We start from the raw sequence: 72,089 nt of genomic DNA on the forward strand, positions 1-72,089 counted from the left end.
AAGAGAATGAAACCATAGGAGACTTGTATGTAGTTCTGTATGTTTTTATTCCTGGGTCTGTAAAGTAACATTTCGGTAAAGTGTTGATAGTCATTAAAGGGACACTGAACCCAAATTTTTTCTTTCGTGATTCGGATAGAGCATGCAATTTTAAGCAACTTTCTAATTTACTCCTATTATCAAATTCTCTTCATTCTCTTGGTATCTTTATTTCAAATGCAAGAATGTAAGTTTAGATGCCGGCCCATTTTTGGTGAACACACTGTGTTGTTCTTGCTGAACACACTGTGTTGTTCTTGCTGAACACACTGTGTTGTTCTTGCTGATTGGTGGATAAATTCACCCACCAATAAACAGGTGCTTTCCATGGTCCTGAACCAAAACAATAGCTTAGATGCCTTTTTTTCAAATAAAGAAAGCAAGAGAACGAAGAAAAATTGATAATAGGAGTAAATTAGAAAGTTGCTTAAATTTGCATGCTCTATCTGAATCACGAAAGAAAAAATTTGGGTTCAGTGTCCCTTTAACCTTTATATAAACAGAAGCATTTGTATATATCTTAGTAAAACATTTCTCATTTTAATCTTGCTTATATGTTATGAAATATGTTTTTGTTTATGTTAATAATATTTCTACAAGTTTAGTTCTCTGTTATAAATCATCTAACTTTTTTAACGAAATGTTAAACGCTGACATAAGAATACAAATAAAAGGTGTAGTCCTTCTAAAGACAACTTCTTGTGAGTTCCATATGTGTTTATTGCAAAATAATTTAACAGACTTGTTCAAATGTTTACACCCTTTATAAGAATAGATGAAAAATAAATGTTTTATTGGGCTTTAATGTTTCTGATTTTAAATACATTATGTAAAACTTGCAGGAATAATGAGATTTAACAAAATTAAAGCTGTTGACTTTAATCCAGAATTCATTTGACAAAAGTCAAAATTAAACTTTCAAAATTTAGATAGAGCATGAAGTTTTAAGAGACTGCAATGTAGTTGCATTATAAAATGGTGTCTTTTTATATGTGCACACCTTCTGATACACCAGCTACTTCTAAGCATGTGCAAAAGTTCACAGTGTATTAGAGTCTGTGATTGGCTGAGAGTTGTCACAAGACACAGGGAGCTCGGCAAATTGAAGTAATTTTTAAAATTTGTCAGAAAAAAAAACTCATTTAAAATGCTACTGAATTGTCTTTTTATTATGCACTTGGGGATTATTATGACCTTCTTCTGTATTTAGCAGTCCTTTTAACTATTGTGTATTTATTATACTATAATATTTGCACAGGCACAATAAAAAAAAGCATTTTACATTGCAATAGTATGCAGGGGCTGTACTCTCACAAACCCACCTCTCCTGTATAATATCCTTTTACACGGTGACCTTCATCAGGTGTCAGCTCACAGACAGGGCCTTGCACCTATTGGTTATTGTTGTAGTTGATATTTTTGTAAATTGTACCATGGCATAATGTCCCTATGTTCTAGAGCTGTGGAATATCTTGGCGCTCTACAAATAAATTATAACCTCTCCAGCATACTATAGTCTTCCATGTCCTTTTAATGAAAAGAGCTAGATGGGAGGACTGCATGTCTCAGCATTATTGTGTCAGTAGCAAGTACACATAAGGTCATGTGGCAATCCTAATTATTTTCTGTTTTCTGGTAAGACCCCAAGGACATCATCAGAAAATCATCTTTGCCCAGAAAATTGTTGCAATTACAAATGTTTTGTAATGCTCATGTTTATTTCATTTGTTTGTAATGGTACGACACAAAAAAAGTGTAGAGAAAAAAGCCAAATCTGACACATTCCACGCAAAACTCCAAAAATAGACTGGACAAAGTTATTGGCACCATTAACTTAATATTTGGTAGCACACCCTTTGGAAAAAATAACTGAAATCAATGGCTTCTTGTAATGAGTTTCTTACACCTCTCTACTGGAATTTTGGACCACTCTTCTTTTGCCAACTGCTTCAGGTCTCTCAGATTGGAAGGGTTCCTTTTCTCAACTGCTGTTTTGAGATCTCTCTACAGGTGCTCTATGGGATTGAGATCTGGTCTCATTGCTGGCCGGTTCAGTACTCTCCAGAACTTTGTCTGAAACCATTTCTGGGTGCTTTTTGACATGTGCTTTGGGTCAGTGTCCTGCTTTAAGACCCATGTCCTCTGATGGAGACCCAACTTTCTGACACTGGGCCCTACATTGCACCACAGAATTCTTTGGTAGTCTTCAGATTTCATAATGCTATTCACAGTCAAGACATCCAGTGCCTGAAGCAGCAAAGCAACCCCAAAACATCAGTGAACCTCCACCATGTTTGACTGTAGGAACTGTATTCTTTTCTTTAAAAGCCTCATTTCTTTTTCTGAACAGAAGAATGATGGGCTTTACCAAAAAGCTGTAATTTTGTTTCGTCTGTCCACAGCACATTCTCCCGAAAGGATTTTGGCTTCCTCAGGTAACTTTTGGCAAACTCCAATCTGGCTTTTTTTATGTTTCTGTGTCAGCAGTGGGGTCCGCCTGGGTCTCCTACCATATCGTCCTTTTTCATTCAGATGGCGACGTTTAGTGCAAGCTGACACATTTGTAACCTGTGCAGGAAGGTCCGCTTGAATTTGTCTATAAGTTGATCGAGGTTCTTTATCGACCATTCGAACAATTCTTTGTTGCAATGTTTGATCAATTATTCTCATTCGTCCACGTCCAGGGAGATTAGCTACAGTGCCATGGGCTGTTACCTTCTTGACAATGTTGCGCACAGTGGACACATGAACATTAAAGGGACAGTCTACACCAGAATTTTTATTGTTTTAAAAGATAGATAATCCCTTTATTACCCATTTCCCAGTTTTGCATAACTAACACAGTTATAATAATATACTTTTAACCTCTGTGATTATCTTGTATCTAAGCCTCTGCAAACTGCCCCTTTTTTCAGTTCTTTTGACAGACTTGCAGTCTAGCCAATCAGTGCCTGCTCCCAGATAACTTCTCGTGCACGAGCACAGTGTTATCTATATGAAATACGTGAACTAACACCCTCTAGTGGTGAAAAACTGTTAAAATGCAACCAGAAAGAGGTGGGCTTCAAGGTCTAAGACATTAGCATATGAACCTCCTAGGTTAAGCTTTCAACTAAGAATACCAAGAGAACAAAGCAAAATTGGTGATAAAAGTAAATTGGAAAATTGTTTAAAATGACATGCTCTATCTGAATCATGAAAGTTTATTTTGGCCTAGACTGTCCCTTTAAGATCTCTGGAGATGGACTTGTAACCTTGAGATTGTCCATGCTTTTCCACAATTTTTGTTCTCAAATCCTCAGACAATTCTTTGCTGCTCTTTCTTTTCTCCATGCTCAATGTGGCACACAGAGACACACAACAGAAAGGTTGAGTCAATTTTTCACCATTTTAACTGGTTGCCGGTCTGATTTCTATATTGTCAGCACCTGTTAATTGATACAGGTGAGTTTAATTACAAATTACAGGAGCATCACAAACTTGGAATGCAATTATTTCTTAAAATTTTGAGACGGTGCCAATAATTTTGTCCAGTCCATTTTGGGGGATTTGCGTGAAATGTGTCAGATTTGGCTTTTTTTCTCTCCACTTTTTAGTTTCATACCAATACAAACAAAATAAATAAACAGGAGAATGCCTAAACATTTGTAATTGCAACAATTTTCTGGGTGAAGTGGTGCATTATATGACAGAAATGCAGGGGTGCTAATATTTTTGGCCATGACGGTATAGGAATATCTATTTAAAAATATTTAGATCATATTCCCAGATGTGAAGAACATGGGAATGTGAAATATTTATAGAAAATATATAGTTAAACAATTTATTAAATATAAGTATTGCGTAAACATATTTTTTCATGTTTTCATCTACTTGACAGCAAAGGACTCCAATGCACATATATATGTCTATATGTGTGTATTTATATGTGTATATATGTCTGTAAATACAAATATACGCATAAATACATTTGTACACACACATATATATATATATATATATACACATATTTAGAAGTGTATTGATGTATCTCTATGTTAAAGCTCTTTGCCTGACATTTTTTTCTAACACCTGAGATCTCATATCTTTGACCACTTATAACTTTTTATGCAATATTTTTTCAATAATTTGTATGAGATGGTGTTATTATGAGTGTAACTGTACTTAATAATTTACTTTTGATGAGTTTTGTGCAACATTTTTGTTTTGGCGAAACAGTTAACCAGAGCTCTGATGACGCGGTAATCATTATAGTGTAAATTATTTCATTTGTAATACGAGCGCTAAACTTAGTGTAGTCTAAGTCTGTGGGTTACGTACTCGCAGATTGTGACGCACATAATTGTACATATCATACCAACTGTAGCACCACTTATTTAAAACTGTATTACAATTCTTGGATACCACAACCTTTATACCTTGCTAAGAATCATATATATATATATATATATTGCAAACAGACAGTGAAGAATCACAAACTACACAATAAATCTGCGCACAGAGACAGTTCCAGGTTATCAGATGTAGACCTGGCCTACCCAGCCACGGCTGGTTGAAGGGGACCAAATCCTATGCGGGTTGATGTGGTTCCTTTTCACCAGCTGCAGCCAAGCGACCCAGTATTCTCATATGTTTATACCAGCAAGTATGTTCTGTCATTTTTTTCAATAGTGTTTTAAATAAAAAATAAAAATGTACTTAATTGCCTGTTTTTTTTAGCTTATGGTTAAATGTTAAAATTTGAAAACATAAGTGTTAGACCTTTATACTGGAGGAAACACCCGGTCTACCCCCCAGGCATGGGGTTTCCATCTGCATGGGCAAACTATATTAAAGGGATATGAAACCTAAAAATGTTCTTTCATGAATTTAATAGTTTGTTATTTTAAACAACTTTCCAATTTACTTCTATTATATAATTTTCTTAGTTCTCTGGATATCCTTTGTTGAAAAGCTTGCCTAAGTAGGCTCGTGCTGGGAGCTAGCTGTTGATTGGTGGCTGCACATATATGCCTCCGGTCATTGACTTGCTGATGTGTTCAGCTAGCTCCCAGTCGTGCATTGCTGTTCCTTCCATAAAGGATATCATTAGAATAAAGCAAAATTAATAATAGAAGTAAATTGGAAAGTTGTTTAAAATTGTATTCTCTATCTGAATCATGACAGAAAAAAAATGGGGTTTCACGTCCGTTTAACAAATAGATACTTTTCCATGTCCATACTGATCGTACAGGTAACCTTGGTTAGTACATGCTGGGGGTAGGCTTTAGGTTTATATTAATAAGTTAATTTGTATTAAGTTAATTTGTAACTGATTACACGGATTATACAGTGAGTGCAACATAAACTCCAATTTATAAAATATATTTTTTTCTACAATAAAACAATTAGCATTAGTAGAAAGTGCACAGCTTATCCTGGTAGATTCGTTTTTAATTTAAATTTAAGCATATTTTGCTTCACAATTTTTAAGACAATAAAATGCCTACAATGTAGGCTCTACATGATAAATAAATGCCACTGTTTCATATGAATGACAAAACAATATGCTGAGTTCTGTATTTCTTTAACTTAGTAGGGTGTTTTTTTTTAGCAATAAAAAAAAACACAGATTTGTGTGGTTCTGTGGGGAAAGTTTGCAAAATATTACAGAAATTAGTCTATATTTTATGAATTTAAGAGCTTGTTCTCGCCTGCTAATAGGAATAGGAAGCACTGTCCAGGAATCTGGTTCAGTACCATGAAGAACTTTTTCATTTTTTTTGCTGTAATAACTATGAGTGTGACTAGTGATGTAGTTCAATATTGCAGTGCTCTGTTTTCTGGAGTGATCTGCAAATGCACATTAATAAAGTGCCACAAAACACCGTAAAGCAACTTTCCTCTCTGGTAACAGCAAGAGAAATTATTAAATTCCTTTGCCAGTTCTCCCCCTTTAGCACTAAATACAACAATTAACTACACACAGAGAATGGAGTGTTCCAATAGCAGTGTTTTGGTATTTGTGGATATTCAAACCCATAATAAAATGTCTTGTTTACATAGCTGTTCTACAAACAATAAATTAGTTCTGGTATTATTAGTATAGGTGGCCATATAATTTTTGAAAAGCAGTTATTTAAGATTAAAGAATAAAGTTAAAACAATCAATTGTTTGTTTGTGCATTTCATTGAAAAATAAAATGTTAACATGTTAAACAAAACAAAACAAATACTTGCTCAATTGAATGTAACAATTCCACCAGTCAAGGAATAACTATTGTAAATATTCTAGAGAGTTAAAAAATAATAATGGTAGTCGATTCTATATCATGGATGATACTACCGAGAAAGCCAAAGTGGGGTACATATTTGTTTTGCATTAAATTCTGACTTTAAAGGGATATGGAACCCAAAATTTTTATTTCATGATTTAGATAGAACATGCAATTTTAAACAACTTTCTGATTAACTTCTATTATAATTTTTTCTTTGTTCGCTTGGTATCTTTTGTTGAAAAGCAGGGACGTAAGCTTAGGAGTCGGCCCATTTCTGGAGCACTATATGACAGCAGTTTTGCAAGAAATGTTATCCATTTGCAAGAGACCTAGTTGACAGCACTATTTCCTGCTATGTAGTGCTTCAGACACCTACCTAGGTATTTATTCAACAAAGAATAACATGGGAACAAAGCAAATTTGATAATAGAAGTAAATTGGAAACTTTTTTTAAATTGTATGCTCTGTCTGAATCACAATAAATTTTTTAAAAAAAGTACATTTACTTCAAATGAATAAACAATATGAATGGTTTGCCTACAATTATACACATCTTGTGCATCTCGTTATTATGGTGGTTTATTAGTTTGTAACTATTTACATTCAAATATCTGTAGGGGTATATAAAAGACTGCTATGAAAATGAAAGAGCATATTAAAAAATATTTTTGGCATGAACACTAACAGGATACGAAGGAAAAAGAAAGAACACTATGGGGTCAATTTATTAAGCTCCGTACGGAGTTTGATGCCCTGTGTTTGAAGGCTCGCCGGAAACAGAAGTTATGTAGCAGCGGTCTAAAGACCGCTGCTCCATAACCTATCCGCCTGCTCTGAGGCAGCGGACAGAAATCAACCCGATCGAATACGCAAATCTGAAGGGAGTGGCATTGCACCAACAGTTCAGAAGAACTGCTGGTGCAATGATAAATGCCAACAGTGTATGCTGTCGGCATTTATTGATGTGCAGTGGACATGATACGCTACATCGTATCATGTCCGCTCGCACTATAATAAATTGACCCCTTTGACTCAGCACAGGGTGTTTGCTACTGCAGGGGTCCAGCCACCATTTGTCTTGTCTTGTAGCCCCACCAGCATGTTTAAGAATACTCTGGGGTGACTTCCTAGGGAAATATAGAATAAAGGTCTATAGGCGGCTTACATTACAGTCTGTCTTCTTACTGATCATCCTTGGAGAAGTAGGCAAGAAGGTATGTTGGAGTAGGATTAAAGGGACACTGAACCAAAAATTTTTCTTTCATGATTCAGATAGATCATGCACTTTAAAGCAACTTTCTAATTTACTTCTAATATAAATTTTTCTTCCTTCTCTTGCTATCTTTATTTGAAAAAGAAGGCATTTAAGCTAAGGAGCCAGCAAATGTTTGGTTTCAGAACCATGGGCAGCACTGGTTTATTGGTGCTGTCCAATCAGCAAGGACAACCCAGGTTGTTCACCAAAAATGGGCAGGCATCTAAACTTACATTCTTGCTTTTCAAATAAACATACCAAGAGAATGAAGAAAATTTGATAATAGGAGTAAATTAGAAAGCTTATGAGTCAGTGTTTGTATATACCAGTGTTTTCATTAATGTTTTACTTTATGCAGTATGTATATATATATATATATATATATATATATATATATATATATATATAGCTAAGTTGTGGGGGGTAGAGGTGAAATAGTACAGTCCAAGCTATGGCTATGCATTTATAGACCCTGTCAGTCCAATCTTGTTTGGAAAGTGTTTTGCTTGTGACATTGGGCAGCACATGTAAGTTTCAAAGTTAACATTTGTGGTTTGGCTTTTGATGCCAAGTTGATGTTTAGGTAGTGCTTAAAGGGATAGTAAACCCAAAAATGTTCTTTTATGATTCGGATAGAATGTACTATTGTGTACAACTTTCTAATTTACTTCTATTATCAAATTTGCTTCATTCTCTTGTTATCCATTGCTGAAGGGACAGCATTGCACTACTGACAGGAAGCTGAAAATATCTATTTAGCCAATCACAAGAGACAAAAGTGTGCAGGCACCAATCAGCAGCTAGCTCCCACTAGTGTAGGATATGTGCATTTTTTTAACAAGGGATGCTAAGAGAACGAAGCACATTCGAAAATAGAAGTGAATTTAAAAGTGTCTTAAAATTACATGCTCTATCTGAAACATGCAAGTTTAATTTTGACTTTCCTATCCCTTTAAGCTGTATGAGGTACATATATGTTTCTTCCCCAATATTTAGCAAGTAACTAAAGGTACTCCTTACTTTTGGAAGCAGAACCAGGGGTGATTATAGACCATACAATTTTGGGGTGCAAAAAGTTGATCACAAAGTTAAGTATAAAATGTTCAGGGCATACTGTTGGATCTCCGCTAGGGTTGCCACCCGTCCCTTAAAATACAGAACACTTATAAGTTGCACATGCTGCAGGGTGTGCAGGGAGGAATATAAATAGTGCTGTCCAGAAACACAATACATGTTCCTCCCTGCACACCCTGCAGCATGTGTAACTCATAAGTGTCCAGGAAAACATGGCTGAGGTGGCAACCCTAATCTCCGCTTTTACTGCGTATTTCTATAATCTTTTTTTTTTTATTTAAAATACATCCCCAGTTCTGCTTGCTTTAGCTTTTCTGCCTGGATGTGTAGGAAAGGCACTACCGTGTATATGCAGGACAGTGGGCGTGTCTGAGAGTTGGGAGTCCCACAGTAATTTTTAGGGTGTATAGCACCCAGTGAAATTGCCACTGAGCATATCCAGCCTCACTCTTCTAGATATTTTCTATTCACAGATACCGTCCGCTCCCTTAATAAAATGTCTTAAAGGGACAGTAAAGTCAAAATTAATCTTTCATGATTCAGATAGAGCACGCAATTTTAAACAACTTTCCAGTTTACTTCTGTAATTAATTTTGCTTTATTCTCATGATATCCTTTATTAAAGGAACAGCAATGCACTACTAGAAGCTAGCTGAACACATCAGTAAGCCAATGAAAGTAAGCATATAATTGGCTTTGTTCTTTTGGTATCTTTTATTGAAGAGTAAATCTAGGTAGACTTATAAGAGTTCATGAGTGTGCACGTGTCTTTAGTACTCTATGACAGCAGTGTTTTGTAACATTATTTGGAGCTTTATTATACAATGTTGCAAACACTGCTGCCATAGAGTACTGAAGACATGTGCACACTCCTGAGCTCTTATCTGCTACTTAGTTTTACTCTTCAATAAAAGATACCATGAGAACAAAGCAAATTTGCAAATAGAAGTACATTAGAAAGTTGTTTACAATTGCATAGTCTATCTGAATCATGAAAGTTTAATTATTGACTATACTGTCCCTTTAAACACAAACGATAGTCAATTTGAAATAAAGTTACATCCGCTCAGAATTCGGCAGCCAGAACATGTCTGTTAGTATCTGCAGATGTTCGAATTCGGATGCCTGGGTGATGATGGATGAAATCAAAATGAGTATCTCAAAGTATCTGTGAGTTTTCTACTTACCGATCCCACCATCAAGTCTCTGGTACCCACAAGTTCTGTACAGCAGACAGTTCTTCATAATTAATTATATTTTTATTGCTTCTCAAAGCCAAAGTGTTCCACTAAATGCAATTATGCTCCTGGTTCCCATAAAAGGACTTGTTAAACTGACAGTAAACACCTTGTTATTTTTTTTTATAAATATATATATTATATATATATATATATATATTTATATATATATATATATATATATATATATATATATATATATATATATAATGTTAAGTTATGCATAATTAAACAAATGGCCATATATTTAAATGTTTATTTTGACCCCTTTTCATGAAATTTAGCTCTGAAAATTTAGCAATTTCTAATTCTCATAGCATGAAATTCACCCTACTGACCTCTGAAGGTGAACCCTGCTGCATATATGTCCCTAATTGGCTTTATCAGATAACAACTGCAAAACATTATACTAACTTTATGAGAGTCACTACCCTTGAATGTTAATTTGTTTTAAACATGTTAAGACTTGGGTGACATGTTCTACAAAACACAAAAGGAAGGACTCAAAATTACTGTTCCTAAGTGGGAAAGGTCTAGGTAAGAAATGAGTGACTGTATTGAACTGTAGAAAAGAAAATTTGTTATATTCACTAAAACCTTTTTACAAGTAAAAAAATATTCATAGACAAAGTCCAGTGAATTTTTAAACCAAAAGAGTGACTAAACAAATGTCTTTTAGGAACTTCATCCTGAATATAAAAACTACTTTCAGCATAACTGTCCAAGAATTAAAAAACAAAAATGACCTGTGGCTTTTCTAAAGTCATATAGCATCAAGTACACAAAACAGTTGGTCATGTAAAAAGTATCACCAAAAATCACTGACTGGTGGATTGGTGCAGTTGACTTGCACATGACTTATTTTACCTGACTTGTGGTGAACTGGACATGATGAACCAGGGCAGTCCAGCGAAGATCCTACCCCCAGGTTACATACTTCTTAACATTCCATAGCTGTGTAATTTCCATATGGGCATATAAAGAAGTATGTTTCCTAGAGGTGGCACTTATTCACAATTTGGTGTTGTTCATTCATCATGGTCTCCATCATAATCTACAAAACAGAATATAGAAAATAAATACACTGAATGAAGAAAAAGCTCAACTATATTTATATTAATAGTAAAATAAAATTGTTTTATTCTTTGTGTTTTTGTTTTTTATTTCTCTAATAAAGATACAGATATGGAAGGAAGTGTTTTGGATAATCAAGTTTTTATATGTAGGATATGAAGTATTGCCAAATAGTTGTAACAAAGTTAAGATCAATGTTGCTGTTCTTTTTATTATGTAATCTATGACCAAGGTTGTGGCAACCCTGTGTCAAGTAAGTCTACAGGTGCAATTTTCCCAGGTTGTTCACCAAAAATGGTCCGGCATCTAAACTTAAATTCTTGCTTTTCAAATAAAGATACCAAGAGAATGAAGAAAATTTGATAATAGGAGTAAATTAGAAAGCTGCATAAAATTGCACGCTCTATCTGAATCATGAAAGAAAAAAATTTGGTACAGTGTCCCTTTAAGGTATATACATTGTTATTTTAGACATAATGCAATTACACACTTAATAGACCACAGTATAGTGTAAATATAACTTTTATATGCACTAGGAAACAAAATAATTAGTTTGACTCACTTTATTGCTATATTCGCTTTATTGAGGTGGTCTGGAACCGAACCCGCAATGTCCCAGAGGTACGCCTGTATATGTATTTACAGACATATATACACATATAAACACATAAATATATATGTGTGTGTATATATATATATATATATATATATATATATATACACACACACACACACACACACACACACACATTAAAACCTTGTGCTGTTAACATCTTTCTCCATTGAATTCTATAGGGGAATATGTGAACGTGCGCATGCGGTATTCTAAGTTTGGATTTTTGCACTAGTCGGGTTACCGCTAGACCAAAAAAAAGTTTTCTTTCAGTAGTTTGTAATACCAGCGCAACCAAAATAGAGCAAAAATCTTAATTCTAGCTGAGTTTTTGCTATAGCGAAAACGCAAAATACTGTGCCACTTTTAATCTAGACCTTAGTTGTAACTATTCTGTGTTGCATTTCTGGATGCAGTCTGTATGGCTGTAAAATCTATAGGTCTTATTCTAACACGTATGGTCCTGTGCTTGAAAATGTACTTATCGTTTTTGACATTCTGTTAGATGGGAAGGTCTTTTTTGATTCCAAATTGGAATAATTTAAAGTGATAGTAAACTTTCCACTTTTATAATCAGATCCTGAATGTTAGTGATATTTTAGATGGACTATAATTGATCACTTCTAATAAAGATGAGCTGTAACTCACTTTTTAATCTAGCTGTTCCATTCTAATACTGTGTGCTCCCGCTGCCCCTTCAAAAGTAATATTTTTTGTGAGCTAACGGTTTGAACTTTTCTCTAATCAGTGTTCTAGCTACAATTAAAGTGCCATAAGGATAGAGCATTGATTGGAGAACAGTTCTAACCATTAGCTCACAAAAAGTATTACTTTTTAAGCCCACTCAGAGAAGATGATCATTTCTTTTTTTTATAAGACCATGACTAAAATAAATTATTTTCTGCTTGTGATATCAACAGATAAAAGTCCAAGGGCCTAGTCCTGTTTGAAATTGCCTCAGATCTTAAAGGGATATGAAACCCAACATTTTCTTTCATGATTCAAATAACTTTCTAATTTACTCCTATTATACATTTCTCTTTGTGCTCTTGGTATCTTTATTTGAAAAAAGCAGGAATTTAAGCTTAGGAGCTGGCTCATTTTTGGTTCAGAACCCTGGTTAGCACCTGCTGATTGGTAACTGCATTTATAAGACGTAAAGGGACATGAAATTAAAAATTTAACCTTAATGATTTACATACAGAACATGAAATTGAGGGCTGTGGAGTTAACAGTGGCTTAGGATGTGTACCCAGTCCAGTCTGTGAGTGCGGTCCATTCCTGTGTTTTGTATTTACATAGGGGAGGTTACAAAAGCCTGTGTCACCCTGGGAGGTTCCCAGTTGGTTTGTTTGGAAGTATGCATTGTGTGGGTGCTGGTTAGGGTCCCAGGAAGGGGGAGACCTTGTCGTGGTCCTGGGCTTGATCCTTTGGCGCCCAATGTAACTGACTTCCCCCAGTTTTGCTTTTAAACATTGCTGTGAATCTGCTAGTGAGTGCTGGGTTTTTTGTGTTTTGTGTTAATGTTTGTAATGCTCCCCTGCGGACCTGACACCCAGGTTGCTCGGGGGTTAACTGCCTGGGTTGCTGGGAACTTTGCAGCTGTCTGTCAGTGTTCAGGGCTGTGGAGTTAACAGTGGCTTAGGATGTGTACCCAGTCCAGTCTGTGAGTGCGGTCCATTCCTGTGTTTTGTATTTACATAGGGGAGGTTACAAAAGCCTGTGTCACCCTGGGAGGTTCCCAGTTGGTTTGTTTGGAAGTATGCATTGTGTGGGTGCTGGTTAGGGTCCCAGGAAGGGGGAGACCTTGTTGTGGTCCTGGGCTTGATCCTTTGGCGCCAAATGTAACTGACTTCCCCCAGTTTTGCTTTTAAACATTGCTGTGAATCTGCTAGTGAGTGCTGGGTTTTTTGTGTTTTGTGTTAATGTTTGTAATGCTCCCCTGCGGACCTGACACCCAGGTTGCTCGGGGGTTAACTGCCTGGGTTGCTGGGAACTTTGCAGCTGTCTGTCAGTGTTCAGGGCTGTGGAGTTAACAGTGGCTTAGGATGTGTACCCAGTCCAGTCTGTGAGTGCGGTCCATTCCTGTGTTTTGTATTTACATAGGGGAGGTTACAAAAGCCTGTGTCACCTGGGAGGTTCCCAGTTGGTTTGTTTGGAAGTTTGCATTGTGTGGGTGCTGGTTAGGGTCCCAGGAAGGGGGAGACCTTGTTGTGGTCCTGGGCTTGATCCTTTGGCGCCAAATGTAACTGACTTCCCCCAGTTTTGCTTTTAAACATTGCTGTGAATCTGCTAGTGAGTGCTGGGTTTTTTGTGTTTTGTGTTAATGTTTGTAATGCTCCCCTGCGGACCTGACACCCAGGTTGCTCGGGGGTTAACTGCCTGGGTTGCTGGGAACTTTGCAGCTATCTGTCAGTGTTCAGGGCTGTGGAGTTAACAGTGGCTTAGGATGTGTACCCAGTCCAGTCTGTGAGTGCGGTCCATTCCTGTGTTTTGTATTTACATAGGGGAGGTTACAAAAGCCTGTGTCACCCTGGGAGGTTCCCAGTTGGTTTGTTTGGAAGTATGCATTGTGTGGGTGCTGGTTAGGGTCCCAGGAAGGGGGAGACCTTGTCGTGGTCCTGGGCTTGATCCTTTGGCGCCAAATGTAACTGACTGCCCCCAATTTTGCTTTTAAACATTGCTGTGAATCTGCTAGTGAGTGCTGTTTTTTTTGTGTTTTATATATATATATATATATATATATAATTACCGTCCTCATTTACTGTGCAACCCTCCTTGGGACAGCTGCCTGGGTGCAAAGATGATTTAAATACTCCTTACAAATAAATGCACTCACAGGTCTTTTTTTTGATTTTTCACCCTGAAAAAAGACCTGTGAGTGCATTTATTTGTAAGGAGTATATATATATATATATATATATATATATATATATCCATAGCAATTTATCCTATAAGAAGAATAAAACGCTGCACTCACCGGTCTTCATGAGAAAGTTCAAATTTTAATTTCATCACATCAGCATGATCATAATATAAAAGTCCCAAACGTTTCGGTACCAAACTGTCACCTTTCTCAATGGGTAAAAAAACCTGTGTCCCAATATATATATATATACACAGTATCTCACAAAAGTGAGTACACCCCTCACATTTTTGTAAATATTTTATTATATCTTTTCTTGTGACAACACTGAAGAAATGACACTTTGCTATAATGTAAAGTAGTGAGTGTATAGCCTGTATAACAGTGTAAATGTGCTGTCCCCTCAAAATAGCTCAACACACAGCCATTAATGTCTAAACCATTAGCAACAAAAGTGAGTACAAGTGGAAATGTCCAAATTGGGCCCAAAGTGTCAATATTTTGTGTGGCCACCATTATTTTCCAGCACTGCCTTAACCCTCTTGAGCATGGAGTTCACCAGAGCTTCACAGGTTGCCACTGGAGTCCTATTCCACTCCTCCATGACAACATCATGGAGCTGGTGGATGTTAGAGACCTTGTGCTACCCCACCTTCCGTTTGAGGATGCCCAACAGATGCTCAATAGGGTTCAGGTCTGGAGATATGATTGGCCAGTTTATCACCTTTACCCTCAGCTTCTTTAGCAAGGCAGTGCTCGTCTTTGAGGTGTGTTTGGGGTCGTTATCATGTTGGAATACTGCCCTGCGAAGGGAGGGGATCATGCTCTGCTTCAGTATTGTCACAGTACATGTTGGCATTCATGGTTCCCTCAATGGACTGTAGCTCCCCAGTGCCGGCAGCACTCATGCAGGCCCAGACCATGACACTCCTACCACCATGCTTGACTGTAGGCAAGACACACTTGTCTTTGTACTCCTCACCTGGTTGCCGTAACACACGCTTGACACCATCTGAACCAAATAAGTTTATCTTGGTCTCATCAGACCACAGGACATGATTCCAGTAATCCATGTCCTTAGTCTGCAAACTGTTTGCAGGTTTTCTTGTGCATCATCTTTAGAAGAGGCTTCCTTCTGGGACGACAGCCATGCAGACCAATTTGATGCAGTGTGCAGCATATGGTCTGAGCACTGACAGGCTGACCCCCCACCCCTTCAACCTCTGCAGCAATGCTGGCAGCAGTCAAACATCTATTTCCCAAAGACAAACTCTGGACATGACGCCGAGCACGTGCACTCAACTTCTTTAGTCAACCATGGCGAGGCCTGTTCTGAGTGGAACCTGTCCTGTGAAACCGCTGTATGGTCTTGCCCACTGTGCTGCAGCTCAGTTTCAGGGTCTTGGCAATCTTCTTATAGCCTAGTCCATCTTTATGTAGAGCAACAATTCTTTTTTTAAGATCCTCAGAGAGTTCTTTGCCATGAAGTGCCATGTTGAATTTCTAGTGACCAGGAAGAAAGAGTGTGAGAGCGAAAATACTAAATTTAACACACCTGCTCCCCATTCACACCTGAGACCTTGTAACACTAACGATTTACATGACACCGGGGAGGGAAAAGGGCTTATTGGGCCCAATTTTGACATTTTCACTAAGGGGTGTACTCACTTTTGTTGCCAACGGTTTAGACATTAATGGCTGTGTGTTGAGTTATTTTGAGGGGACAGCAAATTTACACTGTTATACAGGCTGTACACTCATTACTTGACATTGTAGTAAAGTGTAATTTCTTCAGTGATGTCACATCTAAAGATATATAAAATATTTACAAAAATGTGAGAGGTGTACTCACTTGTGAGATACTGTGTATATATATATATATATATATATATATATATATATACATATATATATATATATATATATATGTATATGTATATATATATATATATATATATATATATGTGTATATGTATATATATATATATATATATATATATATATATATATTTCTTTTCTAAGATATGGTGAGTCCACTGCATCATTAATTACTAGTGGGAATATCACTCCTGGCCAGCAGGAGGAGGCAAAGAGCACCACAGCAAAGCTGTTAAATGTCACTTCCCTTACCCATAACCCCCAATCATTGTCTTTGCCTTCAGTGCAAGGAGGAGGTGAAGTTTTAGGTGTCTGAAGAAGATTGGATTTATTTCACTTCAATCAAGATTTTATTATTTTTGAAAGCCAGAGTAGGTTTGCTCTGATCTTTTCTTTCATGATTGGGTCTAGCCGTACTCCATGTTAGTCTCTTCAGTAGGGCAGTGGTGGCTTTAAAGCAGTTAGGAACTTGAAAGTTGGGCCTTGCTGCGTTTTCCTAACATATTTGCTGCCCTAGTATAGAAAGCCAGAGTAGGTTTGCTCTGATATTTCTTTTTTTTCTACAGGTCTCTGTGAGAAGTGGCGTCCTTTCATACTGGGTAGGCTGTCCTCCTGCCGGTCTGCTAAATTGCAGGTAAGTGCCTTTTTGTCTTCCAGGTGGGAGATGGGCACTTAAGTAACTCAAGAAAATTATCTGCAGATTAAGGGACATATATATATATATATATCCTTAATACAGGATATTTCTAGGCAGGACGCAGCGGCACTTTTGTGACTTTATCTAAGGGGTTAATGCTTATCAGGAATTTAAAATATACCTCCCTTGGTGAGACACGGGCTTCTACAAATTTCTTTATTTTTTGAGAGAAGCTAGGGAGTAGCGTGCATTTGTATTTTATATGCAGCTTCTCCTTGTCTGGTGTGTAGTGTTTACTCTGAAAAGTTTCTTCTCGCAATTAGTTTGAGACTCTGTGAAGCATAAGGGGGTTTGCATTATACTGTCCCTTTAGCTTATCTTTATGTTCGTATTGGTATTTTGCACTGTTTGGTCATACACCGTATGGTACGGTGTGAAAACATAATCTGCCATTACACAATCCTGGCGGGGAAATTTATCAGAGAACGCACGCTTTGAATTTGTGTTGCGCTCTTCGTGTCGGCAGTCACATGACACAAACTTCTACCTAAAATCGCCTCTGTATAGGGATACAGAGTTTTAATTTTTTTTTTATGAAGGCAGGCGATGTAAAGCGGAGTGGCGTTCTTCTGCTGCCGGCATCCTTTTTCTTTCTAAAAAGAGGCTGCTTGTTTGTTCGCATGCTGCAACGATTGTGTTCGTTAGTCAGCTAATATTACCTTATATTGAAGCGCTGCTCTTTGGAAAGAGCAGCTGGAACATTGGAGTGTAAATTAACCGCTGTGCTGACATCCTGTGACTAGTTCATTAGCCAATATTAATCCTATTTGGTAGCCCTGCTCTATCTAAGAAGGAGAGCAGTCGTAGCCTTGGAGTTAGTTAATTATCATATATGCCTGTATGTTTCTGACTAAGCGTTAAAGTGAAAGTTAATTTACACAAATGAAAACATAGCATCGCATAATACACATGTATATTAACATAATCGCCAAGTTTTTTTTGCTAAAAATATCTTATTTTGTATTTTTATTCACTAACGTTTTATGCATCCATTTGATTTTCGACTCCTCCCATCTTCTCCTTCCTGGATTTTCACTCTCTACATATAGAGCGTTCCCACCCGCTCTATACGTCACTTCTCTTGCGCGTTCACAATGATCCAGTCCATTTGCGCATGCGCGATGTCCGCATGTTACCCGCAATGCGCATGCGATTGACCGGACTACTGGGCTACAATGCGCATTAAGTACTGAAGAAAGTGCGCATGCGCGAATCGGCCACGAGCATCAAGCTGTTGGGGATGCCGAAAACAAGTCGCGCATGCGCAAATCAAATGTTAAGTAAATGGCGTAGTGTCACGGCCGCCTATCGGCCAGAATATCAATTGAAGGGTATTGCCACGTGATGGGGATGTAAAATAGGAGACGAAAAACGGGTTGATTTTGCCGCAAGCAATAAGCGGATAAAAATATAGAAATACTTCAATTTGAAAAAAAAGTTAGCGAATTCATGAATGAACCTCACACTCAATTTAAATACATTGAATACAATTGAGCAAGTCTTGAAAGTTAACCTTCACTTTAATGTTTTTATATAACTCTGCTTTGTACAGCAGATCTTGTGTTAACGCTGCAACAACTCAGATGTTTTCAACTCTAGTTAAAGTGACAGTACTACATATTATCTATGTTTAATAAAGTCCCAGATTTAAAGAAATTAATAAAAAAAAAAATTCTAATGCAGTTTTGTACTACATAATTCTATGAGCCAACGTCTCTTAGGGGAGTGCTGTTCATCTCAGCTTTCTCCTTATAAGTCCCTAGACTTTAAGGACATCACATGCAGTGCTCTGTGGTTCCTCTCTATCTCCTGGAGGAGTTTATCTGCTTGTAGAAATAGCTGCACGGGTATCTTCAGTGGTATCTGCGGCATTATCTGTTTTTACTTTACTAAAAGGAACATGCAAGAGGAAAATTTGAAATTTAGATAGTAAGGTTTCTGTTCTGCCAGCTACTATTCAGGTTGTCCTCTCTAATAAGGCTGATGGGGAGGATACGCCGGTAGCCTCTGAGGGTAAAATCTCAAATTCGGTTAGTATAATTCCTTCATCTGATACTGAAGTGATCTCTTTCAGATAAATGCTTGTGCGCCTCGTGTACTGTTAAAGGAGGTTTTAGCTACTTGGACGACATCAATACCCCTGTCGTTGTCAACCCTTGGAAGTTTTGTAACTTTATTATTCCTATGATGTTTCTTCCTATGAGGAAGTGTTGCTAGACGTGCCTTGGATATTTTCACAGGAAAAGGAGAAGCTATGGATTCTTAATTCCCTGTCTCCTGTACATCTAAAGGATTTTCCTGTCGTTGACTCCATTAAAATGCACAGTGCCTTAAGTAGAAGGGAGCTACTATGGCTCGTAGAACTTTGATCCCTATGGAGCATGCTGTTCCTTTACGGATCCATGGATAAGTAGTTGGAGGTTTAATTGCTCATTTTGAGCAATGCCTTGTCTTATTAGACTTGCTGTGCTAGCCTGCCGAGCAGTGTGGCTGAAATCTTGGTCAGTTAAGAAGCCTACCTGTGGCTTTGTGGTACAGCCTAGGCTTTATAGGTCTGCAGTTGCAGGTTCAATGTTTTATGTTCCTCCATATCCACGCTTATGACGTTTCCTTTCAAGGATGAGACCTGGTTTGGACTTGGTTTGGCTGATTTATCCTTTGACCTTACGGGTAAAAAAGGTTTTTTTCTACCACACGTCAAGAAAGTAAGACTAAAGGAAAGTTTTCCTTTACCTCTTTCTGCAGGGTCAGTCATGTCTTTTAACCATTAGGTTTGGAGTTTGGATCTAGTTGCAGTTGATTTTACCTTCACTTTTCAGTGACTCAATGTTTGGAGGGTATTGGTCTGATGGTTCCATGGACATCATTCTCTTTGCTTTTTTCCATAAAATGTAGAACATTCGGCTCTGTCTCAGAGAATATATCTAGATCAGTCTACAAGAGACTCTCTCTATTTTTTTCAGGAGTTTTTGTCTCAGGGTGCAGGCTTCTGGAGACATTCTTGGGTGATATGTCCACGGGCGCCAACCTGCTGGGCTGGGAAGCAGTCTGAGTCTTGTTTAAGGCGCAGGGACTTGGAAGTGCCTGCTCTCCTCTTTAACATCTCCAGGGAGGAACTCTGGGTTCCTTAGCCATGTAGGAGGTGACTTGGATTGTTTAGTGGGCGGATGCTCACAATTGTGGTCTGTCATCCACTTTCCAGAGGTGGACAATAGGGTATCAGAATTCTGAGCAGACAGATGTTTCATTCCTCGGAGTGGACTCTCCATCCGGGGGTGTTCTCTATGTAACCCTCAAATGGTGGGTTCCGGAGTTGGCTTCTGAGGGCGTTTCGTCAGAATGCCAAGCTTCCAAGGTATGGTTCATGGTCAAGTGATCCACAGACTGCCCTGATAGATGTTGTGGCGTTTTTCTTGGGATTCAGTCTTGCATACCACCTGTTTTCTATGTTTGCTCTCCTTCCACGAGTCATTGCTCGTATCCAACAGGAGAGAATGGCGGTAATTCAAATAGCCCCTGTGTGGCCTTGCAGGATCTGGTATGCAGACCTAGTGAATAGGTTCAGCAACGTAGAATTCCCAGCACTCAGAGTTACAAAGGAATGCACACCAACTCCATGTGTGTAAAAGCAAATAGGTTCCTTTTTATTCCATAGGTGTAAAAAACAGCAAAAAAAATCAATTCTGGTCAAACAGAGGTGTAGGTGGAAGCAAACAGGTCAAACATGTTTTGTCTGTAACAACGTAACTTCCTCAATGACCCATATGATAAGGAGATACCATACACGCTTATATAGGGCAATAAACACACACCCCCCCTTTGTGCAGTATTAGGATTAACCCTTTAACTACTTAATAGCACACCAATATAAAAAATGGCGAAAGTCAACATCCTTATCATATATCTCGCTACTGTGAACTTATTATATATGCATATGTGCATGGGTAACATTATGCTTATTCCTTTTATAATTAACATTTATAGTTCATTAAATAAAAGATGGGGCAAAACAAAATCCTGTTGTTTTAGGGTTTTAATCATATTACCCCCTCTGGGGTGTCTTAATACATGTTCAATACACTGTACTTTTAGTAATGAACTATTAGACTCATGATAACTGTAAGTACATGGTATTGAACATGTATTAAGACACCCCAGAGGGGGTAATAGGATTAAAACCCTAAAACAACAGGAAGTTTTTTGGATCTTCACTTTGGGAACCTTGTAACACTAACGATTTACATGACACCGGGGAGGGAAAAGGGCTTATTGGGCCCAATTTTGACATTTTCACTAAGGGGTGTACTCACTTTTGTTGCCAACGGTTTAGACATTAATGGCTGTGTGTTGAGTTATTTTGAGGGGACAGCAAATTTACACTGTTATACAGGCTGTACACTCATTACTTGACATTGTAGTAAAGTGTAATTTCTTCAGTGATGTCACATCTAAAGATATATAAAATATTTACAAAAATGTGAGAGGTGTACTCACTTGTGAGATACTGTGTATATATATATATATATATATATATATACATATATATATATATATATATATGTATATGTATATATATATATATATATATATATATATGTGTATATGTATATATATATATATATATATATATATATATATATATATATATTTCTTTTCTAAGATATGGTGAGTCCACTGCATCATTAATTACTAGTGGGAATATCACTCCTGGCCAGCAGGAGGAGGCAAAGAGCACCACAGCAAAGCTGTTAAATGTCACTTCCCTTACCCATAACCCCCAATCATTGTCTTTGCCTTCAGTGCAAGGAGGAGGTGAAGTTTTAGGTGTCTGAAGAAGATTGGATTTATTTCACTTCAATCAAGATTTTATTATTTTTGAAAGCCAGAGTAGGTTTGCTCTGATCTTTTCTTTCATGATTGGGTCTAGCCGTACTCCATGTTAGTCTCTTCAGTAGGGCAGTGGTGGCTTTAAAGCAGTTAGGAACTTGAAAGTTGGGCCTTGCTGCGTTTTCCTAACATATTTGCTGCCCTAGTATAGAAAGCCAGAGTAGGTTTGCTCTGATATTTCTTTTTTTTCTACAGGTCTCTGTGAGAAGTGGCGTCCTTTCATACTGGGTAGGCTGTCCTCCTGCCGGTCTGCTAAATTGCAGGTAAGTGCCTTTTTGTCTTCCAGGTGGGAGATGGGCACTTAAGTAACTCAAGAAAATTATCTGCAGATTAAGGGACATATATATATATATATATATCCTTAATACAGGATATTTCTAGGCAGGACGCAGCGGCACTTTTGTGACTTTATCTAAGGGGTTAATGCTTATCAGGAATTTAAAATATACCTCCCTTGGTGAGACACGGGCTTCTACAAATTTCTTTATTTTTTGAGAGAAGCTAGGGAGTAGCGTGCATTTGTATTTTATATGCAGCTTCTCCTTGTCTGGTGTGTAGTGTTTACTCTGAAAAGTTTCTTCTCGCAATTAGTTTGAGACTCTGTGAAGCATAAGGGGGTTTGCATTATACTGTCCCTTTAGCTTATCTTTATGTTCGTATTGGTATTTTGCACTGTTTGGTCATACACCGTATGGTACGGTGTGAAAACATAATCTGCCATTACACAATCCTGGCGGGGAAATTTATCAGAGAACGCACGCTTTGAATTTGTGTTGCGCTCTTCGTGTCGGCAGTCACATGACACAAACTTCTACCTAAAATCGCCTCTGTATAGGGATACAGAGTTTTAATTTTTTTTTTATGAAGGCAGGCGATGTAAAGCGGAGTGGCGTTCTTCTGCTGCCGGCATCCTTTTTCTTTCTAAAAAGAGGCTGCTTGTTTGTTCGCATGCTGCAACGATTGTGTTCGTTAGTCAGCTAATATTACCTTATATTGAAGCGCTGCTCTTTGGAAAGAGCAGCTGGAACATTGGAGTGTAAATTAACCGCTGTGCTGACATCCTGTGACTAGTTCATTAGCCAATATTATTCCTATATGGTAGCCCTGCTCTATCTAAGAAGGAGAGCAGTCGTAGCCTTGGAGTTAGTTAATTATCATATATGCCTGTATGTTTCTGACTAAGCGTTAAAGTGAAAGTTAATTTACACAAATGAAAACATAGCATCGCATAATACACATGTATATTAACATAATCGCCAAGTTTTTTTTGCTAAAAATATCTTATTTTGTATTTTTATTCACTAACGTTTTATGCATCCATTTGATTTTCGACTCCTCCCATCTTCTCCTTCCTGGATTTTCACTCTCTACATATAGAGCGTTCCCACCCGCTCTATACGTCACTTCTCTTGCGCGTTCACAATGATCCAGTCCATTTGCGCATGCGCGATGTCCGCATGTTACCCGCAATGCGCATGCGATTGACCGGACTACTGGGCTACAATGCGCATTAAGTACTGAAGAAAGTGCGCATGCGCGAATCGGCCACGAGCATCAAGCTGTTGGGGATGCCGAAAACAAGTCGCGCATGCGCAAATCGAATGTTAAGTAAATGGCGTAGTGTCACGGCCGCCTATCGGCCAGAATATCAATTGGAGGGTATTGCCACGTGATGGGGATGTAAAATAGGAGACGAAAAACGGGTTGATTTTGCCGCAAGCAATAAGCGGATAAAAATATAGAAATACTTCAATTTGAAAAAAAAGTTAGCGAATTCATGAATGAACCTCACACTCAATTTAAATACATTGAATACAATTGAGCAAGTCTTGAAAGTTAACCTTCACTTTAATGTTTTTATATAACTCTGCTTTGTACAGCAGATCTTGTGTTAACGCTGCAACAACTCAGATGTTTTCAACTCTAGTTAAAGTGACAGTACTACATATTATCTATGTTTAATAAAGTCCCAGATTTAAAGAAATTAATAAAAAAAAAATTCTAATGCAGTTTTGTACTACATAATTCTATGAGCCAACGTCTCTTAGGGGAGTGCTGTTCATCTCAGCTTTCTCCTTATAAGTCCCTAGACTTTAAGGACATCACATGCAGTGCTCTGTGGTTCCTCTCTATCTCCTGGAGGAGTTTATCTGCTTGTAGAAATAGCTGCACGGGTATCTTCAGTGGTATCTGCGGCATTATCTGTTTTTACTTTACTAAAAGGAACATGCAAGAGGAAAATTTGAAATTTAGATAGTAAGGTTTCTGTTCTGCCAGCTACTATTCAGGTTGTCCTCTCTAATAAGGCTGATGGGGAGGATACGCCGGTAGCCTCTGAGGGTAAAATCTCAAATTCGGTTAGTATAATTCCTTCATCTGATACTGAAGTGATCTCTTTCAGATAAATGCTTGTGCGCCTCGTGTACTGTTAAAGGAGGTTTTAGCTACTTGGACGACATCAATACCCCTGTCGTTGTCAACCCTTGGAAGTTTTGTAACTTTATTATTCCTATGATGTTTCTTCCTATGAGGAAGTGTTGCTAGACGTGCCTTGGATATTTTCACAGGAAAAGGAGAAGCTATGGATTCTTAATTCCCTGTCTCCTGTACATCTAAAGGATTTTCCTGTCGTTGACTCCATTAAAATGCACAGTGCCTTAAGTAGAAGGGAGCTACTATGGCTCGTAGAACTTTGATCCCTATGGAGCATGCTGTTCCTTTACGGATCCATGGATAAGTAGTTGGAGGTTTAATTGCTCATTTTGAGCAATGCCTTGTCTTATTAGACTTGCTGTGCTAGCCTGCCGAGCAGTGTGGCTGAAATCTTGGTCAGTTAAGAAGCCTACCTGTGGCTTTGTGGTACAGCCTAGGCTTTATAGGTCTGCAGTTGCAGGTTCAATGTTTTATGTTCCTCCATATCCACGCTTATGACGTTTCCTTTCAAGGATGAGACCTGGTTTGGACTTGGTTTGGCTGATTTATCCTTTGACCTTACGGGTAAAAAAGGTTTTTTTCTACCACACGTCAAGAAAGTAAGACTAAAGGAAAGTTTTCCTTTACCTCTTTCTGCAGGGTCAGTCATGTCTTTTAACCATTAGGTTTGGAGTTTGGATCTAGTTGCAGTTGATTTTACCTTCACTTTTCAGTGACTCAATGTTTGGAGGGTATTGGTCTGATGGTTCCATGGACATCATTCTCTTTGCTTTTTTCCATAAAATGTAGAACATTCGGCTCTGTCTCAGAGAATATATCTAGATCAGTCTACAAGAGACTCTCTCTATTTTTTTCAGGAGTTTTTGTCTCAGGGTGCAGGCTTCTGGAGACATTCTTGGGTGATATGTCCACGGGCGCCAACCTGCTGGGCTGGGAAGCAGTCTGAGTCTTGTTTAAGGCGCAGGGACTTGGAAGTGCCTGCTCTCCTCTTTAACATCTCCAGGGAGGAACTCTGGGTTCCTTAGCCATGTAGGAGGTGACTTGGATTGTTTAGTGGGCGGATGCTCACAATTGTGGTCTGTCATCCACTTTCCAGAGGTGGACAATAGGGTATCAGAATTCTGAGCAGACAGATGTTTCATTCCTCGGAGTGGACTCTCCATCCGGGGGTGTTCTCTATGTAACCCTCAAATGGGGGGTTCCGGAGTTGGCTTCTGAGGGCGTTTCGTCAGAATGCCAAGCTTCCAAGGTATGGTTCATGGTCAAGTGATCCACAGACTGCCCTGATAGATGTTGTGGCGTTTTTCTTGGGATTCAGTCTTGCATACCACCTGTTTTCTATGTTTGCTCTCCTTCCACGAGTCATTGCTCGTATCCAACAGGAGAGAATGGCGGTAATTCAAATAGCCCCTGTGTGGCCTTGCAGGATCTGGTATGCAGACCTAGTGAATAGGTTCAGCAACGTAGAATTCCCAGCACTCAGAGTTACAAAGGAATGCACACCAACTCCATGTGTGTAAAAGCAAATAGGTTCCTTTTTATTCCATAGGTGTAAAAAACAGCAAAAAAAATCAATTCTGGTCAAACAGAGGTGTAGGTGGAAGCAAACAGGTCAAACATGTTTTGTCTGTAACAACGTAACTTCCTCAATGACCCATATGATAAGGAGATACCATACACGCTTATATAGGGCAATAAACACACACCCCCCCTTTGTGCAGTATTAGGATTAACCCTTTAACTACTTAATAGCACACCAATATAAAAAATGGCGAAAGTCAACATCCTTATCATATATCTCGCTACTGTGAACTTATTATATATGCATATGTGCATGGGTAACATTATGCTTATTCCTTTTATAATTAACATTTATAGTTCATTAAATAAAAGATGGGGCAAAACAAAATCCTGTTGTTTTAGGGTTTTAATCATATTACCCCCTCTGGGGTGTCTTAATACATGTTCAATACACTGTACTTTTAGTAATGAACTATTAGACTCATGATAACTGTAAGTACATGGTATTGAACATGTATTAAGACACCCCAGAGGGGGTAATAGGATTAAAACCCTAAAACAACAGGAAGTTTTTTGGATCTTCACTTTGGGAACCAGGATCCCTGCAGGTTTAAACAGTGAATGGGATGTAAAACTGTTTGTTGACTGCGGTTGTTCACTAAAATTGTTTATAGTTTGCTATTTATCATCTAGATGGAATATTTTTCTCTAGATTATATTTCTATTTGTTCAATAACATCATAACTGGTTAATCTGAATTTTATTCTAACTGAAATACCATATAACAGTGACTGTGTATTTTGCCCCATCTTTTATATAATGAACTATAAATGTTAATTATAAAAGGAATAAGGGTAATGTTACCCATGCACATATGCCATAATAAGTTCACAATAGCGAGAAATATGATAAGGAAGTTTACTTTCACCATTTTTAATATTGGTGTGCTATTAAGTAGTTAAAGGGTTAGTCCTAATACTGCACAAAGGGGGTGTGTTTATTGCCTTATATAAGCATGTATGGTATCTCCTTATCATATGGGTCATTGAGGAAGTTACATTGTTACAGACTAAACATGTTTGACCTGTTTGCTTCCACCTACACCTCTGTTTGACCAGAATTGATTTTTTTTTTGTTGTTTTTACACCTATGGAATAAAAAGGAACCTATTTGCTTTTACACACATGGAGTTGGTGTGCATTCCTTATACCACTGAGTGCTGGGAATTCTACGTTGCTAGATTTGCTTTGATTTGGGAGGCATGGGTGAGGCTTCCCTACCCTTTTCCTTGCAGCACCGGACTGTGCGTGTTAGCTTCAAGTCCCCAGAGGAATCTATTGATTGAAGGACAGGGCAGCAGAAGTGACGCCTGGCGCCACGTGAAGACGTCAGAAGACACACAGAGGAGAGAGGAGGACTCACGGAGGGCTTACCACTCTTTTGCTGATGGATCTAGTGAATAGGTTGTCTCTCTACCTTGGAGGCTGTCTCTGAGGAAGGACCTTCTGATTCAGGGTCCCTTCCTTCATTCAAATTTCATTCTTCTGAAGCTGACTGCTCGGAGTATGAACGCTTAGTTTTTGTCTAAGCGCGGGTTTTTCCGAGTCGATCATTGAGACCATGGCTTAGGCTCGCATGCCAGTTACTAGCAAGATTTGCCATAAGATATTATGTAAATATCTTTAGTGGTGTGAATCCAAGGGTTACTCTTGGAGTAGGGTCAGGATTCCTAGGACTTTGTCTTTTCTCCAGGAAGCTCTGGAGAAGGGTTTGTCAGTGAGTACCCTGAGGGGTTCTAAATAAGCATCTGGTGGATGTGCTAAACATGCAATCTTTTTGTCAGGCCTTGGTCAGAATCTGGCCTGTGTTTAAGTCTGTTGCTCCTCCTTGGAGCCTTAACTTTGTTCTTAAGTCTTGCAGCAGGCTCCGTTTAAGCCTTTACATTCCATAGATATTAAGATGTTATCTTGAAAGTTTTTGTTTTGTTATCTCTTCTTCTCGGTGAGTGTTGGAACTCTCGGTTTTGCAGTGGGATTCACCTTTTCTTATCTTTCTTGCCGATAAGGTGGTTCTTCGGGCTAGGTTAGGGCAGACATTTTAATCAGGAAATTGTTGTTCCTTCTCTATGTCCTAGTTCTTCTTCTCATAAAGAATGTTGTTGCACAACTTGGATGTTGTGCGTGTTTTAAATTTTAACAGGCAATTAGGATTTTCGCCAGGCTTCTGCCCTGTTTGTTTGTTTCCCTGGGATACATAAAGGTCAGAAAGTTTCTACTATTTCTCTTTCTCTCTGGTTGGGAAGTGTATTTCGTTTTGCTGTGAGACTGCTGGTCAGCATCCTCCTGAGGGAATTACGGTTCATTTCACAAGAGCTGTCTCCTCTTCTTGGGATTTCAAAAATGAAGCTTCTGTGGAACAGATTTGCAAGGCTGCAACTTGATCTTCTCTTTTCTAAATTTGATACTTTGCCTCGGCTGAGGTTTCTTTTGGGAGAAAGGTTCTTCAAGCGGTGGTGCCTTCTGTTTAGGTTACTTGTCTTGTCCCTCCCTAATCATCTGTGTCCTCTAGCTTGAGTATTGGTTCCCACTAATAATTGATGATGCTGTGGACTCACCATATCTTAGGAAAGAAAACGCAATTTATGCTTACCTGATAAATTTATTTATTTCCGGATATGGTGGGTCCACGGCCCTGTCCTTTATTTTAAGACAGGCATTTGTTACTAACACCTCAGGCACCTCTACACCTTTGTGTCATCTTTTTTTTACATTTCCCTTTGGCTGAATAACTGGGGGTTATGGGTAAGGGAAGTGGCATTTAACAGCTTTGCTGTGGTGCTCTTTGCCTCCTCCTGCTGGCCAGGAGTGATATTCCCACTAGTAGCTGATGATGCTGTGGACTCACCATATCCGGAAATAAATACATTTATCAGTTAAGCATAATTTTATTTTTTTAATTTAATTATTTTTTTTAATTATTTTTTTTAAGATGCACTTGTTTGGATGCAACAATGGCAATGTTCCTTTAAGCGGGTTCTCCAATACAATTTACAAAACATAATAAACAAGTTATGAAGTCTCTCTGCCTTGGTAGGTAGACACAATATGCACATAAATATGTTTTCTCTTTTAGCTGGTATGTTTATTTTTTGTTTGCAATGCATCGTCATATTCTGTAGCACTATACATCATAAATAAGGACAATGATACAAAATGAGAATATTATAGGGCTATTCTCAATAGAAAAGCCTACAGTGTAAGAAATTCCAATTAGAAAGACATTGGTTATTTATATCAGTGATAGACAACTCCACATGAGGGCCACATATCAGTATTTTAGAAGTGTTAATGGCCAGGAGTAAATGAATGGATATTAAACACACAAAGATATATTTCCTACAAATGTCCCTGGGGAAGATTTAGGTAAGGATTCAGATTTAGGTAAGGATTCAGAGTACCCTCTGTCTGCTGTTCTCTTTTCCAGAGGGCTATTTTGAGATGTGGTCACCTTGTTCGCACACCACTAGAAATTCCCAAAGCACACATTTTTAGTCCCACTGGTGCCGCAAAAACAATGACAAACATATTCTTAGTTCTGATTTTTCTTGGGGGCCGCAATGATTAGCCAGTATCGGGCCTACTCAACAGAGGGCCCTGGTTGTTTTGGGCCCCCCAAAAGTAACTCAGTGGTAAGCAATAGCAATACTATAAATGTTGCTCTGTATAATGATTTAGAGTATAGAAAGATAATTGGATAGATATCTGCAAACTGTGCTAATAAACGGCTCCCCTGCATTAGCATTGTACAAATTCTGCACATGCGTATGTATAGACTGGCTACTATAGGCACCCCAGCACTTGGGCCCTGGTGCCACTGCACCTGCTGCACCAATGGTAGTTCCGCCCCTGGTAGTGGATAGGGCCGCCAGTTGGCTATCCCAGTTTTAGATTAATTGTAAGATTGCATAGCCAAGAATTAGAGTGGAGAGCTGATAAAATCAATGGACAAATCATTCCATTTAGAAATTCAAAATATAGATATTCAATAGAAAGAGACATGTAGATGTAAGCCGCTGGTTATGACTAGGTATGAACAACAATCACTGTGTGCCTGTGTTAGTTTGTACCATGAATTAATAAACCGAGTATGAGAATAGTATGTGGCTGAATAAGAGCATTTTGTTGTTCTCTCTGAATATTGATCTAGCAATAATATTAGTGTTTATAATGGTTTTCCTCTATAAAGAAGACTAAGTAAAGGTTTGAGTTAGAGTGAGTGGTTATAAGGGTTTGTAACTGCTAACGGGGTTTCACTGAACCTGCATGACTAGAATTGTCTTGTACTGGTGAAGCATATGCAGAGTTCTCAGCCGGGTGCATTATGAAGTAGACGGGTGGGGGCAGTGTAATAGTTTGTTAAATTAAAACATGTTCTGCTATCCAAGGCACAAATTAATTGCACAATTTAATATAAAAATATTTAATCATTTGTGCAAAATTATAATATTAGCTCATTTTAGCTTAAAGGTAAATGCAGGTCAAAATTTAAATGCACATAGATGAATTACCTCATTGAATAATAACATATTTGCAATATACAAGTATTGGCAAACATGCTTTTTGTAAAAGTTATCACTGTTTTAGTGTTAGTATTCTTCTCTGCACGTGCATGTGAAGCATAGCTAGATATTCTCAGTGCACCAGCATTTAAAATATTGCAGCTGCTCAGAATGCCAGTGGGGCTTGTATCATGTCAGCAATTAAGAGTCTTTACCAAACAGTACAAGCACCTTAGGCTCTCTGAGCAGGTGATTGCTGGAATATCCCTTTAATATAGGCTTAAAGGGACACTGAACCCAAATTTTTTCTTTTGTGATTCAGATAGAACATGAAATTTTAAGCAACTTTCTAATTTACTCCTATTTTCAAATGTTCTTTATTCTCTTGGTATCTTTATTTGAAATGCAAGAATGTAAGTTTAGATGCCGGCCCATTTTTGGTGAACAACTTAGGTTGTCCTTGCTGATTGGTGGATACATTTATCCACCAATCAAAAACTGCTTTCCAGAGTTCTGAACCAAGAAAAAAGCTCAGATGCCTTCTTTTTCATATAAAGATAGCAAGAGACCGAAGAAAAATTGATAATAGGAGTAAATTAGAAAGTTGCTTAAAATTGCATGCTCTATCTTAATCACAAAAGAAAAATATTGGGTTCAGTGTCCCTTTAAATTTTAGTCAGGTCAATAAAATCAGCCGGGTGTTGCACATATTAAAAAGGTCCGGGGGAGAACACTGATATGTAGTGGATGGCTGGCGACTACAGTCAAATATGTGCTAATGAAAAGATACGTTTCTTTAGTGAATTGTCAACATAGCACATCCATGCAAAGTTTCACACATCAAGGTCATTTCAATCCAGGGACTTCTATACAAAACCAATATACTTTGTGCCTAGGGATGCCCTGCAGTCTTGAGGATTTACCTAACATTTTACATTATACTTGTCAAACGTGTTCATAAGATACAATCATCGTTTTATATTTCATACATCACAGGCAAGTGGTTGCAAAATAGTTGAACTTTTTGAATGAAGCTACAAGGGACATAAAAGAGTAAAAAGTTGCATATAGCTTTGTGTTTAACCCATGCAAAAGGATTTAACACATTAATGCACTATTGGGAGCTAGATGGTCTATGGTGGCTATGCACAAATGCCTCTTGTCATTGGCTCACCAAATGTGTTTAGCTAGGTCCCAGTAGTGCATTGCTGCCCTGGTGCTGGCTTTATCCTTGTATTTAACCCATTTGCTGTAGTTAAATGCAGTCATATGCAAACAATAGTGTGATAATAAACTGTTCTAGCAAATTATGTACCTTTAAAAGCAATAACCTTATTTAATTAGATTTTTAGGTAGTTTTGATTTATTGTTTGTTATCCCATAACTGTAACATCCCATCTTGTTTTGATTTCTAATGTCTAATAAACCATCACTGTTTTATTTTTTTCATACATAATTTAGGCAAATGATTGGCATATCAGTGAACTTTTGTATGACAACTTAAAAACAACAAGATTATGTTTATTACATTCATTTTTTTGGGCATCGTTTTTGCATAGATTTTTTTTTCCAAGTAGTCCATGAGAATATAGAAAATCTGAAGAAATATTTAAAAATGTACATTGAGTTTCCCATTCACAAGGGAGAGAATGGAATTTGTACAAGATTTTTGAAGTATGTCAGCAAGTCTCATCCTCCCTTAAAAGGAGAGACATTAGGGAATTATTTGTGTTTGGATTTAGATCATATGGCCTATTCTTTTTTTCTTTTTTTTTATAAAATAAATGATAATAGTAAAAAAAAGTAACAACCTGCTTTTCTGTATAATTAAACCGCAAGATGGCTACATATAGCATTGTATTGAAAATTACAAATCCCATATAATTAAACAATTAAGATAATTAAGAATTTTACCTCATCTGAGTTACTTACAAGTATATATATATATATATATATATATATATATATATATATATATATATATATATATATATTCAGGTATTTTTAAGTCTTTGACCTTGGTGTATATGATATACTTTTGATATCCCTCACTGGGAGGGTATTACATAAATCATAAACTCTTTCTGTAAAGCAGGACTAAATAGCTTTCTGACCTCTAACTTATTTTTTATTCCATCAAGTCTTTCAAAGAGGCCTCTCTTAAACCTTATTCATTCTCTTACACTGTCCTTGATAGAGAAGAGTCACTCATTAAAGAAGGCCATTTTACTTTACACATTTGCAAGTCCTGTGACAGTCTTAACAGATTTTAGTTCCACTTTCATAGCTGTCTTTTAACTCTGGCAAGTAGTACATTATTCAGCCCTGATCTCAGTTACCAGAACCACCTTTAGATCTTTAGTACAAGCTTCCACTACTTTTATTTCTGTCATATTTGTAAGATGGTTCAAGGATCCTCATTAATTAATTTATTCCCCTTTGTACCACCTGCTGTGCTACTTAGTGAGACTCTTACCTTGTGTTGGTAGTGTCCTACAGAGCTGGCACATCAAGTCACACTTAAGTCACAATGCAAGTGTCCTTTCTTCCACCCACAGTGTCTGCCGGTGTCTGCATCTCACCCCCACCTCCCCCCTTGTCCCTGCATCTCATCCCCAGCCCTACTCTGTCTCTCTCCTCCCTGCTATTTTTGGCAGCTCCCCTGAGCTCCTCCTGGCTATTAATATTAGAAGTGAGAAATTCATCTGCTCCCTGCTATATAAGGTAAAGGAAGATGTCTATAGAAAGAACCGGGTGTACGGGGATGCCAGGAGCTACAAAGTTGGCATCAAGAGTGGAAAGAGAAGATTGTTTTTAACAATGAAAATAGGGGGAGACAAAGGGGTCTCAGTTATTAAAACTTTGCTGCCCCCTACACTAAGAGCAATCAAATGTATATTGTAAAAGCTTTTTCAGGGGATTTTATCCCTTCTTGGCCACGTGCTATTTTATAAATGTATATCCATGTCTAGCTATATACAGAGGTGTAAAAATATCACTATAGTTTACTAGTCAGAGGAAGAAAGTTACTAGTCCAGAGGAAAAAAGTTACTAGCCCTCTCAATGTTAAATATATAAATATAGTGAACAAGTCAGATTATTTTTACCCGGCCACTGTAATTTCTTACTCTTTGTGGAAATGTGCTGCCCTGTGTGAATATATATATATATATACAGGACTTTTTTGTGGGAGTAATTCCACCTCTGCGAACTCATAACAGGTAATATTTGTGATCATCATGTAAATACTCTAGTTTTCATAAGAGGGGACTGCAAAATACATTGAACATTGTAAATAATCTTGTCCCTTTGCTTTCCTCAAAGTTACTGAGCAGAATATATATACCAATCAATAATCAATGAGTACTGGCACCTTTTTGTGTTTGCGTACCAACACTTTTTTTTTTTACAAAAAAAAGCACTGTGTGTATATATATATATATATATATATATACATACACACACACACACACACACACACACACGACGGGCACGATCAAATATACGGCGCAGGTTTCAGCGCAAGCGTGGGAACCCGCGCCGCCCGTAATTTCACCTCGCACATCGGGGTATTACATAAACCCCGCCGGCAGTTCATAAAGTGCCGCAAGTCTGATAAACTAGCGATGTCCAGAAATGAGCATAAATACAAATTTCTGGAGTCGCCAGTCACTTACGGCATTTTAGAAACTGCCGGCGCCTAAGAAAAGTAAAGAAAATAACAAATCTCCCGTAAAAGTCTAACACGCCTCCCAAAAATAAGCCCGACACGTAAAACCCCTATATCCGCAATTCCCCCTCTCATTACTAATATTAAATGTATTAACCCCTAGACCGACAACCCCCCACAACGCAAAATGCCTATTTAAACTATTAACCCCTATATCCGCCATCAAACCCACACCGCAAGTAATAACTAAATTATTAACCCCTAAATCCGCCAACCCGAACATCGCAAACTCCCTATTAAAACTATTAACCCCTAATCCGCCATTAACCCACAATGCAATAAACCTAATCAAGTATTAACCCCTAAACCGCCATAGCCCACAACGCAATAAACCTAATCAAGTATTAACCCCTAAACCGCCATAGCCCACAACGCAATAAACCTAACCTAACCCCCCCTAAATAAACTAAAATTACCTAATTTACAAAATACTAAAGTTACTATTAAATATAAAAAAAATTACACTACTTTTAAAATACAAATAAACTAAGTATAAATTAAAGGGACAGTCTAATCAAAATTCAGGAGTAGACTGTCCCTTTAAGCAAGAATTACAGAAAATAAAAAAATCTAAGATTACAGAAAATAATAAATAAAATTACAAAATTTTAAATAAATTACACCTAATCCCTATGAAAATAAAAAGTCCCCCAAAATAAAAACACCCCCTAATCTAATAAACTACCAGTAGCCCTTAAAAGGACTTTTTGCTGGGCATTGCCCCAAGATAATCAGCTCTTTTGCCAAAAAAAATACACACAGCCCCCCTACCAGTAAACCCCCCCAGCCACCAAACCCCCCCCCCCAAAAAAAACTAACACTTAAAACGCTAAACTGCCCATTGCCCTGAAAAGGGCATTTGTTGGGCATTCAGCTCTTTTGCTGCCCACTCTATCTAAATAAAATAAATCCCCCCATAAACCCCTTAAAAAACCCTAAGTCTAACCCCCAAGTGGTCCTCACCTGTCCTGAGGTTCAGAGGAGAAGGTCCTGTTCCAGGCGGTGAAGTCTTCCAAGCGGCGACCTCTTCTTTCTTCTTCCAGGAACCAGCCAGCGCGGAGCGGAGGGCAGAGTTGAAGACCGGCGACCGCGGAGCCATGGAACGTGGAGGATCCTCTTCATAGATCTCTGCCGTACACTGAATAGGAATTCAAGGTATGCGATTAAAAATGGCGTCCCTTGCATTCCTATTGGCTGATTTGAGCCTTCAAATTCAAATCAGCCAATTGGATGAGAGCTACTGAAATCCTATTGGCTGTTCAAATCAGCCAATAGGATAAGAGCTACTGAAATCCTATTTGCTGATTTGAACAGCCAATAGGATTTCAGTAGCTCTCATCCGATTGGCTGATTTGAATTTGAAGGCTCAAATCAGCCAATAGGAATTCAAGGGAAACCATTTTTAATCGCGTACCTTGAATTCCTATTCAGTGTACGGCGGAGATCGTATGAAGAGGATCCTCCACGCTCCATGGCTCCGCGGTCGCTGGTCTTCAGTTCCAGAGTCGCCGGTCTTTAGTTCCAGAGTCGCCGGTCTTCAACTCCACCCTCCGCTCCGCGCCGGCTGGTTCCTGGAAGAAGAAAGAAGAGGTCGCCGCTTGGAAGAAGACTTCACCGCCTGGAACAGGACCTTCTCCGCTGAACTTCAGGACAGGTGAGGACTACTTGGGGGTTAGACTTAGGGTTTTTTAAGGGGTTTTTGGGGGGATTTATTTTATTTAGATAGGGTGGGCAGCAAAAGAGCTGAATGCCCTTTTAAGGGCAATGCCCAACAAATGCCCAATTCAGGGCAATGGGTAGTTTAGCGTTTTTAGTGTTAGTTTTTTTTGGGGGGAGGGGTTTGGTGGGGGGGGGTTGGGGGGGGGGGGTTTACTGGTGGGGGGGGGCTGTGTGTATTTTTGTGGCAAAAGAGCTGATTATCTTGGGGCAATGCCCTGCAAAAAGTCCTTTTAAGGGCTACTGGTAGTTTATTAGATTAGGGGGTGTTTTTATTTTGGGGGGTTTCATAGGGATTAGGTGTAATTTATTTAAAATTTTGTAATTTTATTTATTTTCTGCAATCTTAGATTTTTGTATTTTCTGTAATTCTTGTTTAAAGGGACAGTCTACTCCTGAATTTTGATTAGACTGCCCCTTTAATTTATACTTAGTTTATTTGTATTTTAAAAGTAGTGTATTTTTTTTTATATTTAATAGTAACTTTAGTATTTTGTAAATTAGGTAATTTTAGTTTATTTAGGGGGGGTTAGGTTAGGTTAGGTTAGGGGCTAGGTTTATTGCATTGTGGGCTATGGCGGTTAAGGGGTTAATACTTGATTAGGTTTATTGCGTTATGGGCTATGGCGGTTTAGGGGTTAATAGACTTTATTAGTTATTGCGGTGGGGGATTGCAGTTGACAGGTAGATAGACATTGCGCATGCGTTGGGTATTAGTTTATTTTTGCAGGCATTTTCGGGAGTTACGGTGCTCCCATACTCAGAGCAAGGCTTGCTGCGGCTGCCTTTTATGGCGAGGCAAAAATAGAGTAAGATTTCTTCATTTTCGCCACGTAAGTCCTTGCGCTGGATATTGTATCCGATTTGCGACGCGGTTCTATGTTAGCCTATGGGAGTAATAATTGTGAGCGACGGGTGAAATAAACGAGTGTAACTTGTATGCTACGCCATATATGCAATACCAAAATCACGTAAAATCTGGCGGCGGAGGATTTTTGCGGGCGACGCTGCATATGTAATGGAGGCCGACAATGCTATTCTTCAGGCATAGTTAATTAAGTACATGTGTGGATATTTTATTACAGAAAAAAAGCAGATCATTTGGCAACATAGAATACATCTAACCTTTTGATGTAATACAGGTACTTTTATATTATATGTTTTCTGGTATAAGATGGTTGAAGTTGCGCTATACGACAATAGTGATTTCATGGCTCTCTAATAGCTGTGCTATAATATTTAAATCACAGGTGAATTATGTGCCACAGTGTACTATGGATATGTACTGTTATTTATAGGTGATATGTGTTGCAGTAAAAAGGTATTAATTTACACTCTGCTTGTATAACATAAATCAGGGATATGAATAACAGCCTGCAGAGGTTTTGTGTGTTTGCTGTACTGCAGGCTTCAGTAGAGGAGTAGCTTGCAGTCCTTGGTGTGACATCAGAGATTATTGGCCTCAATAGAGATAACAGGGGCAGTACAGATAAGCAACTTCACAGTAACCAAAAGTATTAAAGGGGCATGAAACACAATTTGTTTCTTTCATGAATCAGGTAGAGCAGTGTTTTTCAACCAGTGTGCCGTGAGAGATCCTCAGGTGTGCCACGGCAGACTGACAACAGTGTGACATATTTTTTAAACTTTGCTTGTTTTTTACTCCCAGTGCAGGGGTAGTTTGTAGGAGGCATGGCATAACAGCACAATACATACAGTATGTGTGTGTTTGTGTGTATGTGTATATATATATATGCTGTATTAGGCTACAATGTGTGATTTTTTAAAAATTTTGGGATGGTGGTGTAATATAATGAACTGGTTTTGTGTATTGTTTACCAGTTACATCAATCTATTAAAGACAGAAAGGGCATCAAAATAAAATACAGATGCAGGGATCTAAACATAGTATATACATTTTCATAACAAATATAATTTATTTTCACCCTATATAAATAATTAATATTCATACATATCATTTATCTGACTATGCTATTTTGCTATGTGAAATGTGGCTATTTAAAAGATTGTTATTAAATAGAATGTGTGTGAATATAATACAGCTTTAAAAGGGTTAATTGATCCTTTTTTTTTTTTTTTTTAAGGAATGTTGTGCAAGCCTCTCCCTGTATGGGAATCTGGGGCAGGGTCTGAAGGGTCCCTCCCACTTAAGGAATCTTAGTCCTGGATCTGCTTTCTGTATTGATGTTAAATAGTATTTATTTAGTGCCAAAGTGAGTGAGCATATTGTATTATACAGACATACAGAGAAAGTAAGTATAAACTGTGGTGAAAATAATCAAAAAGTCATTGATTAAAGGGATACCATTCTCACAAAGCTAACAATGTTGTATTATAATGCTACTGTAAGAGTCAAGCATTTACTAAGAAACCAGTTAATTTTTACATAGATTTAAGAGATATTTTATGAGAAAAATTATTAATGTGATGCCATATACACACCCACATACATATACACCCACACACCCACCCACCCACCCACATACCCACATATACACACATTCATATATATATACACACACACATACATACATATATATATATACATACACACGCACACATACATATACACACACACATATACACCCACATACATATATACACATGCACATACATATACAGTATCCCACAAAAGTGAGTACACCCCTCACATTTTTGTAAATGAAGAAATTATACTTTGCTACAATGTAAAGTAGTGAGTGTACAGAGTGTATAACAGTGTAAACTTGCTGTCCCCTCAAAATAACTCAACACACAGCCATTAATGTCTAAGCCGTTGGCAACAAAAGTGAGTACACCCCTAAGTGGAAATGTCCAAATTGGGCCCAAAGTGTCAATATTTTGTGTAGCCACCATTATTTTCCAGCACTGCCTTAACCCTCTTGGGCATGGAGTTCACCAGAGCTTCACAGGTTGCAACTGGAATCCTCTTCCACTCCTCCATGATGACATCACAGAGCTGGTGGATGTTAGAGACCTTGCGCTCCCCCACCTTCTGTTTAAGGATACCCCACAGATGCTCAATAGGGTTTAGGTCTGGAGACATGCTTGGCCAGTCCATCACCTTTACCATCAGCTTCTTTAGCAAGGCAGTGGTCGTCTTGGAGGTGTGTTTGAGGTCGTTATCATCTTGGAATATTGCCCTGCGACCCAGTCTCCGAAGGGAGAGGATCATGCTCTGCTTCAGTATGTCACAGTACATGTGTGAGGGTTTTTTCCCTGATCTGTTTGCCATGTGCTGCTGGCAGCCATTTTACTCACCTCTCTTGTCATCACTCATTATTTAAAGGGCCTCTGTTCAGTATGCTTTGCCCTTGCGTTGTCTCAGACCTGTTTGTGAGAGCTCCTGTGTATTACCGGCTCTCTGACGTCCCTCCTGGTTCCTGATCCCTGGCTTGTTCCTGACTCTGCTGTTCTCCTTGTTCCTGATTCCGACTCATCTGACTATTCGCTTTGGCTCCTGACTCGGCTCGTCTGACTACCAGTTCTGGTTTTGATTCCTGGCTTGTTATTTGACTTGTGGACTTTTTATTATTTTTTGCTATTAATAAAGGTGTGATTATTTTTGCACTTCTTTGTCTCAGTCTGATTCCTGGCACCCTGACATTACGCAAGGGCCATAAATCCTGATAGTGCTAATAATCCACCTTTACCTGCCATAATTTCCAGGATGGATGAACAGGATCACTGCTTGGATCAATTGGCACTATCCCTGCAAACCCTGCTGACCCGCACTGCACATTTGGATCAAAGTGTCCCGCAAGTTATGGATGCTCCTGTTTCCGCTGCTGCACCTAGTCCTACCAGGAGCATGTCCGGTTCTGCACCTCTACCTCAGCGATATGGAGGCAATCCTAATCAGTGCAGAGGGTTTTTTAACCAGGTGGGCATTTACTTTGAGATGTTACCTCAGGCGTTTCCCTCTGACAGAGCTAAGGTGGGATTTCTCATCTCGTTACTCTCTGACACAGCTCTTGCCTGGGCTAATCTCTTGTGGGAGACTAATAAACCTGTGATTTCAAATTACCCTGAATTTGTGGCCTCCTTTCGAAGGGTATTTGATGTTCCGGCTCGCTCCTCCTCTGCTGCTAAACGACTCATGTCCATTCAGCAAGGTACAAGAGCTGTTGCTCAGTATGCCGTTGAGTTCCGTACGCTTGCCGCAGAGGTAGGTTGGAACAATGAAGCCCTTGTTGCCGCTTTCTTTCATGAGCTCTCTGATGCGATTAAAGATGAAGTTGCTGCCAGAGATTTACCAGAAGATCTCGAGGCATTGGTGTCTTTTTTGATCCTAATTGACATCAGACTGAGTGAGAGACCCTCTTTCAAGGAGCGCTTGCGGAAGCCTCCTGTTCCATTGTCTCCTACGTGTTCGTTCCCACCCATGCCTCCTGGTCCTGAGTCATCAGGTACTGCTGAGTCGATGCAGTTGGGATTCACGTGTCTCTCCGCGGCGGAGAGGGCCTTTAGGAGGAGGGAGGGGCTCTGCCTCTATTGTGGGTTACAGGGCCACCTTTTGAAGTCTTGTCCTACACGGGCTGGATACGCTCACACCTAAGGTCCTGTCGGGGGCAGACCTTGGGTGGTTTATCCTCGTCCCCGGAACCGCTAAAGGAGAAACCTTTGGTCACGGTTGTCCTTTCCTGGGTGGACTCCTCCATAGTTACCCAGGCTCTTGTTGACTCCGGTGCTGCGGGCTATTTAATTGACAATGCTTTTGTATCAAAGCACTCCATTACTGTTTTGCCTCGGTCCGTTTCGCTTGCTATTGAGGCCATTGATGGCAGGCCCCTTCAGCCCGCACTCGTTACTCACGAAACTGCTCTGTTATCCATGGCTGTTGGGGCTCTCCATTTTGAAACCCTCCAGTTCCAGGTGATAAACTCTCCACATTTTCTGGTTGTTCTGGGTTATCCCTGGCTCCAAAAGCACAATCCCAGTCTTGACTGGCGCAGGTCCGAAATTTTGTCGTGGTCTCCGCAATGTATTTCCACTTGTCTTTGGTATCTCAATTGCCAGAGGAGTACCGAGAGTTCCTAGACATTTTTGACAAGGTGCGTGCTGGTACGTTGCCTCCTCACCGGTCTTACGATTGTGCCATAGACCCGGAGCCATTCCTCCTCGGGGCCGGGTTTACCCTCTGTCTGTTGCGGAGAATTATGCTATGGAGGAGTATGTTGCTGATGCTCTGTCGCGGGGGATCATCCGCAAATCCTGCTCTCCTGCTGGGGCTGGCTTCTTCTTTGTGAAGAAAAAGATTGGCGAGTTAAGACCATGCATCGATTATAGGGGTCTTAATCGTCTTACCATTAAGAATGCTTACCCTATTCCGCTCATTACGGAACTCTTTGACCGCCTCAAGGGAGCTACGTTCTTTACTAAACTTGATTTTAGAGGAGAGTACAATCTTGTTAGGATCAAGGAGGGCCACGAATGGAAAACAGCATTTAACACCAGGAGCGGGCATTATGAGTATCTTGTAATGCCCTTTGGCCTATGTAATGCTCCTGCTGTTTTCCAGGAATTTATTAATGATGTCCTACGAGATATGTTGCAACAGTGTGTTGTGGTGTACTTAGACGACATCCTCATACACTCACCCACACTTGAGGCTCATCGTTCTGATGTTACACGGGTTCTTCAGAGATTACGTGAGAACGGCCTGTTTTGTAAACTCGAGAAATGTGAGTTCCATCAGACTCAAGTAACCTTCCTAGGTTATGTTATCTCCGTTGCAGGGTTCTCCATGGATCCTGACAAGTTATCTGCAGTTCTGCAGTGGCCTCGCCCAGTTGGTCTTCGGTCTATTCAACGTTTTTTGGGGTTCGCCAATTACTATAGAAAGTTTATTAAAAACTTTTCTTCCTTGGTCAAACCTATCACAGACATGACCAGTAAAGAGAATGATCCACTCCATTGGTCACCTACTGCCATTAAGGCCTTTGATAGTCTTAAGACTGCCTTTGCTGCCGCTCCAGTTCTGGCTCATCCTAACCCTGCCCTGCCTTTCCTTCTTGAGGTTGATGCGTCTGAGACTGGAGTAGGTGCCCTCTTGTCTCAACGTCCTATGCCTGATGGTTCCTTGCATCCGTGTGGTTTCTTCTCTAAGAAATTGTCTCTAGCGGAGTGCAATTATGAAATTGGCGACAGGGAATTACTGGCCATAATTTTGGCATTCAAGGAATGGAGGCATCTTCTCGAGGGTACTAGCGTGCCAGTGCTCATTCTTACGGACCACAAGAATTTAACTTATCTATCTGAAGCAAAACGTTTGTCGCCCGACAGGCCAGTGGGGCGCTATTTTTGTCTTGGTTTAATTATGTGGTCTCCTACCTACCTGGTAGTAAGAATGTTAGGGCTGATACCCTCTCTCGACAATTTTCACCTCTGTCCAAGGAGGATTCTGTACCTACTCCAGTTATACCTTCTGACCATATTTTGGGTACCATACGTACTAATTTGACTTCTCCCTTGGGGGAGGAGATCCTGGCTGCACAAACCAATGACAAACCAATGCACCTCCTGAGAAACCTAGTGGTAAGTGTTTTGTTCCTGAGAATCTTCGAACTAAACTTTTGCATAATTACCACTATCCTAAAGCCGCAGGTCACCCAGGCAAGAACCAAATGATTTTGTCTGTCACTCGACAATTCTGGTGGCCAGCTCTTCGTTCTGATGTTGCTGCATATGTTGCCTCCTGCTCAGTTTGTGCACAGAATAAGACTCCTCGACGTCTTCCTGTGGGTCTTCTTCAACCTATTGCTAATGGTGAGCGTACTTGGACACATCTTTCCATGGACTTCCAATGGCAATACTGTTATCCTTATGGTGATTGACCGTTTTTCTAAAATGTCACATTGCATTCCCTTGAAGAAGTTGCCTACCGCTCAGGAGCTTGCTTCAATTTTTGCCCGGGAGGTCTTCCGTTTACATGGGTTACCCAAAGAGATAGTGTCGGACCAGGGTAGCCAGTTTGTCTCCAGATTTTGGCGTTCCTTTTGTGCTCAAATGGGGATCCAGCTTTCCTTCTCCTCTGCATATCACCCTCAATCCAATGGGGCTACGGAACGGTCTAATCAAGCTCTGGAACAGTTCCTCCATTGCTATGTCTCAGATCACCACAATAATTGGTCTGTTACCTTGGGCAGAGTTTGCTCGTAATAGTGCTATTAATGCTTCCTCCAAGTTATCCCGTTCATGGTGAATTATGGGTTTCAACCATCCTTGTTGCCCGATTCATTCATGTCTCAGGGTATTCCGGCTTTGGAGGAGCATCTCCGGCAACTCTGTTCCACGTGGGTGCAGATTCAGGATTGCCTTCATCGTTCTATGCAGCGCCAAAAGTTCCAGGCTGATCGTAGGCGTCTGCCCGCGCCTTCCTACCAGGTTGGTGAGAGAGTTTGGCTGTCCTCCCGCAACTTGAGCCTTCGTGTGCCTTCCAATAAACTGGCTCCCCGTTATGTTGGTCCTTTTCGAATACTGCGACGGGTCACTCCTGTGGCCTACGCTCTTGACCTTCCTCCTGCAATGCGCATCTCCAATGTTTTTCATGTCTCCCTCTTGAAACCATTGGTTTGTAATCAGTTTACCACTGTGTTGCCTCTTCCCCGCCCTATCTTTGTTGACAACCATGAGGAGTATGAGGTCAGCAGCATTATTGACTCTCGTATGTCCAGGGGCCGCGTACAGTATTTGGTTCACTGGAGGGGCTACGGTCCGGAGAAGCGTTCATGAGTTCCCTCCTCTGTTGTTCATGCTCCCGCCCTCCTCCGTGCCTTCCATGCTCGTTTCCCCAATAAGCCTTTTGTCCTCCCGCGGGGGAGGGGTCATTGCGGGGAGGGTACTGTCAGGGTTTTTTCCCTGATCTGTTTGCCATGTGCTGCTGGCAGCCATTTTACTCACCTCTCTTGCTGACTCTGGTGCATACTGTGTGATGCTGCTCATTTCCTGCACTTCCTTTTATGGCCAGACTGGTGTTCATCATCTGTGTGAGACAGGATGCAGTCTCAGAATTGTGATGTCATCACTTATTATTTAAAGGGCCTCTGTGCTTTGCCCTTGCGTTGTCTCAGACCTGTTTGTGAGAGCTCCTGTGTATTACCTGGCTGTCTGACGTCCCTCCTGGCTCCTGATCCCTGGCTTGTTCCTGAGTCTGCTGTTCTCCTTGTTCCTGATTCCGGCTCGTCTGACTATTCGCTTTGGCTCCTGACTCGGCTCGTCTGACTACCAGTTCTGGTTTTGATTCCTGGCTTGTTATTTGACTTGTGGACTTTTTATTATTTTTTGCTATTAATAAAGGTGTGATTATTTTTGCACTTCTTGTCTCAGTCTGATTCCTAGCACCCTGACAACATATTGGCATTCATGGTTCCCTCAATGAACTGTAGCTCCCCAGAGCACTCATGCAGGCCCAGACCATGACACTCCCACCACCATGCTTGATTGTAGGCAAGACACACTCGTCTTTGTACTCCTCACCTTGTTCCCGCCACACACGCTTGACACCATCTGAACCAATTAAGTTTATCTTGGTCTCATCGGGCCACAGGACATGGTTTCAGTAATACATGTCCTTAATCTGCTTGTTTTCAACAAACAGTTTGCAGGCTTTCTTGGGCATCATCTTTAGAAGAGGTTTCCTTCTAGGATGACAGCCATGCAGACCAATTTGATGCAGTGTGCGGCGTTTGGTCTGAGCACTGACAGGCTGACCCCCACCCCTTCAACCTCTGCAGCAATGCTGGCAGCACTTATACGTCTATTTCCTAAAGACAACCTCTGGATTTGACGCTGAGCATGTGCTCTCAACTTCTTTGGTCGACCATGGCGAGGCCTGTTCTGAGTGGAACCTGTCCTGTGAAACCATTGTATGTTCTTACCCACTGTGCTGCTGCTCAGTTTCAGGGTCTTGGTAATCTTCTTAAAGCCTAGGTGATCTTAATGTAGAGCAACAATTCTTTTTTTCAGATCCTCAGAGAGTTCTTTGCCATGAGGTGCCATGTTGAACTTCCAGTGACCAGTATGAGAGAGTGTGAGAGCGATAACACCAAATTTAACAAACCTGCTCCCCATTCACACCTGAGACCTTGTAACACTAACGAGTCACATGACACCGGGGAGGGAAAATGGCTAATTGGGCCCAATTTGGACATTTTCACTTATTATTATTATTATTATACTTTATTTATGAAGCGCCAACATATTCCGTAGCGCTGTCCATGGATACAATTCATTTAAATAAAACAATGCAAGACTTGTAAAAGACAGGACAAAATTTACAAACACATACAGGAGGGATTGAGGGCCCTATTTCCGTGGGAACTTACAATCTAGAAGGGTAGGAGGTTGAGAAAACAGGAGGTGAGGACTGCAAGATTTGGAAAGATGTTAATACAGAGTTAGATGAGGGAAATGTTAGGTAAGTGAAGTTAATTTATTATTGAGTTGGGTGGTAGGCTTCCCTGAACAGAAAAGTCTTCAGGGAACATTTAAAGGAAGACAGATTAGGGCAAAGCCTGACAGCACGAGGGAGAGTGTTCCAGAGGGTAGGTGCTGCACGACAGAAGTCCTGCAGTCTAGCATGAGAAGAGGTGATAGTTGCGGATGTAAGGAGCAGGTCATTGTTGGATCTTAGTGGACGGGCTGGAGTATACTTGTGTATTAGAGAGGATAGGTAGAGGGGAGCGGCGTTGGTGAGAGCTTTGTTTGTAAGGGTGAGAATTTTGAATTTAATTCTGCTGTGAATGGGGAGCCAATGAAGGGACTCGCAGAGAGGTGCAGCAGATGCAGATCGACGGGAAAGGTGGACTTAGGGGTGTACTCACTTTTGTTGCCAACAGTTGAGACATTAATGGCTGTGCCTTGAGTTATTTTCAGGGGACAGCAAATTTACACTGTTATACAGGCTGTACACTCACTACTTTACATTGTAGCAAAGTGTCATTTCTTCAGTGTTGTCACATGAAAAGATATAAAATATTTACAAAAATGTGAGGGGTGTACTCACTTTTGTGGGATACTGTATACACACACACACACACATACATACAAACACATACACATTTACACATACATACATACAAACATACATACATACACACACACACATACATACATATACACACATACATATACACACACATACATATACACCTATACACACACATACATACACACACATACATATAAAGGCCTCGGAGAGATTGCGTTCCAGGCCACTGCAATAAAGCAAATATAGCAAGTGAGTCACACTAATTTTCTTGTTTCCCAGTACATATAAAACTTATATTTGCACTATACTGTAGTTAATTAAGTGTGCAATACCATTATGTCTTAAAAAAAACAAACAATGTACATACCTTAATTAAAAATATTTTACTGCTAAAAAATGCTACCCATCATCTGAGCCTTCAGAGAGTCATAATCTTTTTTGCTGTATATATGTGTATGTATGTGTTTACATGTGTATATATGTTGGAAAAATGGCATTGGCTCTGATAGACTTGCTCAACACAGGGTTGCCACAAACCTTTAATTTGTGAAAAAAAAAGATCTGTGAAGCGCAATAAAGCAAAACACAATAAAAAGAAGTATGCCTGTACACACATACACACACACACACGCACACAAATACTGTACATATATACACACATACATACACACATACATACACACATACATACACACACACACATATATATGTATGTGTGTGTGTATATATATATATATATAAAATTATAGACAGCAGGCAGGCCAGCACTCACGGTTATTGTTTAATCCACCCAGGGTGCTTGATCTGTATCATATTCATGCTGTGTAGTATATGGCATTGTTATGTACTGTTATGTTATGAGCAATGTCTAATTTTCTTTACTATCCTTGGGTTTAGCTTGCCTGATTGGTTGGGGGTTGGGCGCTCCTCCATTCTCCCGTACTTTTGATTGGCCGTAAAGTGCCTTACCCACGATTGGGGGCCGTATTTGTTATTTCCGGTTGCCATGACAACCGCCCGACGGCCATAACTACACTAGACTCACACGGCTTATCAAGTACTGTGATCACTGATGGTTTGGGGTCTTATCTGCCTTCAATATGTATTTTTGGGCTTGCTAGTATTCTGACATGTGGTTCTTTCTTTACTGGTATAGATCGTTTGGTGTTCATCTTTATGTTTAGGTAGTCACACACATTAAGAGTACAGTGGGGGTCTCCACCTGTTGATTGCTGATAGTGGGAGTGGCATCACAGGTGGTGACCTGGAACTGTATCACTTAGGTTAGTTTAAAAGGCACGGTGGTAAGTAGGTTGTACATTGTTATTTTGTATTGTCTGACGAAGGGGGTAATACCCCAAAACGTTACATTAAATGGTAACTTTGGAAATCCTGTGAGTGCATCCTCATTTATTGCTTTTATATATATATATATATATATATATATATATATATATATATATATATATTATATATATATATATATATATTATATATATATATATAGGCCTCATAAACACCACATAATATACCCCCCAACTGTCCCGATTTTCACGGGACAGTCCCGATTTTAGGGGTCTGTCCCCCTGTCCCGGGTTGCTAGCCATCTGTCCCGATTTGCCCCATGCATTAAATTTATATATATATTTTTTTTAATTCTATTGGACCCATACTCAGAAGCAGTTGGCTTTGCTCTCACAGGGTTAGATACCTGTTAGATTCCCTGTGGAAAAGGAATGGTGTGTGGGTTAAGCAGGAGTAAGAAGGCTGTATACACTCTGACCACGGGTAATGGTGACCTCTCTAACCTACCTCTGGTAGTGATGATGTCTAACCCCTGGTGATAATACTAGCATGCCTTCAGTTTTATACAATGAGCAGTGCTAATACCAGGGTAACGAACAGTGGCAGCCGCAGACTGCCAGCTAATGTGCTTGCCAACCCCAGGACCCAATACAATGAATTACAGATACCCATATATGATGTAGTGTGTGTGTCTATCTGTATCCATAACTGTGTGTGTGTATCTGTATGTATAAGTTTATTCTATGTAGTGTGTGTATGTATGTCTGCATGTATAAATGTAAGCTATGTAGTGTGTGTATGTGTATCTGCATGTATAAGTGTATGCTATGTAGCGTGTGTGTATCTGCATGTATAAGTGTATGTTATGTAGTGTGTGTGTATCTGCATGTGTAAGTGTATGTTATGTAGTGTGTGTGTATCTGCATGTATAAGTGTATGCTATGTAGTGTGTTTATCTGCATGTGTAAGTGTATGCTATATAGTGTGCTACTGTGCATTTTTGCTGACTTTAAAGGCCAGAATCTAGAATATTAATGGGGAATGCAGAAAGCATTCCCCATTAGCATTTAGCAATGTCTTTGCAAAGGCTAATTAAATACATAGCTCACATAGCCATACCAGTGGTTTGAGCTTGTGTTTGAATTGCTGCCTAAGTGTATTAAAATATATGAAAATATATGACTTTATTTAGAATTTTATTTATATTACTTTAATCGTATGATTTTTTTAAGCCCCACCCACCACATTTCAAAGTTTTTTGCTGCGGGGAGGGGGGGTCCCCTCTTTTGAATTTTGAAATTTTTGAGATAACATGTATGACATAAGACTTAGCATAGTGATGTAAATCATGATTATTTTATTTTTATTTTTTGCCAGTTTGACAAAAATAAGGATTGTGTGATATTTGGAGTTTGCAATGCATTTTTTGTAGTCATCTTTGAAACATCAACGAAAATAAATATGTTTAATAATTTTAAACTTGTTGAAATGTCTTTTTTATATGCAATATAAAGTTTGTATTATCTGAAATGACTCTAATAAAAGCTGTATCACTGGAATACACATGTATTCTGTGCATACACTGTGTTATAGTTTTCAACCACAACTATTCAGAGATTTATTAATGTTATTGTTTATTGATGACTCGTTTTGACTATTATGTGCCTTGAAATGTCCAAAAATTTAATTATTTACTTACATAATCTATCCTTAATTCATTCTATAAAATATGCTTACTTCTTTATGTATATTTTATAACTAAACAGTATATGTAATGAAAACGAAAAAAATAAAATTAGTGCGACACGACGTGTAAAAAATTGTCTTCTTTCATTACTACGTTTAAAGTGATTGTAAATGTTAGATAATCAAAGACCATATATGTAATCTTTGCCATTTAATATATATAATCTTTGCTAATTAAAAAGTATATGTATACCTTTTTTTTAAATCTCTCTGTGAAAAGGGTTAAATCCGTGGCTATAGTAATGTTTATGTTACAAAGTTATGCCGGCCCACTGGGATTTACTTTTTTTTAATGACAATTTCAATTGATATCCAATCAGTGTGTGTGTCATATGACACTCTTGAAGTCCAGTCATTTGAAAGCTCATAGGAAGCCCATGTAGAGAGTGGGTGGGACTGCTCTCTGTGACACAACCCAGCCAATAGAGAAAATAAAGTGGGGGGGGGAGGAACAGAAGATACCATATAGGATTATAAATCTTGTATTATAAATATATACTGTATATATATATATATATATATATATATATATATATATATACACACACTTTTTCAAGAAATAATTATGCAGGTTTGCTTTTACACTAATATATTTTTCATTGCAACATTCTTAAAGTGCCATAAAATAGGTTGAGATCTGTGCATATCCTGAAAGGGCTAATTAATTTAAAATAGTTTGCATTAAAAAAATGTTTAAAATTTAAACATTATTTCAAAATAATTTTCAAATATAAGCAAAATAAATTACATAGCTAAACTGCCAGGAGTAGCTAACTCCACCCCTCTTATCAGTGTTTAGACACAGGCATTGTATTTCAACTGAGTTCACAGCTTCTAGGCAGGCTCCAGCAGATACTCCCTATTCACTTTTGTATTCTACCAAAAGCACCCATAGATATAGATAAAGCCATAAAAGGAATTGCGTGGCAGAGTTAAAGCTTTATAATTCAGAAACTAAAAAGGAAGGGTTAATGGCGAGGCACTGCAGTATAAATATGCAGGTAAAGTAATTAAAGGGACAGTCAAGTCCAAAAAAACTTTCATGATTCAGATAGGGCATGCAATTTTAAACAACTTTCCAATTTACTTTTATCACCAATTCTGCTTTGTTCTCTTGGTATTCTTTGTTGAAAGCTAAACCTAGGAGGTTCATATGCTAATTTCTTAGACCTTGAAGGCCGCCTCTAATCTAAATGCATTTTGATAGTTTTTACCACTAGAGGGCATTAGTTCATGTGTTTCATATAGATAACATTGAGCTCATGCTCGTGAATTTACCATAGAGACAGCTCTGATTGGCTAAAATGCAAGTCTGTCAAAAGAACTGAAATAAGGGAGCAGTCTGCTGAGGCTTAGTTACAAGGTAATTACAGAGGTAAAACGTGAATAATTATAACTGTTGGTTATGCAAAACTGGGGAATTGGTAATTAAGAGATTATCTATCTTTTAAAACAACACAAATTCTGGTGTTGACTGTCCCTTTAAAGTACATTTTATATTATTTTGTCTCTATCCCAACTTGTTTTATGTCCCTTTAAAGGCTGAAATTTACCATCACTTTAAGACATGTTCTTGTGATTGTTTAGTAACGTATGCCTTTAAAATAAGGCTAGCATACAAGTAAAATGAGCCTTTTGTGCTCTTAATGAGTGTTCAATTACACATTGTTTGCAAGCAATAGTTTAAAAACCATATATGGTGATAAGCAATTTTGAATTAAGTGATGGAATCATTACATCTTAATAATTGTTAAAACCATATATGCTGCATATGTATTTTCTATTAGATTTATTCTTGTGAAAGATCACCACACTAAGATCTGGATTTGCATAAATCTTAGTGTGGTGATCTTTTACAAGAATAAATACACATATCTACTAACCATATATACGCCTAGATTACGAGTTTTGTCGGTAAGGCTGTGCGGTGCTAACGAGCAGTTTATGCTCACCGCTCACTTACAGACAACGCTGGTATTACGGGCTTTTAGAAACCCGGCGTTAGCCGCAAAAAATTGAGCGTAGAGCAAAATTTAGCTCCACATCTCACCTCAATACCAGCGCTGCTTACGTTAGCGGTGAGCAGGTAAAACGTGCTTGCGCATGATTTCCCCATAGGAATCAATGGGGGAGAGCCAGCTGAAAAAAAGCAGCGTAAAGCTCCTAACGCAGCCCCATTGATTCCTATGGGGAAATACTTTTTATGTCTACACCTAACACCCCAACATGAACCCTGAGTCTAAACACCCCTAATCTTACACTTATTAACCCCTAATCTGCCGCCCCCGACATCGCCGACACCTGCATTATATTATTAACCCCTAATCTGCCGCTCCGGACACCGCCGCCACCTACATTATACTTATGAACCCCTAATCTGCTGCCCCCAACATCGCCGAACCCTACATTATATTTATTAACCCCTAATCTGCCACCCCCAATGTCGCCGCAACCTACCTACACTTATTAACCCCTAATCTGCCGCCCACAAAGTTGCCGCCACTATATTAAAGTTATTGAACCCTAAACCTAAGTCTAACCCTAACCCTAACACCCCCCTAACTTAAATATAATTTTGGGGGGGTATTGTACTTTTTTTTTACAGGTAATAGAGCTGATTACTTTGGGGCAATGCCCCACAAAAGGCCCTTTTAAGGGCTATTTGTAATTTAGTATAGGGTAGGGCTTTTTATTATTTTGGGGGGCTTTTTATTTTATTAGGGGGATTAGATTAGGTGTAATTAGTTTAAAAAAATTGTAATTATTTTATTATTTTCTTTAATTTAGTGTTTGTTTTTTTTCGTACTATTTTTTTAAAATTGTATTTAATTGTATTTAGTTTAGGTAATTAATTTAATTAAAGTGTAGTGTTAGGTGTAATTGTAACTTAGGTTAGGATTTATTTTACAGGTAAATTTGTCTTTATTTTAACTAGGTAGCTATTAAATCATTAATAACTATTTAATAACTATTGTACCTAGTTAAAATAAACACAAAGTTGCCTGTAAAATAAAAATAAATCCTAAACTAGCTACAATGTAACTATTAGTTATATTGTAGCTATCTTAGGGTTTATTTTATAGGTAAGTATTTAGTTTTAAATAGGAATAATTTAATTAATGATAGTTATTTTATTTAGATTTATTTAAATTATATTTAAGTTAGGGGGTGTTAGGGTTAGACTTAGGTTTAGGGGTTAATACATTTAATATAGTTGCGGCGACGTTGGGGGTGGAAGATAAGGGGTTAATAAATGTAGGTAGGTGTCGGCGATGTTAGGGACAGCAGATTAGGGGTTAATAAAATGTAAGTAGTGTTTGCGATGTGGGAGGGCGGCAGTTTAGGGGTTAATATATTTTTTATAGTGGCGGCAATGTCCGGTTCGGCAGATTAGGGGTTACATTTTTTTTTTTATTGTTTGCAATGTGGGGGGGGGGGGGGGGCTCGGTTTAGGGGTTAATAGGTAGTTTATGGGTGTTAGTGTACTTTTTAGCACTTTAGTCAAGAGTTTTATGCTACGGCGTTAGCCCATAAAACTCTTAACTACTGACTTTTAAATGTGGTACCAGTCTTGACAGGAGATGCTGTACCGCTCACTTTTTGGAAGACTCGTAATACCGGCGTTATGCAAGTCCCATTGAAAATATAGGATACACAATTGACGTAAGTGGATTTGCGGTATTTTCGAGTCTGGCCAAAAAAGTGAGCGGTACACCTGTCATTTCAAGACTCGTAATACCAGCGTTAGGAAAAAAGCAGCGTTGGGACCTCTCAATGCTGCTTTTTAAGGCTAACGCAAGACTTGTAATCTAGGTGATAGTATGCCCAAGGTTTATTAACTACTCTTTCAATTTCTCATGCTGATTAGGTTTATGGTTTAGTTTTGTCCTTCCTCATCTGCTTTTTTCTGTTTTATGATACATTTTGAATTTTTGTAAAATGAAATAAAAAGAAAAAAAAAACACCCCACCACATATAGGGCTAGATTAAAAGTGAGGCGCAAACGATTTTGCGCTAGCACAATCACCTTTTTGAGAGGAAAACAGAGGAAATATACAGGAAATATTTTAAGGTAGTAAATTTAGGGGTATTTTAATTTGGGTTAAGTTAAGGGGCGTTAGGTTAGGGGGTTTAGATGTTAGTTTATTACTTTGCTGTGTGAGGGGATGGAGGTTTAGGGGTTAATATTTTATTTAGGTAGTTTGCAATGTGGGGGATGGCGGTTTAGGGGGTAATAGTTTATTTAGGTAGTTTGCAAAATGTGGAGGATGGCGGTTTAGGGGTTAATAGTTTAGGTAATTTGCAATGTGGTAGATGGCGGTTTAGGGGTTAATAGTTTATTTAGATAGTTTGCGATGTGGGGGGATGGCAGTTTAGGGGTTAATAGTGTAGTGGGAACATTGCGGCTATGTGGCGGTTTAGGGGTTATTAGGCTAGGGGCTTATAGTGATTCGGGTTAGCGCTATAGTTTTCACGCTGCTCCTCTGCTCTGCAGTGGCCGTTGCCATGGACACATGCACTCCTTCTGTTGCTAGGGATACGGCAGTGCAACTGCAGCATGGTGATGACATCATCACCGCCTGCCCTGTCTTCCTTATGTAAAGGCCTCAGTCTCTCTCACCTGTGCCCAAGTATAGGTGTTACTCCTTGTGCTCCTGGGTGCTGTATATCTGTATGCTGAATTACTGTATTGATTCACTGTTGCAGAACTCTGCCTGTTTTGACTACTCTGCTTGCCTTAACCCCTGAATTGTTGGACTGCTTAACTGTTGATGAACTGTGCCTGTTTGACTACACTGCTTGCCTTAAACTCTGCATTGCTGGATTGCTTAACTGTAGATTAACTCTGCCTGTTTGACTACGCTGCTTCCCTTAACCCCTGAATTGCTGGATTGATTTACCGTTGATGAACTCTGCCTGTTTTGACTACTCTTCTTGCCTTAACCCCTGAATTGCTGGATTGCTTTACCAGTGATGAACTCTGCCTGTTTTGACTACTCTGCTTGCCTTAACCCCTGAATTGCTGGACTGCTTTACTGTCTATGAACTCTGCCTGTTTTGACTACTCTGTTTGCCTTAACCTCTGCATTGCTGGATTGCTTAAAGGGACAGTCAAGTCCAAAAAAAACTTTCATGATTCAAATAGGGCATATCATTTTAAACAACTTTCTAATTTACTTTTCTTTCATGTAATTGGCAAGAGTCCATGAGCTAGTGACATATGGGATATACAATCCTACCAGGAGGGGCAAAGTTTCCCAAACCTCAAAATGCCTATAAATACACCCCTCACCACACCCACAATTCAGTTTTACAAACTTTGCCTCCTATGGAGGTGGTGAAGTAAGTTTGTGCTAAGATTTCTACGTTGATATGCGCTTCTCAGCATTGTTGAAGCCTGATTTCTCTCAGAGTACAGCGAATGTCAGAGGGACGTGAAGGGAGAATCACTTATTTGAATACAATGATTTCCCTAACGGGGGTCTATTTCATAGGTTCTCTGTTATCGGTCGTAGAGATTCATCTCCTACCTCCCTTTTCAGATCGACGATATACTCTCAATTTACCATTACCTCTACTAATAACTGTTTTAGTACTGGTTTGGCTATCTGCTATATGTGGATGGGTGTCTTTTGGTAAGTATGTTTTTATTACTTAAGACACTCTCAGCTATGGTTTGGCACTTTATGCAATTATATAAAGTTTTAAATATATGTATTGTACTTATATTTGCCATGAGTCAGGTTCATGTATTTCCTTCTGCAGACTGTCAGTTTCATATTTGGGAATGTAAACACTTAAGAAATTTTATTTCTTACCTGGGGTTTAGTCTTTTTTTCAATTTGACTACTTTTTGCAATTGCGGGTGTTAGGCCCGCGGGTCCGTCAAATGCTAGACTTTATTGCGTCATTTTTGGTGCGAACTTTTTTGGCGCGAAAATATACGTTTATGACGCAACTTTGTCATTTCCGGCGTCATACGTGACGCCGAGACCTTTCACACGGCGGCGTCATTAGTGACGCAAGTTTGTCATTTCCGGTCATTTTTGGCGCCAAAAAAGTTTGTTACGTTGTGCGTTATACTTAGCGCCAAATTTTTTTCATTATTTCAATACCCCATTGATGTTTGCCTCCTGATTTCTTCTCTATCAAGAGGCCTATGCTTTTGCATTTTTTCCCATTCCTGAAACTGTCATTTAAGGAAATAGATAATTTTGCTTTACATGTTGTTTTTTTCTCTTACATTGAGCAAGATGTCCCAATCTGATCCTGTCTCTGAAGTTTCTGCTGGAACATTGCTGCCTGACATCGGTTCTACCAAAGCTAAGTGCATTTGTTGTAAAATTGTAGAAATTATTCCACCGAATGTCATTTGTAATAGTTGCCATGATAAACTTTTACATGCAGATAGTGTTTCTATCAGTAATAGTACATTGCCAGTTGCAGTTCCTTCAACTTCTAATGTGCATGATATACCTGTAAATTTTAAAGAATTTGTTTCTGATTCTATTATGAAGGCTTTGTCTGCATTTCCACCTTCTAATAAACATAAAAGGTCTTTTAAAACTTCTCATTTAGCTGATGAAATTTCAAATGACCAACAACATAATTGTCACGAATATCTCAGGATTCAGCTGAGAAAGGGGTTAATTCTGTGTAGTGGTGAACTAAGAACCATTGTTTGTTTTTTAGAAATAGCTGTGCACTGGGTTTGTTTGTGTTTTCTTTGAAGTGCCAGAACCCATCATAAATAGTTCTAAAAAACAAACAAACCCTTCCTCCAAATGTTATTGTGTATGCATTGAGTCAATCTGTCAGCTCCAGATCCTGATGAGGCCAATAAAAGGACATTGGTCTAATGCCTATATGTGTTTAAAGACAGGGGGGTTTCTTAGCCTGCCCAGGAGGGTGTGGTCAGGAATTTGATCTAGGGGAAAAAAGGTATAAGGGTCTTGGGTGTTAACACTGAAATTGTTCATTCTACATGGGAGGCTGCGTGCTACAGCGTGAGTGACAACTTTTCTTCTTGCCCATCTCCCTGGGGGCAGACTCATAAGCTAGTGAAGTATTAGGTCTGTTATTTTTCTCCTTTTTATTTTAAAACACTGTTTGCGTGTGTAATTTTATTTGTAACAACTTTTTATTAATAATGCATTGTGCATAATATTTTTGGCATAATAAATAATTCCTTTATTAAGTTTGGCCTTTGTCTAATAATTGAACCACGTTACTGAAAGAGACTGGAATATTAGAACTGTATAATTTAGGTTATTTTCTGCTAAATTGTATTTCTAGAGTTAATGTGTAAAGTCTGGGTTTTTCCTTAGGATTTTCCTTTTTAATAAATTTTAAGTGGTGGCAGTATTTGAGCTATAGGATTGTTGGTTTAGTGTGGGTGGCATTAAAAGGGAGTTTAGGGAATTTCTCTTACGTCTAGTACATACTAGGGAGTGGGATTCACAAGCTTGCCTGGTGTGGCTAGATTGTGACCTTTTGGTGACAGAAAAGGGGGCTGATAACCCTTTCTGTGCCAAATAAGTGACTGGCGCAGGGTTGGATAACCTTGGTTTGTCACAATAATTCATCCTCTTCTGATGAGGATCTATCTGAAACAGAAGATCCTTCCTCAGATATTGACACTGACAAATCTACTTATTTATTTAAAATAGAGTATATGCGTTCTTTATTAAAAGAAGTGTTAATTACTTTTGATATTGAGGTAACCAGTCCTATTGACGTTCAGTCTAATAAACATTTAAATGCTGTTTTTTAAACCTCCTGTGGTTTCCCCAGGTGTTTTTCCCATTCCTGAGGCTATTTCTAATATGATTTCTAGGGAATGGAATAAGCCAGGTACTTCCTTTATTCCTTCTTCAAGGTTTAAGAGATTGCATCCTTTACCAGCAAAATCTATAGAGTTTTGGGAAAAGATCCCCAAAGTTGATGGGGCTATTTCTACTCTTGCTAAACGTACCACTATTCCTATGGAAGATAGCACTTCCTTTAAGGATCCTTTAGATAGGAAGCTTGAATCTTATCTAAGGAAGGCCTATTTATATTCAGGTCATCTTCTCAGACCTGCTATTTCTTTGGGTGATGTTGCGGCTGCATCAAATTTCTGGTTGGAAAATTTAGCGCAACATGAATTGGATTCTGACATATCTAGCATTATTCGCTTACTGCAACATGCTAATCATTTTATTTGTGATGCCATTTTTGATATTATCAAAATTGATGTTAGATCCATGTCTTTAACTGTATTAGCTAGAAGAGCTTTGTGGCTTAAATCTTGGAATGCTGATATGACATCTAAATCTAGATTACTATCTCTTTCTTTCCAAGGTAATAATTTATTTGGTTCTCAGTTGGATTCTATTATTTCAACTATCACTGGAGGAAAAGGAGTTTTTTTGCCTCAGGATAAAAAACCTAAGGGTAAATCTAAGGCTTCTCACTGTTTTCGTTCCTTTCGTCAGAATAAGGAACAAAAACTCAATCCTCCTCCAAAGGAATCTGCTTCCAGTTGGAAGCCTTCCTCAAATTGGAATAAATCCAAGCCATTTAGGAAACCAAAGTCTGCCCCTAAGTCCGCATGAAGGTGCGGCTCTCATTCCAGCTCAGCTGGTAGGGGGCAGATTAAGGTTTTTCAAGGATTTTTGGATAAAATCTGTCCAAAATCATTGGATTCAGAGCATTGTCTCTCAAGGGTATCGAATAGGATTCAAAGTAAGACCTCCTGTGAGAAGATTTTTTCTCTCACACATTCCTGTAAATCCAGTAAAAGCTCAGGCTTTTCTGAAGTGTGTTTCAGACCTGGAGTCTTCAGGGGTAATCATGCCTGTTCCTCCTCAGGAACAAGGTTTGGGGTTTTATTCAAACCTATTCATTGTACCAAAGAAAGAAAATTTGTTCAGACCAGTTCTGGATCTGAAATTTTTGAATCGTTATGTAAGAGTACCAACTTTCAAGATGGTGACTATAAGGACTATTCTGCCTTTTGTTCAGCAAGGACATTATATGTCCACAATAGACTTGCAGGATGCATACCTTCATATTCCGATTCATCCAGAACACTATCAGTTTCTGAGATTCTCTTTTCTAGACAAGCATTACCAATTTGTTGCTCTTCCATTTGGCCTAGCAACAGCTCCAAGAATATTTTCAAAGGTTCTGGGTGCCCTACTATCTGTAATCAGAGAACAGGGTATTGCGGTGTTTCCTTATTTGGACGATATCTTGGTACTAGCTCAGTCTTTACATACTGCAGAATCTCACACGAATCAACTAGTGTTGTTTCTTCGGAAACATGGTTGGAGGATCAATTTGCCAAAAAGTTTCTTGATTCCTCAGACAAGGGTCACCTTTTTAGGCTTCCAGATAGATTCAGTGTCCATGACTCTGTCTCTAACAGACAAGAGACGTTTAAAATTGGTTGCAGCATGTTGGCTCCTTCAGTCTCAGTCATTCCCTTCAGTGGCTATGTGCATGGAAGTTTTAGGTCTCATGACTGCAGCATCGGACGCGATCCCCTTTGCTCGTTTTCACATGAGACCTCTACAGCTTTGTATGCTGAATAAATGGTGCAGGGATTATACAAATATATCACAATTAATATCCTTGAATCCCAATGTACAACACTCTCTGACATGGTGGATAGATCACCATCGTTTGTTCGCCCAACCTGGACTGTGATCACAACAGATGCGAGTCTTTCAGGTTGGGGAGCTGTTTGGGGGTCTCTGACAGCACAAGGGGTTTGAAAATCTCAAGAGGCGAGATTACCAATAAATATTTTAGAATTCTGTGCAATTCTCAGGGCTCTTCAGTTCTGGCCTCTACTAAAAAGAGAACCGTTTGTTTTCAGACAGACAATATCACAACTGTGGCTTATGTCAATCATCAGGGTGGGACTCACAGTCCCCAAGCTATGAAAGAAGTATCTCGGATACTTGCTTGGGCGGAATCCAGCTCCTGTCTAATCTCTGCGGTACATATCCCAGGTGTAGACAATTGGGAGGCGGATTATCTCAGCCACCAGACTTTACATCCAGGGGAGTGGTCTCTCCATCCAGATGTGTTTTCTCAGATTGTTCAGATGTGGGGGCTTCCAGAGATAGATCTCATGGCCTCTCATCTAAACAAGAAACTTCCCAGATACCTGTCCAGGTCCAGGGATGTTCAGGCGGAAGCAGTGGATGCGCTGACACTTCCTTGGTGTTATCAACCTGCTTATATCTTCCCGCCTCTAGTTCTCCTTCCAAGAGTGATCTCCAAAATCATCATGGAACAGTCTTTTGTGTTGCTGGTGGCTCCAGCATGGCCACACAGGTTTTGGTATGCGGATCTGGTTCGGATGTCCAGTTGCCCGCCTTGGCCACTTCCGTTACGGCCCGACCTACTGTCTCAAGGTCCGTTTTTCCATCAGGATCTCAAATCATAAAATTTGAAGGTATGGAAATTGAACGCTTAGTTCTAAGTCATAGAGGTTTCTCTGATTCATTGATTAATACTATGTTACAAGCTCGTAAATCTGTCTCTAGAAAGATTTATTATAGAGTTTGGAAGACTTACATTTCATGGTGTTCTTCTCATAAATTCTCCTGGCATTCTTTAAGAATTCCTAGAATTTTGCAGTTTCTTCAGGATGGTTTGGATAAGGGTTTGTCTGCAAGTTCCTTGAAAGGACAAATCTCTGCTCTTTCTGTTTTATTTCACAGAAAGATTGCTATACTTCCTGATATACACTGTTTTGTACAGGCTTTAGTTCGTATTAAGCCTGTCATTAAGTCAATTTCTCCTCCTTGGAGTCTTAATTTGGTTCTGAGGGCTTTACAGGCTCCTCCATTTGAACCTATGCATTCTTTGGACATTAAACTACTTTCTTGGAAAGTGTTGTTCCTTTTCGCTATCTCTTCTGCTAGAAGAGTTTCTGAGCTATCTGCTCTTTCTTGTGAGTCTCCTTTTCTGATTTTTCATCAGGATAAGGCAGTTTTGCAGACTTCTTTTCAATTTTTACCTAAGGTTGTGAATTCTAACAACATTAGTAGAGAAATTGTTGTCCCTTCTTTATGTCCTAATCCTAAGAATCCTTTGGAGAGAGCCTTACATTCTTTGAATGTGGTAAGAGCTTTGAAATATTATGTGGAAGCTACTAAAAATTTCAGGAAGACTTCCAGTCTATTTGTTTTATTTTCTGGTCCTAGGAAAGGTCAGAAAGCTTCTGCTATTTCCTTGGCTTCTTGGTTGAAACTTTTGATTCATCAAGCTTATTTGGAGTCGGGTCAAACCCCGCCTCAGAGAATTACAGATCATTCTACTAGATCAGTCTCCACTTCATGGGCTTTTAAGAATGAAGCTTCAGTTGATCAGATTTGCAAAGCAGCAACTTGGTCCTCTTTGCATACATTTACTAAATTCTACCATTTTTATGTATTTGCTTCTTCGGAAGCAGTCTTTGGTAGAAAAGTTCTTCAGGCAGCTGTTTCAGTTTGATTCTTCTGCTTTTGATTTAAGTTTTTTCTTTCAAAAGTGAAAATAAACTTATTTTTTTGGGTTGTGGATTATTTTTTCAGCGGAATATGGCTGTTTTTATTTTATTCCCTCCCTCTCTAGTGACTCTTAAGGTGGAAGTCTCCACATCTTGGGTATTGATATCCCATATGTCACTAGCTCATGGACTCTTGCCAATTACATGAAAGAAAACATAATTTATGTAAGAATTTACCTGATAAATTCATTTCTTTCATATTGGCAAGAGTCCATGAGGCCCACCCTTTTTATGGTCGTTATGATTTTTTTGTATAAAGCACAATTATTTCCAAATTTCCTTTGTTGATGCTTTCTACTCCAACAAGGTAATCACAGGGATAAAAAGTGTATTATAACAGTGTTAGTTATGCAAAACTGGGGAATGGGTAATAAAGGGATTATCTATCTTTTTAAACAACAACATTTCTGGTGTTGACTGTCCCTTTAACTGTTGATGAACTCTGCCTGTCTGACCATTATATCGGTTTACCCCTGAATTGTTATACTGCTGGATATCCTTTTTTTGTTCCTGCCTGTTCCCGGTCCTTCTATTGGTTTACCCCTGAACTGCCATACTGCTGGATTACCTTTCTGTTGCCGCTGAGTACTGCCCTGCCTGCTGTGAGTACTGCTTACCTCATTTTACAAACTCTCTCTCTGCTCTGGGATGTTTCCTATCATTCCACTTGACGCCGGGATAGGAAGACTACTGGCCAAGTTTGGTCTGATAGAGGAATATCCCACGAACTTTACAATAGCCTGATGTTAGATTTTTTTCACTTTTTCTTCATCATTGATTTCTATTGGGGAATACATGCACGCACATGCAAAAACTAAAAAGTAAGGTTTTTTTGGCTATTCGGATTACCGCTTGCGCAAAATAAGTTTTTTTGGGAACCAGCGCAACCTGACTAGCATAAAAATCTTAATGCTACCTGTGTTTTCGCAATTGTGGAATTGTTTTTTACCACGCCACTTGTAATCTAGCCCATATAGTATTAAGCAATTGTTAAGTTAACAATTCAATTATTGTATTAACCATTGTTTAAAACCATATATGGTAATCTACAGATTTTTCAACGTATATCTTATTGAACTGAACAATTGTAAAGATGTAATTATTCAATTAGAATTACAGCCTTTATTTACAATCATGTATGGGAGATTTTCTTATTTAACAATCTATTTAATTGATCGTTAAGAGCAAGTAAGTATCATTACTTATATACAAGCCTTTTTTAACTCATAACTTACCAGGCAATCAGAACATGTCTGAAACATTTATTAAAGAAAGAAGGCCTTTAATCAAAGGCAGAAAAGTGTTAGAAGTATATATTTTTTTAAAATGTATGTCTAACGTAAAGAAATATAAAAAAAAAATATGTAAAAAAAATAAAAAGAGGATTCATGTTAAATCTTTTTATTGACATATGTAGATAAAGAAAATACCGTCAAGTTTTTTTTATTAAGACATTTAAATAAGATGCCCATATAAGATTCATGTAATATTTTTTTTTTAGAACACATTAAATAAAGAAGATGACAACACAAGATTAATGTAAAAAGTTTAAATTCAGATGATTTTTTCTTAAAAAATGGGTATCTGAGATATGAATATTATTAGGGACATTATGGTGAACACATTTAAAAATGATTTTGTACATTAAATATCAACATGTTAACATAATTGTAAATAATTTATCCCATTAATATAGTCCATCAGGTAAAATTATAGTTATGTAAATAAACATAGCAATTTCATGTTTATGCACAATTATACCTTGGTATTCAAAAGTTTTTGTCACATATGAGAAACTTCCTCAATTAATAACTAAGTTTAACTTAGTTTAAATGCATAGTATTCTTCCATCACAGTACTGTAATTTTCAAACAAATGCATATTGCATGGAATACATGGCATTCTAAAGTACAATGTCTCTTTAACAATAATGACTGCTAGTCAATTGCAGATGGTCTGAGAGGTGGTTGAAGAATAAAGATGAGCTTTTGATTCTTCAGAGAAAGGGGTTCTCAGATTGAGTTGAGGCCCATTTCCTCTCAGTGTACAAGTTGCTTGTTGGAGGGATTTATTTGGAGTATTGGAAGTGATATATATTTCTCTGGTGGGGATTTAGTCACAAGCCTTGCCATGGAGGTCGTAGGGACTTGTTCTTTGCCCCTACCTGTTGATTAGTCAATATACTCCTATTCCAGTTCCTCTGCTTTTATGTTTTCAGCACTGGTTTCCTCCAGTAGCATAGTGTCTTTGGGTAAGTAGTACTATATTTTTATTTGCTTGGCACTCTATAAACCGTTTAGATTATAACTATATATATTGTTATATATGTACGTAGCCAAGGGACAGTATTATGCATATTGTTATTCAATAGTTTCCCCTTTTGAAATAATGTTTATTTTTTTAAGCGTGTACTTCTTTTTACACTTAAGCATTTTCATGTGTGTATTTTGACACACGCTAATTTTTCACACGTGTAAATTTTTTGCCTTCAGGTCTAAGAGCTTTGTGGGGTTGATCATGTGTATACTTTTTGGCGCCCTTTTTAATTCTTATGTTTTTTATCATTGTTTTGCATCTTCTGAGATGGCCTTTGGTAGTAGGGACTTAAGGCAGTTGTCTCCGGTTGATATGTTTTTGCCTGTTGATTATTTTTAATTGCCTTTTTAGGCTCCATTGGGGTTGTGGATTAAGTTTCTCAGTGGAAAAAAATGTTTTTTAGATCCCACCCTTTATGTTATTATTAGTGAACTCCACAGCTTGGATATTAGTTCCCATGAATAAGGTATCATGGTCTCTCACCACCTTAATGAAAGAAAACACAATTTATGCTTACCTGATAAATTAATTTCTTTCATGGTGGTAAGTATCCATGAGACCCCAACCTGTGTTTTTTCTTTTTTTGCTCACATCTTTTTTTCCCTGTTCCTATCTTGTTTGCTCTTATTACTTTTCCTTCCTCTTTGTGCTTGGCTATACGTTAAACTGAAGTACTGGTGAGGTGGGAGGGGTTTCATAGAGTTCTTGTGGTTTGGGAATCTTTGCCTCTTCCTGGTGGCAAATGCCCAGGGGTAATGGACCATGGGACTTTGCATTGACAGAACATATGGCAATTTACCTTGCAGAAACAGCCACCGTCCTCATAGCCTGGAGTAATGGATCATGGGACTTTGAATTGACAGAACATATGGCAACATGTGGCAATTTACTTTGCAGGAACAGCCACCGTCCCCATAGCCTGAGTTTAACAAAAACACTCAATGAGAGTGTGTTTCTGGTAGAGTTTGGCATAACACAGTCCATAGGACATACATTAAGGTAGTAGCTGAGCAATGAGATACACATCCATGAGGTCAGTTGTTTGGAAAGTTGAAGCACAATTATGACATAACACAGTCCATAGATAAAGATGCAGTCCATGATGCCAATTTTTTTTGCATGGATTTTACAGTGTTACACAACAAGAAAAACTATTTGACAGTGCAACAATATTTCATTTATTTAAGCCATTAAATATGAAACGTCTTAAAAATATATTTTGCATATAAAATAATTGACATGATGGATTATTTATGCTGTATCGAAGACTTTCATAAATGTCATGACTCTTATATGTCTGCACCACAAGGACAAGGAACAGACAGAGAATAAATGAGGGCAGTAATGTCTGCATTAAACTAAACCACCCACAAAGTGCAGAGGTAGATGGTGAGAGAGCTGCAAAGTTATTGGCCATATCTGTTATATATTGACTTAAGGTTTTTAGATATAGTTTACCATACTTGCATATAGAAATTACAATACCAACAATACCTTATTAAAATACATGATTGTTGACCATATTAGTTGTGAATCTCAAACATTTTAGCATAGATTTATGTATCCTTTGTGCATGAGTGACAAAATGTAAAAAAAAAAATCTCAGAATTTAGGAGAAGGAGGAGGGATGATGTGAGGGAGATTGGCCAGAACAACAGGCTTAGGAAGGGGGTGCATCAGGGGGTTTTGTGGTGCTGGTGCCCCTCTGTTGTTTGAGGCACACCACCACTCTTTCCAACAGTCTGTTTTGTCTGCTGACTTCCTGGCGCATAGCTCTTGCAGCTCTTTCCCCATCTGCCTGTGCACTTGGAGACTTCTTTAGGTGTATGCTGTGAACACAGACATTACGGCACTCATTTGTTCTCTGCCTGGTCCTTCTCCTTGTGGTGGTGGTATTGCATGAGGTGGTGGTGTGGGGGAGAGCACAAGTGAGGCATAAGGCACCTGTGAAGCAGATGGCGGTGGAGGTAGTAGAAAATGCTGGGTAGGCCACATGGGTTGGGAGAGGTCCAGGGGCTGAGCGGAAAGGACCCGTGCTGTATCTTGTCCCAGGGCGAGCAGGGTGTTTATCCTCTTATGGAATTAGAGGGGACACATTAGCTACAGTTTGGGGAATGGGTGGCTGATCCTGCATTCCAAAAGTGGGCTCCCCATTTTCCTCCAGAAGTTGCAAGAAGGATCCTTCATGGGAGGGCCAATCCTCTCCTACCTGAGCTTCCTTGTCATGAAAGGTCTCTTCACCCTGCTCTTTTGTTCAGATTATATATAAATCTTCACTTTAAAGCAAGTAATTACATAATACATTTTAACAACCAGAAACGTGTTTCAAATCTAAGAAAATAAAAAAATCTAAATGATGCTGCACAATGTCTATTAATATATGTAATCGATTTGGGGAGGAGGCATCTTTTTCTGTGACATTTTATCCAAACTTGTAAATGCAATAATAATGACCCTTTGATGCTATATGTTTTACTAAAGCAATGGGGTTAAACACGTAGTAGAAGAACCCCTCCATCCCACTTAAAATTGCTAGTCCTGTGTGGAAAGTGCTGCTGATCCAGTCAGCAGTAGTCACACAGTTGAATTGTGTGACAAGTGCTTCTGACTGGATCAACAGGACTTTCAGCAAGGGGCCAGTAGTATTTGAGAATATGTATTTAAAAAACATATCTCTGTTTAAACCAAAAAAGAATGAGTTATTTATAAGATAGTAAACGTGTCCCTCTTCAGCAGATGAGCAGAAGTGGTGTCTTTATGATTTAAATATTTAATATTTACCCTTTGTTTAAACATAGATTCCTTACATGACACTATTGTTATGTAAGTACTTTAAAAGAACATAACAATATGACTAATTAAATATGATTTAATGAATTATTTTAACTTTCTCAGTCTCAGGGTACCGTCCCATTCGTTCCATTCTTCCTTTGGTCCAAAAGGGTCCGTTCATGACGACCATAGACCTTAAGGACGTGTATCTTCATGTTCTCATCCACAGGGATCATCTCCAGTTCCTGAGATTCGCTTTTCTAGACAAGCACTTTAAGTTTGTGGCTCTTCCGTTTGGCCTTGCCACAGCTCCCAGAATCTTCTCAAAGATTCTGGGGGCTCTCTTGGCAGTTGTCAGCGCTCAGGGAATTGCGGTGGCACCTTACCTGGATGACATATTGGTTCAGGCGCCATCTTTTCAACAAGCAAACTCTCATACAGAGATCTTGTTGTCTTTTCTACGTTCCCATGGCTGGAAAGTGAATTTGGAGAAGAGTTCCCTTGTTCCAGCTACAAGGGTGGTTTTCTTAGGGACTATCATCGATTCCCTATCTATGGAAATTTTTCTGACAGAGGTCAGAAGATCCAATCTTCTCTCTACTTGCCTCTCTCTACAGTCTACTGTTCAGCCATCAGTGGCTCAATATATGGAGGTAATTGGTCGGATGGTCGCTTCCATGGACATCATTCCCTATGCTCAATTCCATTTGAGAGCTCTGCAATTATGCATGCTCAGACAATGGAACGGAGACCATTGGGATCTATCTCAGAGGATAGATCTAGACCAGTTGACAAGAGTCTCTCTCTTGTGGTGGATTTCTCAAGATCATTTGTCTCACGGCACATGCTTCCGGAGACCCTCTTGGGTGATTGTGATCAGTGGGGAGTGGGGAGCAGTCTGGGACTTGTTAAAGGCTCAGGGCCTATGGACTTGGGAGGAGTCTTCTCTTCCAGTAAACATCTTGGAGTTGAGAGCGATCTTCAGTGGTCTGATGGCCTGGCCTCAGTTGTCCTTAGCCTGGTTTATCAGGTTCCAGTCGAACAACATCACCTCAGTGGCTTACATCAACCACCAGGGAGGAACTCGGAGTTCCTTGGCCATGAAGGAGGTGACTCGCATTCTGCAGTGGGCGGAAGCTCACAACTGTCTTCTATCTGCCATCCATATTCCAGGAGTGGACAATTGAGAGGCGGATTTCCTGAGCAGACAGACTTTTCATCCCAGGGAGTGGGCTCTCCATCCGGAGGTGTTCTCCATGTTAACTCTCAAGTAGTGGGTGCCAGAGTTGGATCTGATGGCGTCTCGTCAGAACGCCAAGCTTCCAAGGTACAGTTCAAGGTCAAGAGATCCTCAGGCTGCCCTGATAGATGCTCTGGCAGTTCCTTGAGACCGGTCTAGCATACCTGTTTCCTCTGTTTGCTCTCCTTCCACGAGTCATTGCTTGTATAAAACAGGAAAGAGCTTCTGTAATTCTAATAGCTTCTGCATGGCCTCGCAGGATCTGGTTTGCGGACCTAGTGAAGATGTCATCTCTTTCACCTTGGAGGTTATCTCTGAGGAAGGACCTTCTAACTCAGGGTCCTTTCCTCTATCCAAATGTCGTTTCTCTGAAGCTGACTGCTTGGAGATTGAACGCTTAGTTCTGGCTAAGCATGGGTTTTCTGAGTCTGTCATTGATACTATGATTCAGGCTTGCAAGCTTGTTACTTGTAAGATTTACCATAAGGTATGGCGTAAATACCTTTATTGGTGTGAATCCAAGGGCTACTCTTGGAGTAGGGTCAGGATTCCTAGAATTTTGTCTTTTCTCCAGGATGGTCTGGAGAAAGGGTTGTCAGTCAGTTCTCTGAAAGGTCAGATTTCTGCATTATCTATTCTTTTACATAAGTGTCTGGTGAATGTGCCAGATGTTCAATCTTTTTGTCAGGCTTTGTTTAGAATCAGGCCTGTGTTTAAATCTGTTTCTCCTCTTTGGAGCCTTAACCTAATTCTTAGAGTTTTGCAGCAGGCTCTGTTTGAGCCAATGCATTCCATAGATATTAAGCTGTTATCTTGGAAGGATTTGTTTTTTATTGCTATTTCTTCTGCACAAAGAGTTTCCAAACTTTCGGCTTTGCAGTGCGATTCACCTTACCTTATTTTTCATGCGGATAAGGCGGTCCTTCGTACTAAATTGGTGTTTCTCCCTAAGGTGGTTTCGGATAGAAATATTAATCAGGAGGTTGTTGTTCCTTCTCTTTGTCCTAATCTTTCCTGTCATAAGGAACGTCTGTTGCACAACTTGGATATGGTGCGAGCTCTTAAATTCTACATACAGGCTCCTAAGGATTTTCGCCAGTCTTCTGCCCTGTTTGTTTGTTTGTTTCTTTGGAAAGCGTAAGGGTAAGAAGGCTACTTCTACTTCTCTTTCCCTCTGGTTGAGAAGTATAATTCGTTTTGCTTATGAGACTGCTGGTCAGCAGCCTCCTGAGAGACTTACAGCTCATTCCACTAGGGCTGTCTCCTCTTCTTGGGCTTTCAAAAATGAAGCTTCTGTGGAACAGATTTGCAAGGCTGCTACTTGGTCCTCTCTGCATACTTTTTCCAAATTCTACAAATTTGATACTTTGCCTCGGCTGAGGCTTCCTTTAGGAGAAAGGTTTTTCAAGCGGTGGTGCCTTCTGTTTAGGTCTGCCTGTCTTATTCTCCCTCCCTGTTAATTCCGTGTTCTCTAGCTTGGGTATTGGTTCCCACTAGTGATTAAAATGACGTTGTGGACTCTCCATGTCTTAGGAAAGAAAACAAAATGTATGCTTAAGAAAATGAGAAATGCAAAAAACACTATTCCCATAGGGGGCGCTTCCTCCAAACAAATCTTAAAAGAAATAAAACCCAAAAGCAATATATAAAAACACCTATCACATTGGTGTGAGCTACCAACAAGAGCTCAACAAAGGTATGTAAACAGCATAAAATAAAATACAATACAAAGTCCTTAAAATCCAACATCCAATGGAGGGCAGCATTCTGTCGGAAGGATAGTCAGTCCCTGGTGATGGTGATTCTAGAAAAAAGGAGACACAGAGGCTCCAACATGGCCTAGTAATGTCTATACACTAGAAAAACAATGTGGAGTAGAATGATACTCACAAACAAACAGCACCCAAAAGTGTCAATCACACAGACTGGATCAATTAGCAGTGGTCGAGCTCATTGAATGCTCACAGGGGATATGCTCAGATGAAAAACAGCAGGCAGCAAACAGAAATCCTATTCCTGTGAGTGACATACAATAATATCCATAGCCTAGTACAGTTAGGGTATGCAAAGTGCACAATTATTGGTCAGACTTACAGAAAGCAGCGCACCGCCAGGTGCAATAGAGGCAAGCTGGAACCTCTCAGTCGTCCAGCAGACTGTGCTCAGGAATAGATGGCGTCCGTTCACCAGTCACACGGTATAGATCCAAGAGATAAGTGCAAAATAAATACAGCAAGTGTATCAGATAAAAGAATGTATTTATTAAAAACAAAGCGACGAGTTTCTCAGCCCACAAGGGCTGTTTCCTAATATAAAATTGATACACTTGCTATATACACTTACAAACCATATAATTGGTTAATTAATGCACCCACCCTCTTCCTTAAACCTAATTAATCAATATACACCTGTTGGTAACCTCTTGTATCCTAGTAATAAAACAGCTGATGATAAATGTTGCTATTTGTGTCTGCAATGTTGTAGATAAAGCAACATACTAACATAACACCTAGTTAATCAATATACACCTGTTGGTAACCTAGCAATAAAACAGCTGATGCTAAATATTGCTATTTGTGTAAGCAATGTCGTTGAATAAAGCAACATGCTAACACCATTCATTTTGTAAAAGAGGGCATGGCCCTAACTACTAAATAAAATAATAATTCAGACGTTCTACAAACTACCTCAATCAAAAAATAGTATATAGAATTTAAAACCAATAAATTTGGGCCTTAAAAATCCATTTTATACTGGCTATAGGTGTAATATGTCATTTAGGCCTAGTGAGACTGATTGTCATGGTAACATTAGCCTTGTCTGATTCTATTGTAGGATCATAACAAATCTTTAATGATCTTCATAAGTGATGTATAGTTGTACTGAAACTGACAAATGTGAAGAAAATATTTGCAGATCGCGGCTCTCGACCTAACCCATGACGTCAGGGGTCATGATCTGCGAGTCCACTTTCGTGGTCTATCTGCTAAATTGCAAATGTGGGGTATAGTATTTGGGCCGCACATGTTGCAAAGTAAAAAAGAGATGGGGCGAACACTCCACTAATATTAAAAATAAATCCAAAAGTCACAGTGTCTCAAGACACTGCCGAAATGCCCATGGGACACAAAAGAATCCCATGAAAATATTGAATATTAAACATGTGTCTAGAGTCCAAGCCAATGCATTTATGACCCTTAGGAGACGTGAATCCTATTGGATCACTAAATTACAGACGCTTCAGCCTAATGGCTTGAATGAACATCTTGACTTGGCAACATTCATCTAAAACTAGTTCAAATATCCCATTATTGAATTGAATTATATTTGGAGACAACATATTGGTCATCACCCTGTGTATCCTTGTTAGCAGTTTTTGTTTGGGTATACAGTAAGTCCACTATTTTTTACCAATTATACTCCATATTATACTCCTTACCACTTCTTAGCTATAGAAAGATAAGATAATATTATACATCACATCCAGATGTATACAAGTTTTCCACTTTGGACCATTGACTGGGCCCATAGGTATTTGGTCTGAATGGGGACATGGCCCCTCCCATTTTGGAGAGATAAAAAAATACACAGTTGTCACAGAGGGAAATTTTAATTATCTGTTTGGAGACATAGCTCCTCCTATTTTGGAGAGATAAAACATTTATAGCTGTCACCGAGGGAATCTCAAATACTGTTTCTTTTACAAAGATATGACGAGTCCACGGATTTCATCCTTGCTTGTGGGATATTAACCTCCTGTTAACAGGAAGTGGCAAAGAGCACCACAGCAGAGTTGTATATATAGCCCCTCCCCTTCCCCTCCACCCCCCGTCATTCTCTTTGCCTGTGTTATACTAGGAAGACATGGTAAAGTGAGGTGTTAGTTTTAGTTTCTTCAATCAAGAAGTTTTTTATTTTAAATGGTACCGGTGCATACTATTTTCCTCAGGGGGATATGGAAGAAGATTTCTGCCCTGAGGTTTGATGATCTTAGCATTTGTAACTAAGATCCACGCTGGTTCCCACAAGACTTCTGAAGGTAACCATGAGACATCTTCAGTGTGGAGACCGGTTTCATGCTACAAGCAGCATTAAGGTATGTGCAGCCTTTTTTTCTGAGGAGACTTGGTATATCAGAACTGGCTGGCATTATTTCCCTGCATGGGAATGGGGTAAGCAGTAAAACCTATTTTAATAAGAGGGGTGTTACTGGAGTCCCTATTTTATATTTATCATTAGTTGATATTTGGGCATTATGTGACATGGGAGACATAAAAAACAATGTTTTATGTTTTTTATTTTTGGCACTTAAAACTTATTGGTTTTATGCTTGAGGGTTATATTGTGTGTGCATTTTTACTTTAGTGCAAAACTGCATTTCCATGCGGTGTTGTTTGGGCCTACTCTGGCTTTTGACCTTAAGGGGCGGAGCCTATTTTGGCGCAATTTCTTCAGGCTTAGCAGCAGCAAATAGTAACTCAGTGGCTCCTGGACTGTGTAGCTGGTCTGAAGGGTTGGAAACTTGATTCAAAGTACCCTGGGGGCAGGTAGGCACCACAGCTCTGCAGAGTGTATTTTTATCTATCTTCTGACTACATGTTGATATAAGTACTTCTAAAGCCTTATTTCTGCCCTTGCTTCTGGGTGTAGTATTTTTTGGATTAACCAATGATATTAAGTTAAATTTGGGAATAATTTAATGTTTTTTGTGCATTTTGGAAAAATTGTTCACTTTTTCTTTTCTTAAAGACACAGTACACGTTTTTTCTAATGTTTAATTTATGCTATAAATAAGTGTTTAAACAACTTTTGTGGTATTACTAGACTGTTCAACATGTCTGACATTGAGGTTTCTCATTGTTCTATGTGTTTAGAAGCTATTGTGCAACCCCCTCTAACATTGTGTAACTTTTGTACTGAAAGGGCTTTACAATGTAAAAAGCATATTTTAAATAAAGTAAGTGTGCCTAGGGATGATTCTCAGTCTGAAGAGAATCAGGATATGCCATCCAATTCTCCCCAAGTGTCACAACCTTTTATGCCCACACAAGCGACGCCTAGTACTTCTAGTGCGTCTAATTCCTTTACTCTGCAGGAGATGGCTGCAGTTATGTCAACTACCCTTACAGAGGTATTGTCTAAATTACCAGTGTTGCAGGGTAAACGCAGTAGGTCAAGTATTAATGTAAATACTGAATCCTCTGATGCTTTATTAGCTATTTCTGATGTTCCCTCACAGTGCTCTGAGTTGGGGATCAGGGATTTACTGTCTTAGGGTGAAATTTCTGATTCAGGGAATGTTTTGCCTCAGACA

The 72,089-nt window shown here is 39.0% G+C and overlaps 1 long non-coding RNA gene across 1 annotated transcript; it reads right to left on the reverse strand.

Moving 5' to 3' along the window:
- Nucleotides 1–10,105: 10,105 nt before the first annotated feature.
- Nucleotides 10,106–32,972, reverse strand: LOC128653650 (uncharacterized). The gene is made up of 2 exons (XR_008401374.1): nt 32,867–32,972; nt 10,106–10,917 (listed from the first exon to the last, which is right to left on the reverse strand). It is a non-coding gene; the product is annotated as an uncharacterized LOC128653650 (long non-coding RNA).
- Between the last annotated feature and the right edge of the window lie 39,117 nt (nt 32,973–72,089).

The sequence above is a fragment of the Bombina bombina genome, chromosome 3 (genome assembly GCF_027579735.1).
Source record: "Bombina bombina isolate aBomBom1 chromosome 3, aBomBom1.pri, whole genome shotgun sequence".
In the NCBI taxonomy this organism is placed as follows: Eukaryota; Metazoa; Chordata; class Amphibia; order Anura; family Bombinatoridae; genus Bombina; species Bombina bombina.